This window comes from Entelurus aequoreus, linkage group LG03 (genome assembly GCF_033978785.1).
Source record: "Entelurus aequoreus isolate RoL-2023_Sb linkage group LG03, RoL_Eaeq_v1.1, whole genome shotgun sequence".
NCBI lineage: Eukaryota > Metazoa > Chordata > Actinopteri > Syngnathiformes > Syngnathidae > Entelurus > Entelurus aequoreus.
This window is the reverse complement of record NC_084733.1, coordinates 2,555,086-2,627,174: the sequence shown is the minus strand read 5'-3', so window position 1 is coordinate 2,627,174 and position 72,089 is coordinate 2,555,086. Positions and strand designations below refer to the sequence as shown.

Here is a 72,089-nt window from a genome sequence, read left to right as displayed (position 1 = left end):
TTTACTTGCAAATGTATTTTTTTTTACTTGCATGAACATCTTTTTTTTTTTTTTTTTTAACTTGCGAATCTTTTTTTTTTCCATTGAAAAACTTTTTAATAAACATGCAAATCGTTTTTTTACCTGCAAGAAAATATTTTTTCCAGCGTTTTATATTTACTGAATTTTTATTTTTTAATTCTCAGAAAATCCTTTTTATACTTACATGAAGTTGATTTCATACTTGGAGAAAACTGTTTTTTTTAACTTGCAAATCGTTTTTTTCCCTATTGAAAAAACATTTTTTTTACTTGCATAACAATTTTTTTTTTTTTACTTGTGAATCGTTTTTTTACCTGCAGAAAATATTTTTTCCAGCGTTTTATACTTGGATAAAATAGTTTTAATTTTATTTTAAGAAAATGTGTTTTTATACTTGCATGAAGTTGATTTCATACTTGGAGGAAACTGTTTCTTTTTTTTTTTTTTTACTTGCAAATAGTTTCTTTTCATTGAAAAAAATAGTTTTTTTTACTTGCATAAAATTGTTTTTTAATTGAAGAAAATTATTTTTATACCTGGGTATCTTTTTTTGCAAATCGTTTTACTTTTTTAATTGAAAAACTTTTTTTTTTTAACTTGCATGACATCTTGCAAATCGTTTTTTTACCTGCAAGAACATATTTTTCCCAGCGTTTTATACTTTGAGAATTTATGTATTTATTCTCAGAAAATCGTTTTTATACTTACATGAAGTTGATTTCATATTTGGAGAAAACTGTTTTTTTTTTTTTTTACTTGCAAATCGGTTTTTTTCCCCATTGAAAAACATTTTTTTTACTTGCATAACAATTTTTTTTTTTACTTGCGAATAGTTTTTTTACCTGTAGAAAATATTTTTTCCAGCGTTTTATACTTGGAGAAAATAGTTTTTTTTTAATTTTAGGAACATTTGTTTTTATACTTGCATGAAGTTGATTTCATACTTGGAGGAAACTGTTTCTTTTTACTTGCAAATTATTTTTTTTATTTTTTCAACTTGCATGAACAATTCTTTTTTAATTGCGAAGCGTTTTTTTTCCATTGAAAACATTTTTTTTTTTTTACTTGCGAATCGTTTTTTTTTACCAGCAAGAAAATATTTTTTCCAGCGTTTTATACTTAAAGAATTTTTTATTTTATTTTCAGAAAATCGATTTTATACTTACATGAAGTTGATTTCATACTTTTTTTTTTTTTTACTTGCAAATAATTTTTTTCCCTATTGAAAAAACATTTTTTTACTAGCATAATATATATTTTTTTAACTTGTGAATCGTTTATTTACCTGCAGAAAATATTTTTTCCAGCGTTTTATACTTGGAGAAAATAGTTTTTTTAATTTTTAAAATAAAATTAGTTTTTATACTTGCATGAAGTTGATTTCATACTTGGAGGGAACAGTTTCTTCTTTTTTTTTACTTGCAAACTGTTTTTTTTTATTGAAAAAAATATTTTTCATTGAAAAAAGTTTTTTTTAATTAAAAAAATAGTTTTTTTAATTGCATAAAATTGTTTTTTAATTGAAGAAAATTATTTTTATACCTGGGTATCTTTTTTTCGCAAATCGTTTTTTTAACTGAATAATTATTTTTTTTACTTGCAAATTCGGGCGTGAGTAAAAACATTTTTTGTGTGTTAGTGGAGTTTCCTTCATGTCCTCCGTGTGTTTCAGTGTTGGAGGTGTGTCAGTTTGCACGAGACGCCTCGGTGGCAGAAGCCTGGCTGATCGCGCAGGAACCTCACGTGAGCAGCAGAGACGTGGGACACTCGGTGGGTGACGTGGAGAAACTGCTCAAGAGACACGAGGCCTTCGAGAAATCCACGGCCGCCTGGGAGGAGAGATTCTCCGCGCTGGAGCGCCTCACCACGGTACTCTCACTACCTTTCATGCACAGCCAAGTCAAGTAGAGATGTGACGATGACATTCACCAATTAACATCATTCTCGCATGACAAATAATACAACTTTCTTAAAAGCGGTTACAAAAGCTCCTCATGCGCGGTGACGGCCTAAAAAAATGTTGTTTTAAAAATGCATTATTCTCAATTAAATACGAATCTTTATAAAAAATGCAATTTGGATGTGGGTTGATTTTATTTTATCTGTCAAATAGTATTGTCATTGAAATTATTACGTAATATTACCAGAACGACATCGACATTATCCTACGAGAATGAAGATGAGAAAAAAATTGTAATCTGGCGATAAAAAACGTGGAATCATATCACCTAACTTTGTTGTTTGACTACAACCTATTAGTAGTCCACAATCATGCACATTTACCCTATTTTACGACTATAAGGCGCAATTAAATATTTTCATTTTCTCTAAACTCGACAGTGCGCCTTATGTACGGAATCATTCTGGTTGTGCTTACCGACCTCAGAGCTATTTTATTTAGTACATGGTGTAATGATAAGTGTGACCAGTAGATGGCAGTCACACATAAGAGATACGTGTGGACTGCAATATGATGGCAGTCACACATAAGGGATACGTGTAGACTGCAATATGATGGCAGTCACACAATCAATCAATCAATCAATGTTTATTTATATAGCCCTAAATCACTAGTGTCTCAAAGGGCTGTACAAGCCACAACGACATCCTCGGTGTCGAGTGGGTCTGACATAATATTGTGAAAGTCCAACACATCAGCGAAAGTCCAGTCCATGGTGGGGCCAGCGGGAACCATCCCGAGTGGAGACGGGTCAGCAGCGTAGAGATGTCCCCATCTGATGGACAGGCTAGCGGTCCACCCCGGAGCAGAGTAGAAAAGAAAAGAAAAGAAACGGCAGATCAACTGGTCTAAAAAGGGAGTCTATTTAAAGGCTAGAGTATACAAATGAGTTTTAAGATGAGACTTAAATGCTTCTACTGAGGTAGCATCTCTAACTTTTACCGGGAGGGCATTCCATAGTATTGGAGCCCCAATAGAAAACGCTCTATAGCCCGCAGACTTTTTTTGGGCTCTGGGAATCACTAATAAGCCGGAGTTCTTTGAACGCAGATTTCTTGCCGGGACATATGGTACAATACAATCGGCAAGATAGGCAGGAGCTTGACCGTGTAGTATTTTATACGTAAGTAGTAAAACCTTAAAGTCGCATCTTAGGTGCACAGGAAGCCAGTGCAAGTGAGCCAGTATAGGCGTAATATGATCAAACTTTCTTGTTTTTGTCAAAAGTCTAGCAGCCGCATTTTGTACCATCTGTAATCTTTTAATGCTAGAGGTAGGGAGGCCCGAAAATAAAACGTTACAGTAATCGAGACGAGATGTAACGAACGCATGGATAATGATCTCAGCATCGCTTGTGGACAAAATGGAACGAATTTTAGCGATATTACGGAGATGAAAGAAGGCCGTTTTAGTAACACTCTTAATGTGTGACTCAAACGAGAGAGTTGGGTCGAAGATAATACCCAGATTCTTTACCGAGTCGCCTTGTTTAATTGTTTGGTTGTCAAATGTTAAGGTGGTATTATTAAATAGATGTTGGTGTTGAGCAGGACCGATAATCAGCATTTCCGTTTTCTTAGCGTTGAGTTTCAAAAAGTTAGCGGACATCCATTGTTTAATTTCATTAAGACACGCCTCCAGCTGACTACAATCCGGCGTGTTGGTCAACTTTAGGGTCATGTAGAGTTGAGTGTCATCAGCATAACAGTGAAAGCTAACACCGTATTTGCGTATAATGTCACCTAGCGGCAGCATGTAAATACTAAAGAGTGCAGGGCCAAGAACTGAACCCTGGGGAACTCCGCACGTTACCTTGACATAGTCCGAGGTCACATTGTTATGGGAGACGCACTGCATCCTGTCAGTAAGATAAGAGTTAAACCAAGACAAGGCTAAGTCTGACATCCCAATACGCGTTTTGATACGCTCTAATAAAATATTATGATCAACAGTATCGAAAGCGGCGCTAAGATCAAGAAGCAGCAACATAGATGACGCATCAGAATCCATCGTTAGCAATAGATCATTAGTCATTTTTGCGAGGGCTGTCTCCGTAGAGTGATTTGCCCTGAAACCGGATTGAAAAGGTTCACAGAGATTGTTAGTCACTAAGTGTTCATTTAGCTGCTGTGCGACAATTTTTTCGAGAATTTTCGAGATAAACGGTAGGTGGGACACCGGCCGGTAGTTCACCATGAGGTCAGGATCGAGGTTAGGTCTTTTGAGTAGAGGATGAATAACTGCTTTTTTGAATGCTAGGGGAACAGTGCCGGAGGAAAGTGATAGGTTTATAATATTTAACACTGATGGACCTAATAAAACAAAAAGCTCCTACACAAGAGATACGTGCAGACTGCAATATGATGGCAGTCACACATAAGAGATACGTGCAGACTGCAATATGATGGCAGTCACACATAAGAGATACGTGTAGACTGCAATATGATGGCAGTCACACATAAGAGATACGTGTAGACTGCAATATGATGGCAGTCACACATAAGAGATACGTGCAGACTGCAATATGATGGCAGTCACACATAAAAGATACGTGTAGACTGCAATACGATGGCAGTCACACAAGAGATACGTGTAGACTGCAATATGATGGCATTCACACATAAGAGATACCTGTAGACTGCAATATGATGGCAGTCACACATAAGAGATACGTGCAGACTGCAATATGATGGCAGTCACACATAAGAGATACGTGTAGACTGCAATATGATGGCAGTCACACACAAGAGATACGTGTAGACTGCAATATGATGGCAGTCACACATAAGAGATACGTGTGGACTGCAATTTGATGGCAGTCACACATAAGAGATACGTGTGGACTGCAATATGATGGCAGTCACACATAAGAGATACGTGTGGACTGCAATATGATGGCAGTCACACATAAGAGATACGTGCAGACTGCAATATGATGGCAGTCCCACATAAGAGATATGTGCAGACTGCAATATGATGGCAGTCACACATAAGAGATACGTGTAGACTGCAATATGATGGCAGTCACACATAAGAGATACGTGTAGACTGCAATATTATGGCAGTCACACATAAGAGATACGTGTAGACTGCAATATGATGGCAGTCACACATAAGAGATACGTGTAGACTGCAATATGATGGCAGTCACACATAAGAGATACGTGTAGACTACAATATGATGGCAGTCAAACATAAGAGATACGTGTGGACTGCAATATGATGGCAGTCACACATAAGAGATACGTGTAGACTGCAATATGATGGCAGTCACACATAAGAGGTACGTGTAGACTGCAATATGATGGCAGTCACACATAAGAGGTACGTGTAGACTGCAATATGATGGCAGTCACACATAAGAGATACGTGTGGACTGCAATATGATGGCAGTCACACATAAGAGATACGTGTGGACTGCAATATGATGGCAGTCACACATAAGAGATACGTGTGGACTGCAATATGATGGCAGTCACACATAAGAGATACGTGCAGACTGCAATATGATGGCAGTCCCACATAAGAGATATGTGCAGACTGCAATATGATGGCAGTCACACATAAGAGATACGTGTAGACTGCAATATGATGGCAGTCACACATAAGAGATACGTGTAGACTGCAATATGATGGCAGTCACACATAAGAGATACGTGTAGACTGCAATATGATGGCAGTCACACATAAGAGATACGTGTAGACTACAATATGATGGCAGTCAAACATAAGAGATACGTGTGGACTGCAATATGATGGCAGTCACACATAAGAGATACGTGTAGACTGCAATATGATGGCAGTCACACATAAGAGGTACGTGTAGACTGCAATATGATGGCAGTCACACATAAGAGGTACGTGTAGACTGCAATATGATGGCAGTCACACATAAGATATGTGTAGACTGCAATATGATGGCAGTCACACATAAGAGATACGTGTAGACTGCAATATGATGGCAGTCACACATAAGAGGTACGTGTAGACTGCAATATGATGGCAGTCACACATAAGAGATACGTGTAGACTGCAATATGATGGCAGTCACACATAAGAGATACGTGTAGACTGCAATATGACTCAAGTAAACACCAACATGTTATATGTTCCATTGAAAATATAGAACATTACACACGGCGCTCCAAAATGTATGAAAATGTTTTAGTATGACTTTGGTAAGCTATGAAGCCACACCACTTGATGGATTGTACTGTGCTTCAACATAGGAGTATTATTATGCTGTGTGTGTATAAGGTAAGACATATTATCTGGCGTTTTGTTTGGCAATATTATGCAAAAGCAACTTTTCTTACCTTCTGGTACCTGCTGATCTGTACTTGGGATCTGCATGAGTCCTGAAAATGTGCCTTTGTAGTCCGATAAGCTTCTTCTTTTTCTCTATCTTCTTGTTATGTGACATTCATCCTCCACTGTTGCCATTTCTAATATAAAGTAGTGTAAAGTTCTTACTTATATCTGTCAGTAAACTCACCATGGAAGCACTAAAACATACCGGTGTAGTGACTTTACATTATTCACCCAAGGAACTTTAGTGAGTTAAAACATCATCTATGCAACATTTTGAGCAAAGAAGCAGCATCACATGTTATGTAGACCACAAGGAAGTCTTTTACATTTAGACAAAAATAATAATAATAATGACTCCTTTAATGCGCCTTATATATGAAAAAAGATGGAAAATAGTTTTTACTTGCAGACAATTGTTTATTACACCTGTGAATCATTTTCTAATTGAAGAAAATTGTTTTTGTAAATGAGAGTAGTTTTTTTAATTGGAGAAAAAAATATTTTACTTCCGAATTGTTTTTTTTTGCTCGCAGAAAATAGCTTTTTTTTTTTTTTTTTTTTACTTGCGAATCGTTTTTTAAAATTTTTTTATCCGGTAATACTTGCACTTTTGCAGAAAATTCCGGGAATACTGCAGCAAAAAAAATGATTTTCAAGAAAATTTAAGACATTTTGGGGAAAAAAAAAGTGAAAGTCTTGAAAGAAGTGGTAAAAAGTAATCAGACAAAACAGGAAAAAGTTGTGATCTTGCATAAAAAAGCGGGAAATTGTGAAACTTTTTAAAATTTTATTTCTTTAAATGTTTGTGTTGCAGTTGGAGTTGTTGGAGCTGAGGAAACAACAGCAGGAAATGGAAGAGTTCCTCAAAGAGGAGCGACGCCCGGACCAAGACCGCAGGTACGCACTCTCACCCACGTTTATATTTATACTCTTTAAAGTCTCACCCACGTTTATATTTATACTCTTTAAAGTCTCACCCACGTTTATATTTATACTCTTTAAAGTCTCACCCACGTTTATGTTTATACTCTTTAAAGAATCACCCACGTTTATGTTTATACTCTTTAAAGTCTCACCCACGTTTATATTTATACTCTTTAAAGTCTCACCCACGTTTATATTTATACTCTTTAAAGTCTCACCCACGTTTATGTTTATACTCTTTAAAGTCTCACCCACGTTTATATTTATACTCTTTAAAGTCTCACCCACGTTTATATTTATGCTCTTTAAAGTCTCACCCACGTTTATATTTATGCTCTTTAAAGTCTCACCCACGTTTATGTTTATGCTCTTTAAAGTCTCACCCACGTTTATATTTATGCTCTTTAAAGTCTCACCCACGTTTATATTTATGCTCTTTAAAGTCTCACCCACGTTTATATTTATACTCTTTAAAGTCTCACCCACGTTTATATTTATACTCTTTAAAGTCTCACCCACGTTTATGTTTATGCTCTTTAAAGTCTCACCCACGTTTATGTTTATGCTCTTTAAAGTCTCACCCACGTTTATATTTATACTCTTTAAAGTCTCACCCACGTTTATATTTATACTCTTTAAAGTCTCACCCACGTTTATGTTTATGCTCTTTAAAGTCTCACCCACGTTTATGTTTATGCTCTTTAAAGTCTCACCCACGTTTATATTTATACTCTTTAAAGTCTCACCCACGTTTATGTTTATACTCTTTAAAGTCTCACCCACGTTTATATTTATACTCTTTATATTTATGCTCTTTAAAGTCTCACCCACGTTTATGTTTACTCTTTAAAGTCTCACCCACGTTTATATTTATACTCTTTAAAGTCTCACCCACGTTTATATTTATACTCTTTAAAGTCTCACCCACGTTTATGTTTATACTCTTTAAAGTCTCACCCACGTTTATGTTTATGCTCTTTAAAGTCTCACCCACGTTTATATTTATGCTCTTTAAAGTCTCACCCACGTTTATATTTATACTCTTTAAAGTCTCACCCACGTTTATATTTATACTCTTTAAAGTCTCACCCACGTTTATATTTATACTCTTTAAAGTCTCACCCACGTTTATGTTTATACTCTTTAAAGTCTCACCCACGTTTATGTTTATGCTCTTTAAAGTCTCACCCACGTTTATATTTATACTCTTTAAAGTCTCACCCACGTTTATATTTATACTCTTTAAAGTCTCACCCACGTTTATGTTTATACTCTTTAAAGTCTCACCCACGTTTATATTTATACTCTTTAAACTCTCACCCACGTTTATATTTATACTCTTTAAAGTCTCACCCACGTTTATGTTTATGCTCTTTAAAGTCTCACCCACGTTTATATTTATACTCTTTAAAGTCTCACCCACGTTTATGTTTATACTCTTTAAAGTCTCACCCACGTTTATATTTATGCTCTTTAAAGTTTCACCCACGTTTATGTTTACTCTTTAAAGTCTCACCCACGTTTATGTTTATGCTCTTTAAAGTCTCACCCACGTTTATGTTTATACTCTTTAAAGTCTCAACCACGTTTATATTTATGCTCTTTAAAGTCTCACCCACGTTTATATTTATACTCTTTAAAGTCTCACCCACGTTTATATTTATACTCTTTAAAGTCTCACTCACGTTTATATTTATACTCTTTAAAGTCTCACCCACGTTTATATTTATACTCTTTAAAGTCTCACTCACGTTTATATTTATACTCTTTAAAGTCTCACCCACGTTTATGTTTATACTCTTTAAAGTCTCACCCACGTTTATATTTATACTCTTTAAAGTCTCACCCACGTTTATATTTATACTCTTTAAAGTCTCACCCACGTTTATGTTTATACTCTTTAAAGTCTCACCCACGTTTATATTTATACTCTTTAAAGTCTCACCCACGTTTATATTTATGCTCTTTAAAGTCTCACCCACGTTTATATTTATGCTCTTTAAAGTCTCACCCACGTTTATATTTATACTCTTTAAAGTCTCACCCACGTTTATATTTATACTCTTTAAAGTCTCACCCACGTTTATGTTTATGCTCTTTAAAGTCTCACCCACGTTTATATTTATACTCTTTAAAGTCTCACCCACGTTTATATTTATACTCTTTAAAGTCTCACCCACGTTTATGTTTATACCCTTTAAAGTCTCACCCACGTTTATATTTATACTCTTTAAAGTCTCACCCACGTTTATATTTATGCTCTTTAAAGTCTCACCCACGTTTATATTTATGCTCTTTAAAGTCTCACCCACGTTTATATTTATACTCTTTAAAGTCTCACCCACGTTTATATTTATACTCTTTAAAGTCTCACCCACGTTTATGTTTATGCTCTTTAAAGTCTCACCCACGTTTATGTTTATGCTCTTTAAAGTCTCACCCACGTTTATATTTATACTCTTTAAAGTCTCACCCACGTTTATGTTTATACTCTTTAAAGTCTCACCCACGTTTATATTTATACTCTTTATATTTATGCTCTTTAAAGTCTCACCCACGTTTATGTTTACTCTTTAAAGTCTCACCCACGTTTATATTTATACTCTTTAAAGTCTCACCCACGTTTATATTTATACTCTTTAAAGTCTCACCCACGTTTATGTTTATACTCTTTAAAGTCTCACCCACGTTTATATTTATGCTCTTTAAAGTCTCACCCACGTTTATATTTATACTCTTTAAAGTCTCACCCACGTTTATATTTATACTCTTTAAAGTCTCACCCACGTTTATATTTATACTCTTTAAAGTCTCACCCACGTTTATGTTTATACTCTTTAAAGTCTCACCCACGTTTATGTTTATGCTCTTTAAAGTCTCACCCACGTTTATATTTATACTCTTTAAAGTCTCACCCACGTTTATATTTATACTCTTTAAAGTCTCACCCACGTTTATGTTTATACTCTTTAAAGTCTCACCCACGTTTATATTTATACTCTTTAAACTCTCACCCACGTTTATATTTATACTCTTTAAAGTCTCACCCACGTTTATGTTTATGCTCTTTAAAGTCTCACCCACGTTTATATTTATACTCTTTAAAGTCTCACCCACGTTTATGTTTATACTCTTTAAAGTCTCACCCACGTTTATATTTATGCTCTTTAAAGTTTCACCCACGTTTATGTTTACTCTTTAAAGTCTCACCCACGTTTATGTTTATGCTCTTTAAAGTCTCACCCACGTTTATGTTTATACTCTTTAAAGTCTCAACCACGTTTATATTTATGCTCTTTAAAGTCTCACCCACGTTTATATTTATACTCTTTAAAGTCTCACCCACGTTTATATTTATACTCTTTAAAGTCTCACTCACGTTTATATTTATACTCTTTAAAGTCTCACCCACGTTTATATTTATACTCTTTAAAGTCTCACTCACGTTTATATTTATACTCTTTAAAGTCTCACCCACGTTTATGTTTATACTCTTTAAAGTCTCACCCACGTTTATATTTATACTCTTTAAAGTCTCACCCACGTTTATATTTATACTCTTTAAAGTCTCACCCATGTTTATGTTTATACTCTTTAAAGTCTCACCCACGTTTATATTTATACTCTTTAAAGTCTCACCCACGTTTATATTTATGCTCTTTAAAGTCTCACCCACGTTTATATTTATGCTCTTTAAAGTCTCACCCACGTTTATATTTATACTCTTTAAAGTCTCACCCACGTTTATATTTATACTCTTTAAAGTCTCACCCACGTTTATGTTTATGCTCTTTAAAGTCTCACCCACGTTTATGTTTATGCTCTTTAAAGTCTCACCCACGTTTATATTTATACTCTTTAAAGTCTCACCCACGTTTATGTTTATACTCTTTAAAGTCTCACCCACGTTTATATTTATGCTCTTTAAAGTCTCACCCACGTTTATATTTATACTCTTTAAAGTCTCACCCACGTTTATATTTATACTCTTTAAAGTCTCACCCACGTTTGTATTTATACTCTTTAAAGTCTCACTCACGTTTATATTTATACTCTTTAAAGTCTCACCCACGTTTATATTTATACTCTTTAAAGTCTCACCCACGTTTATATTTATACTCTTTAAAGTCTCACCCACGTTTATATTTATACTCTTTAAAGTCTCACTCACGTTTATATTTATACTCTTTAAAGTCTCACCCACGTTTATGTTTATACTCTTTAAAGTCTCACCCACGTTTATATTTATACTCTTTAAAGTCTCACCCACGTTTATATTTATACTCTTTAAAGTCTCACCCACGTTTATATTTATACTCTTTAAAGTCTCACCCACGTTTATATTTATACTCTTTAAAGTCTCACCCACGTTTATATTTATACTCTTTAAAGTCTCACCCACGTTTATGTTTATACTCTAAAGTCTCACCCACGTTTATGTTTATGCTCTTTAAAGTCTCACCCACGTTTATGTTTATACTCTTTAAAGTCTCACCCACGTTTATGTTTATGCTCTTTAAAGTCTCACCCACGTTTATGTTTATACTCTTTAAAGTCTCACCCACGTTTATATTTATGCTCTTTAAAGTCTCACCCACGTTTATATTTATGCTCTTTAAAGTCTCACCCACGTTTATGTTTATACTCTTTAAAGTCTCACCCACGTTTATATTTATGCTCTTTAAAGTCTCACCCACGTTTATATTTATGCTCTTTAAAGTCTCACCCACGTTTATATTTATACTCTTTAAAGTCTCACCCACGTTTATATTTATACTCTTTAAAGTCTCACCCACGTTTATGTTTATACTCTTTAAAGTCTCACCCACGTTTATATTTATGCTCTTTAAAGTCTCACCCACGTTTATATTTATGCTCTTTAAAGTCTCACCCACGTTTATGTTTATACTCTTTAAAGTCTCACCCACGTTTATATTTATACTCTTTAAAGTCTCACCCATGTTTATGTTTATACTCTTTAAAGTCTCACCCACGTTTATGTTTATGCTCTTTAAAGTCTCACCCACGTTTATGTTTATGCTCTTTAAAGTCTCACCCACGTTTATATTTATACTCTTTAAAGTCTCACCCACGTTTATGTTTATACTCTTTAAAGTCTCACCCACGTTTATGTTTATACTCTTTAAAGTCTCACCCACGTTTATGTTTATGCTCTTTAAAGTCTCACCCACGTTTATGTTTATACTCTTTAAAGTCTCACCCACGTTTATGTTTATGCTCTTTAAAGTCTCACCCACGTTTATATTTATACTCTTTAAAGTCTCACCCACGTTTATATTTATACTCTTTAAAGTCTCACCCACGTTTATGTTTATACTCTTTAAAGTCTCACCCACGTTTATGTTTATGCTCTTTAAAGTCTCACCCACGTTTATATTTATACTCTTTAAAGTCTCACCCACGTTTATATTTATACTCTTTAAAGTCTCACCCACGTTTATATTTATGCTCTTTAAAGTCTCACCCACGTTTATATTTATGCTCTTTAAAGTCGGACCTCAACTCACAGAAAATATCCAAGAAGTTTCACAGACTTGCTAACCGAGTTGAAGCTAACCTAGAAAATAGGACTGGATGATTGTGGCAAAAATATTGAGATTATTTTATATTGATATTGAAATCACAATTAATGACACCATTATTCATTATGTGAAAAAATGAATATTTCTTGTACCACCAAAACTTAACATTAAATATCAATTCAGAGAATATAAATTACTAACAAATATGTAAAATATTAACAATAAATAAAATAATATCAATATTAAACAATAACATTCAGTGTTTCTGTTTTCATTTTTTAGAGATCAGTTTTTTACCTCTAGAAAATATTTTTTCCAGCATTTTATACTTGGAGAAATTTTTTTTTTAATTCTCAGAAAATTGTTTTTATACTTGCATGAACTTGATTTCATACTTGGAGAAAACTGTTTTTTTTCCGTTGAAAAAACTTTTATTTTTTACTTGAGAGGTTTTTTTTTGTATTGAAAACATTTTTTTTTTTACTTGAATAAAAGATTTTTTGCGAATCGTTTTTTTTACCTGCAGAAAATATTTTTTCCAGCTTTTTTCAAGATAATTTTTTTTTTATACTTGCATGAAGTTGATTTCATACTTGGAGAAAACTTTTTTTTCCTTGCCAATTGTTTGTTTTTTTCCATTGAAAATATATATATTTTTTCTTGCATAACATTTTTTTTAACTTGTGAATTGTTTTTTACCTGTAGAAAATATTTTTTCCAGCATTTTATGCTTGTAGAATTTTTTTTTTTTTATTCTCAGAAAATTGTTTTTATACTTGCATGAAGAGGATTTCATACTTGGAGAAAAATGTTTTTTGTTTTTTTTTACTTAATAATCAATTTTTTTCCATTGAAAAACATTTTTTTTTACTTGCATACAATTTTTTTTTTTTTTACTTGCAAATCGTTTTTTTACCTGCAGAAAATATTTTTTCCAGATTTTTTTAGGATAATTTTTTTTTATACTTGCATGAAGTTGATTTCATACTTGGAGAAAACTTTTTTTTTACTTGCCAATTGTTTTTTTTTCCCCATTGAATTTTTTTTTCCCTTTTCTTGCATAACATTTTTTTTAAACTTGTGAATTGTTTTTTAACCTGTAGAAAATATTTTTTCCAGCATTTTATGCTTGTAGAAAATAGTTTTTTTATTCTCAGAAAATTGTTTTTATACTTGCATGAAGTTGATTTCATACTTGGAGAAAACTTTTTTTTACTTGCCAATTTTTATTTTTTTTCTTGCATAACATTTTTTTTTAACTTGCGAATCGTTTTTTACCTGTAATGTGGGAATTTTGGGAAAAGCGGGATTTAAAAAAAAAAATGATTAAGAGCATGAATGAGCTGAATTGGTTGGTGTTGTAATTGTTTAAATCGGTCAAGAAATGTTGAATTAGTAACAGCTTTTAATTGAGAAATTCCTGGAATTTCAGGAAAACATGGAATTTTTTATAGTTCCTTAACCAACTTGGTTTTTCTCCTGAATATGAGGAGCGGTTTTACAATAGAACGGTTGAAAAATGTGAAAGGAGTAGTCGAACTTAAGAAGGGTGGAAATAAGTTACCAAAAAAACGGGAATTCCTGGAAATTTGTTGAATGTGGAAAAATGATAGTTTGAATGTCCAGGATGAGTTGAGGGTGGAATGGTTTGAATGGGTAGAAGAATGTGGGAACTGTGGAAGTTTGAAAAATAGCCAATTCATTTTAAATGGGGAAAATGCAAAAAAAAAAAAAAAGGAATTATGGGAAATCTGGGATTTTTTTTTGTGGAATTGTTGAAGCGGAGCACACAATTCCTGAACAGGCTGAATATTTTGAAGTTGGAACGGTTTGAATCAGATGAAAAATGTGGGAATTGTGGAACTTTGAAAAATGTCCCATTGATTTAAATGGGAATTTTGAGAAAAGTGGGAATTTTTTTGAAAATGGTAAAAAACTTGAATGGTCTGAATGAGTTGAAATGGTTGGTGGAGAGTAGTAACATGTTAAATTGAGAAATGGTATTACAAAATTCCTGGAATTTCGGGAAAACCGGGACTTTTCCCATTTCAAAAAACAACTTTGTTTTTTGTCCTGATTAAGAGGAATGATTTGACGGTGGAAATGCGTGGAAAAATGTGGAAGGCGTAGTTGCCGGAAAAAAAGGGGAATTCCTTCTACTTTTTGGTGAGTTAAAGGCCTACTGAAATGACATTTTTTTATTTAAACGGGAATAGCAGATCCATTCTATGTGTCATACTTGATCATTTCGCGATATTGCCATATTTTTGCTGAAAGGATTTAGTAGAGAAAATCGACGATAAAGTTCACAACTTTTGCTCGCTGATAAAAAAAAGCCTTGCCTGTAGCGGAAGTAGCGTGACGTCACAGGAGCTAGTATTCCTCACAATTCCCCGTTGTTTACAATGGAGCGAGAGAGTGATGATTACCCCATTAATTTGAGCGAGGATGAAAGATTCGTGGATGAGGAACGTTACAGTGAAGGACTTGAGAGGCAGTGATGGATGTATCTTTTTTCGCTCTGACCGTAACTTAGGTACAAGCTGGCTCATTGGATTCCACACTCTCTCCTTTTTCTATTGTGGATCACAGATTTGTATTTTAAACCACCTCAGATACTATATCCTCTTGAAAATGAGAGTCGAGCACGCCAAATGGACATTCACAGTGACTGAACATGTAAATACACGATTAATAATATTCAGCTTTGCGAAGCTAAAAAAATAGAAGCTAACCTAGCTACGTAGCCAACGTGATAGCATCAGTCTCAAATGCAGATAGAAACTAAATTAAAAAAAACCCTGACTGGATGGATAGACAGAAGATCCAAAATACTATTAAACCATGAATGATATTCCGCTTGGCGAAGCTAAAAAAACAGAAGCTAACCTAGCTGCGTAGCCAACGTGATAGCATCAGTCTCAAATGCAGATAGAAACTAAATAAAAAAAAACCCTGACTGGATGGATAGACAGAAGATCAATAATACTATTAAACCATGAACATGTAAATACACGATTAATAATATTCAGCTTTTCGAAGCTAAAAAAATAGAAGCTAACCTAGCTGCGTAGCCAACGTGATAGCAGCAGTCTCAAATGCAGATAGAAACTAAATTAAAAAAAACCCTGACTGGATGGATAGACAGAAGATCAATAATACTATTAAACCATGAACATGTAAATACACGATTAATAATATTCCGCTTGGCGAAGCTAAAAAAAAAGAAGCTAACCTAGCTGCGTAGCTAACTTAGATGCGGCGGCGGGCGTTGTACGCTTTTGACGACACCCCGGCCGCCATCAGAGTCGGCAAGAAACATATATTTCCCCAAAGTTACGTACGTGACATGCACATATCGACACGCACGTACGGGCAATCGATCAAATGTTTGGAAGCCAAAGCTGTACTCACCGTAGTGCGTCTGCTATCCTGCTCAAAACACAACACAACCTCCTGGTGTTGGTGTTGCTGTAGTCCGCCGCTCCACCGATCGCACCTACAACTTTCTTATTTGCAGCCTCCATTGTCCATTAAACAAATTGCTCAATCGCTTTATTAACAAGCGGTAACTGGTTGTAGTTCAAAAAGTAACGCACACACATACACGAGCTGCTGGTAGCCAAAACTCACGCTCACACACACTCAAGTTCTCCGCCAACTTACTCGCGCATGCGCGTTCCCCAAAGCCTTAAAGACACAGTACACTAATGCAAATATCACAGATATTACAGTATTGTACTTAGCCGCTAAGACACCGATCCATCCCACCTACAACTTTCTTCTTTGCAGTCTCCATTGTTCATTAAACAAATTGCAAAAGATTCAGAATACTGTGGAATTTTGTCGAAGAAAACAAGAGGCTTTTCTATCGGGTCCAACCACTTCCGTTGCTTTTGTGACGTCACGCGCATAAATCATATCCAAAGGAGTTTTTCAAGCGGAAGTGTGGCGGGAATTTTAAAATGTCACTTTATAAGTTAACCCGGCCGTATTGGCATGTGTTGCAATGTTAAGATTTCATCATTGATATATAAACTATCAGACTGCGTGGTCGCTAGTAGTGGCTTTCAGTAGGCCTTTAAGTGAGTATTGATGAGGCATATTGTGTCAAATAGTAAGTAGCAACCACGGTGAGATCACAAACTTCTAGTAGACGTGCTTTTGTTTTCACTCAAATACTGACTCATCAATAATTTGCATGCACTTTAGTCCTTTTATTCCCATTGTCATATTTTTATGATCGCGAGAAGCCGGAATGGAGATCAAAATTCTGTTAATTGTCCTGAAGCCCTACTAGAAGATTTTTTTTTTTCAAGCTGCTGTTTTTTTGGGGTTCAGAGGAAAAACAAAGAATAAAATGTATTTTCCACCCAGGAGTGAAGACACAGGTTTTGCAGAATCTTCTCAACTCTTCACCGTCGACGAAGAAACTTTGGTGAGTAAAAAAATCCCTCTGACTTTAGACCAGGGGTCACCAACGCGGTGCCCGCGGGCACCAGGTAGCCCGTAAGGACCAGATGAGTAGCCCGCTGGCCTGTTCTAAAAGTAGCTCAAATAGCAGCACTTACCAGTGAGCTGCCTCTATTTTTTAAATTGTATTTATTTACTAGCAAGCTGGTCTCGCTTTGCCCGACATTTTTAATTCTAAGAGAGACAAAACTCAAATAGAATTTGAAAATCCAAGAAAATATTTTAAAGACTTGGTCTTCACTTGTTTAAATGAATTTATTAATTTTATTACTTTGCTTATTATAACTTTCAGAAAGACAATTTTAGAGAAAAAATACAACCTTAAAAATGATTTTTAAACACATATACCTTTTTACCTTTTAAATTCCTTCCTCTTCTTTCCTTACAATTTAAATCAATGTTCAAGTAAATTATTTTTTTTTTATTGTAAAGAATAAAAAATCAATTTTAATTTAATTTTTCATTTTAGCTTCTGTTTTTTCGGCAAAGAATATTTGTGAAATATTTCTTCAAACTTATTATGATTAAAATTCAAAAAAATTATTCTGGCAAATCCAGAAAATCTGTAGAATCAAATTTAAATCTTATTTCAAAGTCTTTTGAATTTCTTTTAAAATTTTTGCTCTGGAAAATCTAGAAGAAATAATGATTTGTCTTTGTTAGAAATATAGCTTGGTCCAATTTGTTATATATTCTAACAAAGTGTAGATTGGATTTTAACCTATTTAAAACATATCATCAAAATTCTAAAATTAATCTTAATCAGGAAAAATTACTAATGATGTTCCATAAATTATTTTTTTAATTTTTTCAAAAAGATTGGAATTAGCTAGTTTTTCTCTTCTTTTTTTCGGTTGAATTTTGAATTTTAAAGAGTCGAAATTGAAGATAAACTATGTTTCAAAATTTAATTGTCATTTTTTTCGTGTTTTCTCCTCTTTTAAACCGTTCAATTAAGTGTAAATGTCATTAATTATGAATAATAACATAGAGTTAAAGGTAAATTGAGCAAATTGGCTATTTATGGCAATTTATTTAAGTGTGTATCAAACTGGTAGCCCTTCGCATTAATCACTACCCAAGAAGTAGCTCTTGCGTTCAAAAAGGTTGCTGACCCCTGGTATAGACCCTGGTCTGTGTTGTGAGCCCTCAAATACTCCTAATGTCTCCAGTCCACGGTCCCAGAGGCCGGTTATGGCCTACCCGAGGCCGGTTCTGGCATAACGGAGGCCGGTCCTGGCCTAACGGAGGTCGGTCCTGGCCTACCGGAGGCCGGTTCTGGCCTACCGGAGGCGGAGGAGACGGGCGATGCCACGATGGCCGTAGAGTCGGAGATGAGAGAGAGCGGCTCTTTGGAGCTGGAGGCGGCGCCGGCCGAAGCGGAACGTGTGGCCACTTTGCCTTTGGAGACGCAGGCGGTGCTGATGGAGGGAATGTTGGGGCGCAAGCAGGACGTGGAGGACTCTGGCAGGAAGTCCTCTAATAGGTACCTTTTTTTTTCTCAAAATAATTGATTGTGATGTGATTTAAGAGATTTGATTTTAATTTGTTTTGTTTGCCTCACTTCATCTGACACACCCGCTTAGGAGGTGCAGCAGCTTGAAAAAATAAATAGGAATTCAGCTACTCTCCTCTGAACTTTGGGCCTTTTTCACAAAATATTAATTATGTTGCAAACAACACTTTTTACAATCATCATTTTGAGAAAATAGCTCATAATCTTACAAGACTAAAAGTAGAACATTTGACTTTTTTCTCTTTAAGATTAAGAGCAATTTTATACGTGTTTAATTACATAAAAGTCTTACATTTATGATATTGTGCTATTACTTAGCGTTTTTCCCCCCCAAAAAAGCCATAATCTTACAAAAATGAAGTCATCTTCATACCAAAAGTGGCTATATATCATAATCTTTAAAAGATCAATAAGGAATATAAGAAATATCACATTTCGCAAAAGTTTTTTTTTTAAAAATATATTTGTGTCTTTATAGATATATATATATTTTTTTACAAATGTAAGTATATTCTAGTCTTATTAAAGTAAATATATATATATATATTTTTTTTTTGGATACATTTCAGTATATTCTACTCCTTATTAAAGTAAATAATTATCAGGGAAAGTTTAGTTTAGTACTTGTAAAAAAATATATACAAGTGCAGCTGATATCTGATTAGTACTTGTATTTATTATTAAAAAAATTTATCAGAATAGTCATTTTAAATACAAAAGAAAACATTTAGTTTTGTTTAAACTTTGTGCAGCTGATATCAGCTCGTGAAATGCAGCAAAAATAAAGATTAGAGTAATAATAATACAGCTACTCTCCTTCGAATGTTTGGCCATTTTCACAAAATATTAAATACGTTGCAAACAATATATTTTATGAACCTAATTTTGAGCAAATAGCTCGTAATCTTACAAGAATAAAAGTAGAATTTTTAGGAGTCAAAAGGAATGTCTAAAAATATATTTTCAAAACAAAAAAGTTATATAAACTATTATGCAATTGTATATACTGTATGTATATATATATATATGTATATACTTTTTTTACACAAAAATTGCTCAAAAATTATTATATTGTACTATAAATTACTTAAACGCAATCAAAATTGAAATTATTTTCATACCAAGAGTTGCAATATATCAGAAATTTTAAAAGATGAGTAAGGAATGTAATGTCAAGAGAAAAATATGAAATAATTACAATATATATTTTTATAAATAAAAATTATATATATATAATCATTATTATTTTTTTAAATTACATTTTTTATATATTTCTTTTTTATTTATAAAAAAATATATTGTAATTATTTTTGGAATGTATTTTTTTTTTTAAATTACATTTTTTATATATATTTTTTTTATTTATAAAAAAAAAAATGTAATTATTTTAGGAATGTAATGTCAAGAGAAAAATATAAAATATTAAACAATATATATTTTTATTTGTTTATAAATAAAATAAATAAATAAATACAAAAAATATATATATATATTTATAACAAAAAAGTATTACTTATAGACTCATAAAACATTTTATACATATTTTTCTGCACAAAAAATTCTTACATTTACTTTGTTTTTCCTCGGGGAAAAAAAAAGTCAATGGTATAGGAAAGAAGTCCGCAACATAGGGAGGAATGTAATATCAAAAGAAAAATACCAAAATGAGAGGAAGTTTTTTTTTTTTGTTTAAATTATTATTATTACTATAGTTATTTTATTTTTACATTTGATACAATCTAGTCTTTTTTAAGAATTTTTTTTTTGAGCTACTATAATTAAAAAAAAAAGGTGAAATGTCAACATAATAGTAATTTGTTTTACTCAAAAAAATATTTTTCCCAAAAAGAAAATTGATGTAATTTTGCGGAAGTCTTTAAAAAAAAAGATTTACTATGAAAATAATAAATTTGACTAAAAAAGTTGCGATTTTAAGTTAATATTTGTTTCTTTACAAATGAAATTGTATGACAATAAATGTGTTCCTTGACAAGAAATAAAGCCATAATGAAGGTTTGAGTTAAGTAATACGACCAGTTCTCAAATTGAATACAAAGTCTCCCTACTAACCCACCAGTGCCTCCATGGTAATGCCCCCCCCCCCCCCCTCTACCTCAAATAACTACTCACCCCCAAATCCTCCACACCACACCTCCGCTCCAGACAGACTAACCTCCTCCAACCTGCGAGGACAAAGCTACGAACAATGCTCCGCCGCTCCCAGTCTGTGGAACGCTCTCCCTGACCACCTGAGGGCACCACAAACTGTGGATGCTTTTAAAAAAGGCTTAAAAACCCTTCTTTTTAAAAAAATCCTTTTTTTTTTAGATTTATGCATGCTAGTACTGGCTATTAGGCTGTTCTAGTTTTTATTTTTATTTTATCTTATTAATGCACTGTAGCACTTTGAGGTTGTTTGCTCAATGTAAAGTGCTTTTTTTTTTTTTTTTTACAAATAAAATCTATTATTATTAAGTAGAGTTTTGGGATGCTAAAGCTAGTTTGTATTGTTGTCAAGCTGCCACTGACAAAGTGTGTTTCAGGTCGTGGACAAACTTGTACTGCGTGCTGAAGCCCGGTCAGCTCTCGGCCTACAAGGACGCCAAAAGCTTCGGCCACGGCATCACGTTTCACGGCGAGGACCCCCTGCCGCTCGGCAACGCCAGCTGGGACCTGCTGGCAAACTACAAGAAGAAGAAAAATGTGGCCAAGCTACGGTGAGACGCACTTTGAAGTCTGCGCCGTCACCATTCCACCTCAACCTTCTCTCTCTCTCTCTCTCTCTCTCTCTCGTCTGACAGCCTGGGCGACGGCAGTGAATATTTGTTCCAGTGCAAAGACGAGGTAAGTTGGCTAAACTCCACAAAACCCAGAAAAACATGGATTTAACATCTTAGATGGTCGCAGCTGAAACCAAAATTCTAATATTGAATTTATTTTTCCTCTCTGAGCTTCTTTCTCACTTACACGCTGACACTTTCCTTTGGCGCACTGCCACCAGAAAAGCCTTCTCACTCTTGGTGCGAACAGTGAACTAGTAAGCCATGTTTAGCTGGAATGAGTCTCGTATTTCTGGACCAAAATGAAGGTCCCTCTTAACTAGATGATGTGTGAATGCTGACAGAATGTAGTATGAATGTAAGAATAGTTGGAATGGTTTGAATTTCCAGGAAAAACTAAATTTGCTTTGGAACTTGGAAAAGTGTTGGTTGGATGAGTGGAATGTGTTGATGTTGGAAAGGTTTGAAGTAGGGATGTCCGATAATGGCTTTTTGCCGATATCCGATATTGTCCAACTTTTTAATTACCGATACCGATATCAACCGATATATGCAGTCGTGGAATTAACACATTATTATGCCTAATTTGGACAACCAGGTATGGTGAAGATAAGGTACTTTTTAAAAATAATAATAAAATAAGATAACTAAATTAAAAACATTTTCTTGAATAAAAAAGAAAGTAAAACAATATAAAAACAGTTACATAGAAACTAGTAATTAATGAAAATTTGTAAAATTAAGTGTTAAAGGTTAGTACTATTAGTGGAGCAGCAGCACGCACAATCATGTGTGCTTACGGACTGTATCCCTTGCAGACTGTATTGATATATATTGATATATAATGTAGGAACCAGAGTATTGATAACAGAAAGAAATGGGGGGAGGGAGGTTTTTTGGGTTGGTGCACTAATTGTAAGTGTATCTCGTGTTTTTTATGTTGATTTAATTAAAAAAAAAAAAAAAAAAAAAGATACAGATAATTAAAAAAAACGATACCGATAATTTCCGATATTACATTTTAACGCATTTATCGGCCGATAATATCGGCAGGCCGATATTATCGGACATCCCTAGTTTGAAGTGGATGAAAAATGTGCAAATTGTTGAACTTTGAAAAATGTCCCATTCATTTCAATGGGATTTTCGGGAAAAGCGGGATTTTTTTTAGAAAATGCTAAAAGACGTGAATGTTCTGAATGGTTGGTGTTGGAATTTTGGTTAGAATTTCCAGGGAAACTGGACTTTGGTTTGGAACTTGGGAAAGTGATGAGTGGAATGTGTTGATGTTGGAATGGCTTGAATAGGTTGAAAAATGTCCCCTTCATTTCAATGGGAACTTCCTGGAAATGTGGGAATTTTGGGAAAAGCGAGATTTAAAAAAAAAAAAATAATTAGTAGCATGAATGTCCTGAATGAGCTGAATTGGTTGGTGTTGGAATTATTTAAATCGACAGTTTTTAAATTGAGAAATTCCTGGAATTTTTATAGTTCCTTAACCAACTTGGTTTTTTTCCTAAATATGAGGAGTGTGTTGACGGTAGAATGGTTGAAATGGGTTGAAAAATGTGAAAGGAGTAGTCAAACTTAAGGGTGGAAATAGGTTACCAAAAAAAACGGGAATTCCTGGAAATTTGTTGAATGTGGAAAAATGATAGTGAATGTCCAGGATGGGTGGAATGGTTTGAAAGGGTAGAAGAATGTGGGAATTGTGGAAGTTTGAAAAATGGCCAAATCATTTTAAATGGGGAAAATGCAACAAAAAAAAAAGGGGGGGGGGGGGGGGGGGAATTATGGGAAATCTGGGATTTTTTTTTTTAGAATTGTTGAAGTAGAGCACACAATTCCTGAACAGGCTGAATATTTTGAAGTTGGAACAGTTTGAATCAGATGAAAAATGTGGGAATTGTGGAACTTTGATTGATTTAAATGGGAATTTCGGGAAAAGTGGGAATTTTTTAGAAAATGGTAAAACACGTAAATGGTCTGAATGAGTTGAAATGGTTGGTGTTGAAATTTTTACAAATTGGTGGAGAAATGTTGAAGTAGTAACATGTTGAATTGAGAAATGGTATTACAGAATTCCTGGAATTTCGGGAAAAACCGGGAGTTTTCACAGTTCAAAAACCAACTTTGTTTTTTTGTCCTGATTAAGAGGAATGTTTTGACGGTGGAACGGTTGAAATGCGTTGAAAAATGTGAAAGGAGTAGTCGAACTTAAGGGTGGAAATAGGTTACCAAAAATGGGAATTCCTGGGAATGTGTTAAATGTGGAAAAATGATAGTTTGAATGTCCAGGATGAGTTGAAGGTGGAATGGTTTGAATGGGTAGAAGAATGTGGGAATTGTGGAAGTTTGAAAAATGGCCAATTCATTTAAAAATGGGGAAAATGCAAAAATAAAAAAAGGAATTATGGGAAATCTGGGATTTTTTTTTAGAAATTGTTGAAGTAGAGCACACAATTCCTGAACAGGCTGAATATTTTGAAGTAGGAACTGTTTGAATCAGATGAAAAATGTGGGAATTGTGGGAATTTGGTGAAAAGTGGGAATTTTTTAGAAAATGGTAAAACACGTAAATGGTCTGAATGAGTTGAAATGGTTGGTGTTGAAATTTTACAAATTGGTGGAGAAATGTTGCAGTAGTAACATGTTGAATTGAGAAATGGTATTACAGAATTCCTGGAATTTCGGGAAAAACCGGGAGTTTTCCCAGTTCAAAAACCAACTTAGTTTTTTTGTCCTGATTAAGAGGAATGTTTTGATGGTGGAACGGTTGAAATGCGTTGAAAAATGTGAAAGGAGTAGTCGAACTTAAGAGTGGAAATAGGTTATGTTGCGTTTGACCAGCGTTCCTCCAATGGGGAATTCAAATTGCTAGTCTCTCCCAGATTCTTTTTATGGCAATAAGCTGATATTTATATTCAATCACCAGGCAGTAGTTGGTATTTTGTGGTTTATTCTCCAAGCTTAGAGGACAAACGTGAGACCAAGCGTTCCCTCGCCCAGTCTAGATCGGTCTCCCCTCAAACCCCCGGAAGTGCCGTGATCTTCTCCTCCCTCCTCCCCATCTGCAGTCCCCCAGCCTAGCACACGCGCTGAGCCCTTATCTCAGGAATGTTATGGCAGTCTCAACAGAGAGAACACTCAAGGACACTCGAATGCAAGCACTTTGTACCAGACGAGACATTAACTGATGAAAATATGACTATAGGAGTTTAGAAAGAAGTAACACTTAAATATGGATATGATTCTGATCTGCTTCCAACAGTTACCAAAAAACGGGAATTCCTGGAAATGTGTTAAATGTGGAAAAATGATAGTTTCAATGTCCAGGATGAGTTGAATGTGTTGAAGGTTGAATGGGTAGAAGAATGTGGGAATTGTGGAAGTTTGAAAAATGGCCAATTCATTTTAAATGGAGAAAATGCAAAAAATAAATAAATAGGGAACTATGGGAAATCTGGGAATTTTTGTTTTAGAATTATTGAAGTGGAGCACACAATTCCTGAACAGGCTGAATATTTTGAAGTTGGAACGGTTAGAATCAGATGGAAAAATGTGGGAATTGTTGAACTTTGAAAAATGTCCCATTCATTTCAGTGGGAATTTTTTTGAAAATGGTAAACATTTGAATGGTCTGAATGAGTTGAAATGGTTGGTGGAGAAATGTTGAAGTAGTAACATGTTGAATTGAGAAATGGTACTACAGAATTCCTGGAATTTCGAGAAAACCGGGAATTTTCCCAGTTGAAAAAACAACTTTCTGTTTTTTGTCCTGATTAAGAGGAATGATTTGACGGTTGAAATGCTTTGAAAAATGTGGAAAGAGTAGTTGCCAGAAAAAAGGGTCGAAAAAAAATGGAAATTCCTGGAATTTTTTACAACTTGGAAAAATGTCAGTTTGAATGTGTTGAAGCGTGGAATGGTTTGAATAGGTTGAAAAATGTGGAAATGGTGAATGTTTGAAAAATGTCCCAGAACTTGGAATTCTGGTAATTTGTCAAGGGAAATTTTTGCCTGCGATTCCCAAATAGGCTGAACACTTTGAATGGGATGAAACATGTGGAAGGTAGAGTGCGCCAAAATTGGAGAAGAAGAAGTAGAAGAATAACTAGATGAATAGCATATGTGATGAACTTGTGGGAGTGCTGTACTGTACTTAGTATGTTGAATACTGTACTCTACTGTATGTTGAATACTGTACTCTACTGTACTCTACTGTACTCTACTGTACTGAAGACAAATGGTTGTGTTTCAGGAGGAGCTGCAGCGTTGGAGCCGAGCGATGGCGAGGGCCCTGCAGCCCGTGGCGGAGGAGGCGGCAGCAAGGTTGTCCTCAGAGACCCCCAAAGCCCTCAGTCTGCCCCCGCTCACCTCCTCCCCCGCCAAGAAAGACAAAAAGTTCAGTCGCTTTGCCAAGAAGAAATAAAAGATATCTTCAGGGGCTCGCTGACACGCCTATTTGTGTACAATCTATTGGAGCACGCTCTATGCAGCCATTTCTAATCTACAAAACATCTTCTTATATTTGCCTTTTTTCTTGAACTATTTAAAGCTTCTTTCACACTCAACCAAAGATTGTTGGCGTTACTTTTTTTTGTTTTTCCTTTTAACTTTGCAATATGTGACCAACTTTCCACACACACGCTCGTCAACTGTAATCATAGCAACACACTTTTATATTATATTATATTTGTGTTAGGGCCACACTGACAAGGACTAAACAAATATTGTTACAACAGGAGCACAGAAGTGCGGCTCAATTTAGCATTTCTTCAGGGCCATAATATGCAATGTAATGACACACTTATTGTAGAATTAGTTTTTTGGAGAGGGGGCAAAAAAAGTAAAACATTTCAAGAAAAAATTATTAGTAATTATTAGTAGTTTTAGTTCAACCCACCAAAATCATTCAAACATTGAGAAAAAAAGTCAAAATTTATTTTCGTTTGAAAATATTTAATAAATTGTAATTTTTAAATGCAAAACTTTAACTTTAAAATGTTTCAATCTAAGAAAAAAACGTTTTATAAATATTAAAAAACATTAAAAATTAAACAAGTCGTGAATTTTTACGTTGACTTTTTCTTTTTAAATCTGCAAAAAATCTAGTAAATTTAGCAGAGCAAAGTAGCATTTTTTTATTGAATTTTTTTTTGCGAGGGGAAAGAAAAAGTAGAATATTTCAAGAAAAAATAATTAGTAATTTAAGTTTTAGTCCCCTCCAAAATCGTTCAAACATTTAAAAAAAGTATGATTTTTTTTTTGTTGTAAAATGTTTGAAAATACCTAAAAATGTAAATTTTGAAATGTAAAACTTTTTAAAATATTAAATTGGTGTATTAACAATTTAACAAGTCGTCAATTTTTATGTTTACCTTTTCTTTTTAAATCTGAAAAAATCAAGTCAATTTAGCAGAGAAAAGTAGCATTTCTTCAAGGCAATAAATTGAGTCCGAATTTTTTTTTGCGAGGGGAAAGAAAAAGTAAAATATTTCAAGAAAAAATAATTCGTAATTTAAGTTTTAGTCCCCTCCAAAATCGTTCAAACATTTAAAAAAAGTATGATTTTTTTTTTGTTGTAAAATGTTTGAAAATCCCTAAAAATGTAAATTTTGAAATGTAAAACTTTTTAAAATATTAAAATGGTGTATTAACAATTTAACAAGTCGTCAATTTTTATGTTTACCTTTTCTTTTTAAATCTGAAAAAATCAAGTAAATTTAGCAGAGAAAAGTAGCATTTCTTCAAGGCAATAAATTGAGTCCGAATTTTTTTTTGCGAGGGGAAAGAAAAAGTAAAATATTTCAAGAAAAAATCATTTGTAATTTAAGTTTTAGTCCCCTCCAAAATCGTTCAAACATTTAAAAAAAGTATGATTTTTTTTTGTTGTAAAATGTTTGAAAATACCTAACAATTTAGATTTTTAAATGTAAAACTTTTTAAAATATTAAAATGGTGTATTAACAATTTAACAAGTCGTCAATTTTTATGTTTACCTTTTCTTTTTAAATCTAAAAAATCAAGTAAATTTAGCAGAGAAAAGTAGCATTTCTTCAGGGCGATAATATGCAATAAAATGACACATTTTTATTGTAGAATTATTGTTTTGGAGAGGGGGAAAAAAATTGTCAAATATTTCAAGAAAAAATTATTAGTAATTTAAGTTTTAGTCCACCACCCAAAAAAATCATTCAAACATTGAAAAAAAGTCCAAATTAATTTTTGTTGTAAAATGTTTGAAAATATTTAATTAAAAATTGTCATTTTTAAATGTAAAAATTAAACTTTAAAATGTTTTAATCTAAAAAAGAAAATGTTAAAAAATATTAAAATGTATTCAAAATCAAACAAGTTGTGAATTTTTACGTTTACTTTTTCTCTTTAAATATGAAAAAAATCAAGTAAATTTAGCAGAGCCTAGTAGCATTTCTTCAGGGTCAGAATTTTTATAGATTTTTTTTTTGCGAGGGGAAAGAAAAAGTAAAATATTTCAAGAAAAAATAATTTGTAATTTAAGTTTTAGTTCTCCCCAAAATCGTTCAAACATTTTAAAAAAAAGTCCGAATTTTTTTTGTTGTAAAATGTTTTGAAAATACCTAAAAATGAAAATTTTGAAATGTAAAACTTTTTAAAATATTAAAATGGTGTATTAAAATGTAACAAGTCGTGAATTTTTGTTGAACTTTTCTTTTTAAATCTGAAAAAAATCAAGTAAATTTAGCAGAGAAAAGTAGCATTTCTTCAGGGCGATAATATGCAATGTAATGACACATTTTTATTGTAGAATTATTTTTTTTTGAGAGGGGTAAAAAGAAAAAGAAAGTCAAATATTTCACGAAAAAATTATTAGTAATTAAGTTTTAGTTCCCCCGCCCAAAATCATTCAAACATTGAGAAAAAAAGTCTAAATTTATTTTTGTTGTAAAATGTTTGAAAATATTTCACTAAAAATTGTCATTTTTAAATGTAAAACTTTTAACTTTAAAATGTTTTAATCTAAGAAAAAAACTTAAAAATGTAACAAGTCGTGAATTTTTACGTTTACTTTTTCTTCTTAAATCTGAAAAAAAAAAAACAAGTAAATTTAGCAGAGAAAAGTACAATTTCTTCAGGGCAATAAAATGCAATATAATGACAAAATGAGTCCGAATTTTTATAGAATTTTTTTTTGTGAGGGGAAAGAAAAAGAAAAATTTCAAGAATAAATAATTTGTAATTTAAGTTTTAGTCCCCTCCAAAATCGTTCAAACCGATGGCGGTTTTTTTTTGTTGTAAAATATTTGAAAATACTTAATGTAAAATTTTACATTTAAAATGTTTTAATCTATAAGAAAAAATCTTTTTAAAATTTCAAAATGGTGTATTAAAAATGCAACAAGTTGTGAATTTTTATGTTTACTTTTTCTTTTTAAATCTGAAACAAATCAAGTAGATGTAGCAGCGAAAAGTAGCATTTATTCAGGGCAATAATATGTAATGACAAAGTAAGTCGGAATTTTTATCATATAAATTTTTTTTGCGAGGGGGAAAAAAGTAAAATATCTCAAGAAAAAATCATTTGTAATTTAAGTTTTAGTCCCCCCAAAAATCGTCAAACATTAAGAAAAAGTCAAAATTTAGTAAAAAGTTTGACAATTTTTAACTAAAAATTGTACTTTTTAAATGTAAGACTTTAAATTTAAAATGATTTAATCTATGAGAAAAAAACGTTTAAAAAATTAAAATGATGAAAACAAGTCGTGAATTTTTACGCTTACTTTTTCTTTTAAAATCTAAAAAAAAATCAAGTAAATTTAGCAGAGAAAGGTAAAATTTCTTCATATGCAATAATATGCAATGTAATGACATCGAGAAAAAATAATTTGTAATTAAGTTTTAGCGCCCTCCCCAATCGTTCAAACATTGAAAAAAAAAGTCAGAATTTATTTTAGTTGTAAATGGTTTGAAAATATTTAACTAAAAATTGTTATTTTTAAATGTAAAACTTTAAATTTAAAAATGTTTTAATCTACAAGAAAAAAAAACGTTTAAAAAAATGTAAATTATGTATTAAAAATTAAACAAGCCATGAATTTTTATGTTTACTTTTTACATCTGAAAAAAACAAGACGGAATTTCCACTTAGTCAATAATCAATGTCAAGTAATTTTATTTTCAACAAAGTTGCAATAGTACAAGACAACTATTTCACGAGAAGTTTGAATATTACGATACATTGTTCTTTGTGATGACAAGATATTTGTTCATGAGATTTATAATTCTAAGAACGTTAAGAGAAAAAAGTTCACAGTAAGAGTGATTATTAAATTGTCTTTTTACAGAAATTAGGTCTGAAAATGTCATAATTTGAAAGAAGTCATTTGAATATGCAGTAATAACATATTTAGGCCACATTGAAAAGAAAACACATATTATAAAAGTTATGTTACTTAAGATTTGCGGACCGGGAGCCAATTTCAATTTTGCACGGAAAATAGGGGGAAAATTTGCAATTTCAGGACAAAACAATTCGAACAATTGAGAGAAAAAAAACAATTTTGCGATGAAAGAATAGGTAAAATATTTCTAGAACAAGAAGTTACAATTTGGTAAGTTTTACATCAAAGAAAAAAAAATCTAAGTTATTTTTTTAGTTAAAAACGTTTAACGAAAAATGTTATTATTTTTACGAATGTTTGAATATAATAGAAAAAACTTTAAAAAAAGAAAATTATATATAAAAAAAATTAACCTATTTTTCAAATCAGAATTTTTTTTAAAAATAAGACAAAAATTCCACTCAAGTCACTTTTAGAAGAATCAATCTACATCAAAGTTGCAGTAGTACAAGACAACGTAATATTACGATACACTTTTTTCCCATAATAACAAGATTTTTTTTCATGAGATTTAAAATTCCAAGAATGTTACGAGAAATAAGTTCATGTTAATTAAGAGCGGTTTTAAATTGTCTCACGAGAATTCATTTAGGACTTTTAGAGAAAGAATATCCGAAAATGTAATCCTTTTTAAAGAGTTTCTAAAAAAGTCACAAGATAACGAAGTGATAAGAGATTAATTTGAAAGAAAAAAAAAAGTCGGAATTTGACAAAGCAGGTGAAGGGAAATATTTCTGGTCATTTTATTTATTGTAATGAGAGAAAAGTCAAGGAAGTTTGTTCATGAGATTTAAAATTCTAAGAATGTTACGAGAAAAAAGTTCACAGTGAGAGTGATTATTAAGTTGTCTTTTTACAGAAATTAGGTCTGAAAATGTCATAATTTGAAAGAAGTCATTTGAATATGCAGTAATAGCACGGTGGTACTTACTTGAGTTTTAGGCCACATTGAAAAGAAAACACATATTATAAAAGTTATGTTACTTAAGATTTGCAGACCGGGAGCCAATTTAAATTTTGCACGGAAAATGGGGGGAAAATTTGCAATGTCAGGACAAAACAATTCGCAAAATTGAGAGAAAAAAAACAATTTTGCGAGGAAAGAATAGGTAAAATATTTCTAGAACAAGAAGTTACAATTTGGTAAGTTTTACATCAAAGAAAAAAAAAATCAAACAGTTATTTTTTTAGTTAAAAATGTTAACGAAAAATGTTATTATTTTTACGAATGTTTGAATATAATAGAAAAAACTTTAAAAAATATTAAATTATATATAAAAAAAATTAACCTATTTTTCAAATCAGAAAAAAACTTTAAAATAAGACAGTAATTCCACTCAAGTCACTTTTAGAAGAATCAATCTAATCAAAGTTGCAGTAGTACAAGACAACGTAATATAACGATACACTTTTTTTCCATAATCACAAGATTTTTTTTCATGAGATTTAAAATTCCAAGAATGTTACGAGAAATAATAATTAAGAGCGGTTTTAAATTGTCTCACATTTAGGACTTTTAGAGAAAGAATATCCGAAAATGTAATCCTTTTTAAAGAGTTTCTAAAAAAGTCACAAGATAACGAAGTGATAAGAGATTAATTTGGAAAAAAAGAAAGTCAGAATTTGACAAAGCAGGTGAAGGGAAATATTTCTGGTCATTTTATTTATTGTAATGAGAGAAAAGTCCAGGAAGTTTGTTCATGAGATTTAAAATTCTAAGAATGTTACGAGAAAAAAGTTCACAGTAAGAGTGTTTATTAAGTTGTCTTTTTACAGACATTAGGTCTGAAAATGTCATAATTTGAAATAAGTATTATAGTAGTGCTTATTGACCAAGCACCTTTTTTCGGAGAAAATGGTCAATATTACGTTATTTTTCCCAGAATAATATAGTGTTAATGTTGAGGGTTGCTTGGTGGCTCAGTGTTGAATTCAGATGAGGAGGAGGACCATGAGCCTGAGAGACACCCTTGAGGGATTACGTCACAAGTAAAACCTTGATGGAACTAGAAGGTCCTGATTAGGAAGTCTAGTCTTCCCTACTGAGACTTGTAGAAGTGAAACAAAGTCAGACTTGTGTCACTTTGTCCTTTTCAGCGTGGCCCTCGCAGTCCAAATGAACAAATGCAGTATTTTAGCATGAAATGATTTTATGACTGATTCAACTTACGGTGCTATTGTTTGATGTTGTGTCCTCTCACAATTAAGAAACAAAAACAAATCTGAAAAGGAAATGTGATGCTTTGAGGGACACATTTTGTTTTTATTGTTTGCTAACCACAAATGGAGCTTTCATTTGCGCCACATTTCTACTTGGTACCAATATTTTGTACTCTTTGCCGTGTGAACACAGGACAACATATCTTATGTTTGTTGATGATTAAACAATAAGCAACCATCGCTCTGATAGCTTTATTGACCACAACCCTTTAGACAAAAGGAAACAAAATACAAAAGGAAAATGTTGTTTTGTTTAAACTTTGTGCAGCTTGTGAACTTATTTACACGAATGCTAGCACGCTAGCTGCCGACTATATTTACATGACATTGCAGCACAACGTGGGGGGGCTTCAACTTCAATGAAATATATTTAGAAGTCAACAAATAAAAAGAGAATGTTTATTCACAGCTGAATTAAATAGTAAATTATACACAATAATAATAATAATTACACACTGACCAACGGGAGCAGGACACATTTCACGGCCTTAATTAGGATTTGACGTTCGACATGCGGACGTGGAGTTGTTCATTTTTGGTATCGAGGGGCGAAAGGCAGTGTGACCTTTGACCTTTGCGCTTAGACGCTGCGTGTCCAAATGTAAGGACGTCCTAATTCATAAACACACGTAGGCACTTTGTCATTGTATGAAGGAGAAGGCGGGTGAATACCTTTGACTTGTCCAGTAACTTGTTCTCTATTCTTCCAGTAGCGTGCGCATGTGTGTGTGTGTGTGTGTGTGTGTGTGTGTGTGTGTGTGTGTGTGTGTGTGTGTGTGTGTGTGTGTGTGCACCAGCTGTTCTTTAGTTGAGGAGCTTGGTGGCTCTCGTGTTGGCTTCATCGATGCGCAGCTTGTTCATGTCCGCCTGGAAACAAGTAAACAAACCGTACAGTCATTACTCCATTTTTTGTTTACAGTTCCATCAGTGAATTGTGAAATACTTCAATAATTAAAGCTGCAAGCAGCGTTGGTCGGGCCCGCATATTTGGCAGGTGCTAGTCGCAATTTCCGCCAGTCCCGATGTGTGTAAAAAGTTTGGTGAGTTTTGAAGTATTTTAAGGGGGTAAAATTACAGCTCAAAGAGGCAAAAATGAGTGTTTTTATGAAACTTTTGTTTTGAAGGGGTGATTGCCAACTTCCTGTTGATTTTTGCTGAAGGATGTCAAATTATGAAATCTAGCTCCAAGTAAGACCTACATAGAGGTTTTTGTTTCATGTCTCTAAGACGTTCCTACCGGAAGTTACAAGCAGTTTTGTCTGTGTTTTCCTCTGAGGAGCAGTTTTGTCTCGGTTTTATTCAAAAATTGCGCTAGAGCGCAATTTAGAGTTTTGGTTGTTTTTTTTTTTATTAGAGCGCAATTTCCACCAGTCCTGATGTGTGTGAAAAGTTTGGTGAGTTTTGAAGTATTTTAAAGGGGTCAAATTACAGCTCAAAGAGGCAAAAATGAGTGTTTTTAGTAAATTTTTGTCTTGAAGGGGAAATTGCCAACTTCCTGTTGGTTTTTTCCCCGAGGATGTCAAATTATGAAATGTAGGTCTAAGTCAGACCTACATAGAGGTTTTTGTTTCATGTCTCTACGACCTTCCTAGTGGGAGTTACAGGCAGTTTGTTTTTTCCTAGGGGGCGCTAGAGCGCAATTTTGAGTTTTGGGGTTTGGTTTTTTATTAGATGGCAATTTTTGCAGGTCCTGATGTGTGTGTCAAATTTGGTGAGTTTTGAAGCATGTTAAGTGGGTCATATTAGAGTTTTTTGTGGCGGCGGAATAATAATAATAATAATAATAATAATAAACCTTACAATAACAATAGGTCCTTTCGTCCCAATGCAAAAGGACCCTCGTTGGGATTCCTTTTACATGGGCCTTGCGGGCCCTAATTACATTCGTCCTGAACAATGCAACGGAAGGAATCACCCACAAAAATCGACTATTTTTCCTGCTTAAATTTGAAATACTACAAGTCATTTTTGAGGCAAATTTTTTTTTTTTTTTTTTTTTTTAGGAAGAAAAAGTACTACTAGAAACAATGTTGCAATTAAAAAAAAGGTCATAATCTTAAATTGAACAAAAAGATACAATAAATCCTATTTTGTGGAGCAAAAAACGTATACAGTAAACTAGGGGTGTAACGGTACACAAAAATGTGGGTTCGATACGTACCTCGGTTTAGAGGTCACGGTTCGGTTCATTTTCGGTACAGTGATGCCTGGTTCACACCAACGGCGCTTGCCGCGCTTTAAAGCGGCGAGCAAAGCGCCGTCATTTTTGTCAATTTTTCCACGAATATCCCGATCTCCGAAGTAATGTTATGCTTTGATACACTCTGATACGAATTAGTTGCCGCTTTGTTACCGTTCCTCACGATTTGATCCCGCTTTGATACGCTTTAAATCACGCTTTGATACGTTTTATTACGCTTTATTAAACTTTATTATGCTTTGACGCGATCATGACGCTTTAAATCAGGCTCTGACACGATTATCAAGCTCTGTTGTGCATTGTTACAACAAAAATGAGAAAAAAATGTGAAAAACTCAGTATATTGTTTTCCACACATTTTTTATATTCATTTATTTTTTCAATTTCTCTTTTTTTTCCGTTATATTATGTTTATTATTTATTATGTTTTATATCTTCATTTCTTTGTCATCCTAATAAATATCTATCTTTCATTTCTTATGCTAGTTGACAACAATAAAAGGCATTTCTTTTATTTTTTATATTAATTTATTTTTTCAATTTCTCTTTTTTTCTTCGTTATATTATGTTTTATATCTTAATTTCTTTTATTTCTTTGTCATCTTAATAAATATCTATCTTTCATTTGTTATGCTAGTTGACAAGAATAAAAGGCATTTCTTTTTTTATATTCATTTATTTTTTCAATTTCTCTTTTTTTCCCGTTATATTATGTTTATTATTTATTATGTTTTATATCTTCATTTCTTTGTCATCTTAATAAATATCTATCTTTCATTTCTTATGCTAGTTGACAACAATAAAAGGCATTTCTTTTATTTTTTATATTCATTTATTTTTTCAATTTGTCTTTTTTTCTTCGTTATATTATGTTTTATATCTTAATTTCTTTTATTTCTTTGTCATCTTAATAAATATCTATCTTTCATTTCTTATGCTAGTTGACAACAATAAAAGGCATTTCTTTTATTTTTTATATTAATTTATTTTTTCAATTTCTCTTTTTTTCTTCGTTATATTATGTTTTATATCTTAATTTCTTTTATTTCTTTGTCATCTTAATAAATATCTATCTTTCATTTGTTATGCTAGTTGACAAGAATAAAAGGCATTTCTTTTTTTATATTCATTTATTTTTTCAATTTCTCTTTTTTTCCCGTTATATTATGTTTATTATTTATTATGTTTTATATCTTCATTTCTTTGTCATCTTAATAAATATCTATCTTTCATTTCTTATGCTAGTTGACAACAATAAAAGGCATTTCTTTTATTTTTTATATTCATTTATTTTTTCAATTTGTCTTTTTTTCTTCGTTATATTATGTTTTATATCTTAATTTCTTTTTCATCTTAATAAATATCTATCTTTCATTTCTTATGCTAGTTGACAAGAATAAAAGGCATTTCTTTTATTTTTTATATTCATTTATTTTTTCAATTTCTCTTTTTTTCCCGTTATATTATGTTTATTATTTATTATGTTTTATATCTTCATTTCTTTGTCATCTTAATAAATATCTATCTTTCATTTCTTATGCTAGTTGACAACAATAAAAGGCATTTCTTTTATTTTTTATATTCCTTTATTTTTTCAATTTCTCTTTTTTTTCATTATATTATGTTTTATATCTTCATTTCTTTTATTTCTTTGTCATCTTAATAAATATCTATCTTTCATTTCTTATGCTAGTTGACAATAATAAAAGGCATTTCTTTTATAAAACGTAACATATTCTCTTTATTATTAACATTTTCATACAGAAAAATGATAGACAGTAATGTCAAAGTGCAACATCAAACAGCAGAAGTACAGAAACAATGATCATCGTATAAAAAAGGCAATGATGCAAAAGAGAATGGATTTGTAATCCCGTGTTGGTTTTACATAAAGTTTCAATGTCACTAGTCAATATCACAGTCACTTCCTATTGCGCTTTGAACCAAGATCTGTTAAGCTTTCCTACGCTTTGAGTCAAGCTTTGCTGAGCTTTGTCACATTTTGATACTCTCTCGGCCCTTTATTCCATTCTTGACAGAGCGCAGAATTTTTTTAAACCGTTTAAAAAATTTTTGCGAACTTGCCGCATGTCCCGCTTCACTACAAGCTTTCCCACGATCCATTAGGACCCTCACGCTTTAATCATTAAAGCGCCGTTGGTGTGAACCTAGCATAAGAAAACAACAAAATATACATTTTTGGGTTATTTATTTACCAAATTTGCAAAATCTTCCACCAAAAAAAATGTTTCTTAGTGTAATATTTGATGTGAAGTAATGGGAACCTTGGATAGGTCAATAATTCATAAGAACATTGATTTTGATCGGTATCGTTTTTTTTATTATCTGTATCAGTTTGTTTTTTTTATTATTTTATTTTTTTTATTAAATCAACATAAAAAACACAAGATACACTTACAATTAGTGCACCAACCCAAAAAACCTCCCTCCCCCCATTTCTTTCTGTTATCAATATTCTGGTTCCTACATTATATATCAATATATATCAATACAGTCTGCAAGGGATACAGTCCGTAAGCACACATGATTGTGCGTGCTGCTGCTCCACTAATAGTACTAACCTTTAACAGTTAATTTTACTCATTTTCATTAATTACTAGTTGTTTTTATATTTTTTTACTTTCTTTTTTATTCAAGAAAATGTTTTTAATTTAGTTATCTTATTTTATTATTTTTTTTAAAAAGTACCTTATCTTCACCATACATGGTTGTCCAAATTAGGCATAATAATGTGTTAATTCCACGACTGTATACATCGGTTAATATCGGTATCGGTTGATATCGGTATCAGTAATTAAAGAGTTGGACAATATCAGAACATCGGATATCGGCAAAAAGCCATTATCGGACATCCCTAATAAATACAAATGTATTCCTATTAGTCATCCCTCGCCACACTCTAGATCACATTATCAACTTTTTTGGGGGTGGGGGGGGGCACATCTGCAGTCATTAATTTCTCTTAAGTTACATAATTTACACACAGTGTTGATACTATGCCAATAGTCCTCTTTTGTTACGTCCTTTTTGGGTGAAATGATCAATAAATGTTACACTTTTGGTGGCGTTTTTTGTGTTTAAGAAAGTTGAAAAAATGAATGATTGATATATTTCAGGGGTCGGCAACCTTTACCACTCAAAGAGCCATTTTGGCAAGTTTCACAAATTAAAGAAAATAATGGGAGCCACAAAAAAAATTAAAATGAAAAACACCGCATACAAAGCTTAAACGCTTTGTGCTATGTTAACCAGGGGTCTCCGACACACGCACCGGCACGCACTTTTATGTGGAAATTTGATGTTAGTGCGGCCCGCGAGTTTAGAATAAATGGCGCTTGATAGCGTCATACTTGCCAACCCTCTCATTTTTCCCGGGAGACTCCCGAATATCAGGGTGTGATGACACTGCTTTTGGCGCCCTCTACAGCCTGCCCAAACAGCGTACCTGCTCGAACTCATGTAGAATGCAGTTTCAGCTGGCTCACGTAAGTGACAGCAAGGCGTACTAGCTCAGCAGCCACACATCTTACACTGATGGTACCAATACCCAGAATCCCATGCAGCCCTAACTCTTCCGCTCAACCAACGCACGGAGAGGGGGGGGGGTTGATGTGTGGGGGGATTTGGTGGTAGCGGGGGTGTATAATGTAGACCGGAAGAGTTAGGGCTGCATGGGATTCTGGGTATTGGTTGTGTTGTGTTTGTTGTGTTACGGTGGGATGTTCTCCAGAAATGTGTTTTTCATTCTTTTTTGGTGTGGGTTCACAGTGTGGCGCATATTTGTAACGTAACAATGTTAAAGTTGTTTGATACGGCTACCGTCAGTGTAAGCTGTGTGGCTGATGACTAAGTATGCTTTGCTGTCTCCTATGTGTGCAAGAAAAAACAAAACATACAACATGTGGCCGGGATGGCACGCTGTTTGTAAACGCTATAGAGGACAATTACTGCAGTGCAATTAGGGCACTCCCTTTATTTAGTAATTAGTGTGTAAATAGGATTATATTTTCCCTGGGAGTTATCTATGAGAGACACTGAGATCCATAAATCTCCTGGGAAAATCGGGGGGGGGTCGGCAAGTATGTAGCTGAGCCGCAACAGAGTGGTCAAAGAGCCGCATGCGGCTCCGGAGCCGCGGGTTGCCGACCCCTGATATATTTGAATGGGGTGACGATATTATTTATTTCAATATTACGAACAAAGTGAAAAAAGTCTTAATGAATAGTCTAAAAAGAAGTGTAAAGTGGTTACCTTGTCAGTGATGCGATCAATCTGAGTGTTTTGCTTGTCGATCTCAGTGCCCATGTCCATCGCCATGGTCTTCAGGTTGCCGATGATGCCGCCGACAGCGTCCAGGTTTTCCTCCATCTCGTCCTCGCGGGCGTCGTTGGTTATCCTGCGGCGGACGTGTTGTTGTTGTTGAGTGTGCGCTCCAGACACGTGCCTTGAAAAGGCGTCGACCTCACCTCTTGATGTACGGGCCGGAGGCCGGTGGGGCGTTGACCTGACCCGCCTGACCGTTACGCACGGCCGACGGCTGCCTCGACACCACCTTGGACCCGTCCGCGTGGCTGTCGGCGTCGCCTCCTCCGGTGGCCCACGTGCGCTTGTATCGCGAGTCGTTCTCGATGGAGGTCACCCTGGATGAAGTGCGGAGCGTCAGAAGAACAATAAGACGAGCTGAACGCGCTCGCGCACGTTTTCCTACCTCGTCTTTAGGTAATCATCAAAGAATGTCGTGCTTCAACGTGAGCGCATTGAGGGAACATCACTTGCTGTCATTACAACATACACAACCTTTTCAACCCACAACTACACAAGAAACATATTGCTTTAAAAAAAAAAAGAAGCATCAAACCCAATTACAAAAATTAATTAAGATACATTTTCCCACTTCAACAGGTTTTTAACTAGTCATCCAGTCTAAAAGAAGAACTCTATTGATTTTTCTTGTGTGGTGTTCTGGTCTGTGGGACAGGTTTTCATTTTTTATTAAAAGAAAAATGATGCAATTAATTAATATTTCAAACTGAGACTCACTGACTTTGGCTCATTTTCTGTGAAGAACATATATCAGAATACATATTTAATGACCACACACCATACACCCCCCCTACACATTTCTATTACATATAAGATGTCCGGGTACACTGGACCCGGGGCTAATAGAAATTGATGTTCTGTGTACCGCACCCACCCAAACCCCCACACATCTATCTAATTTCACCTATTTGGGTTAAAAGTATTTTTTGCAAACCAGTAATTGTAGTCTGAAAATGATGTGTTGTTGTTGAGTGTCGGTGCTGTCTAGAGCTCTTCCATATCAGTAGGTGGCAGCAGATAGCTAATTGCTTTGTAGATGTCAGAAACAGCGGGAGGCAGTGTGCAGGTAAAAAAGGTATCTAATGCTGAAATCAAAAATAAACAAAAGGTGAGTGCCCCTAAGAAAATGCATTGAAGCTTAGGGAAGGCTATGCAGAACCAAACTAAAACTGAACTGGCTGCAAAGTAAACAAAAACAGAATGCTGGACGATAGCAAAAACTTACTGTGGAGCAAAGACGCCCACAATGTACATCCGAACATGACATGACAATCAACAATGTTCGCACAAAGGAGGATGAAAACAACTGAAATCTTCTTGATTGCTAAAACAAAGTAGATGTGGGAAATATCGCTCAAAGGAAAACATACTATGGAATGCCCTCCCGGTAAAAGTTAGAGATGCTACCTCAGTAGAAGCATTTAAGTCCCATCTTAAAACTCATTTGTATACTCTAGCCTTTAAATAGTCCCCCCTTTTTTAGACCAGTTGATCTGCCGTTTTCTTTTCTCCTTTGCCCCCTCGCCGGGTTATTCCGGTTCCGGTGACCATGGATGAGGTGCTGGCTGGACCGCTCGCCTGTGCATCGGTTGGGGACGTCTCTGCGCAGCTGACCTGTCTCTGCTCGGGATGGTCTCCTGCTGGCCCCACTATGGACTGGACTCTCACTGTTATGTGGATCCACTAGGAACTGTACTTAGAGGGGGGGTTACCCACATATGCGGTCCTCTCCAAGGTTTCTCATAGTCATTCACATCGACGTCCCTTGTGTGGGCTCTGTGCCGAGGATGTCGTTGTGGCTTGTGCAGCCCTTTGAGACTTTTGTGATTTAGGGCTATATAAATAAACACTGATTGATTGATTGATTGATGAAACTGCTACAGGAAAATACCAAAAAAAAGAGAAAAAGCCACCAATATAGGAGCGCAAGACAAGAAGTAAAACACTACACACAGGAAAACAGCAATAAACTCCAAATAAGTCAGGGCGTGATGTGACAGGTCATGACAGTACACCTACTTTGAGACAAGAGCTGTAGTGATGCATGCTTGGTTATGATTTAAAGTCATATCCAAATGACTTTTGACTGTCAACTGAGTTTCGTTTTTTAATGATTTCTTCTGGTGGTGTGCCTCCGCATTTTTTCAATGCAAAAAATGTGCCTTGGCTCAAAAAAGGTTGAAAAACACTGCCTTAGGGCATAAAAAGTATCAATAATTATTAATATGGACCGATATAAAACACTTATATTGTAATACAGTTTTTAGCTGTATTGCCCAGTCCTAACAAGAACCCTAATGATTTTGAAGCACACCCTGACCTCAGCAATGGGAAATGAAACTACAGCTACACAAACCTTATTGTGGCGTGGAAACAGGAGTTCTGAATAGAGATGTCCTATAATATCGGTCTGCCGATATTATCGGCCGATAAATGCGTTAAAATGTAATATCGGAAATTATCGGTATCGTTTTTTTTATTATCAGTATCGTTTTTTTTTTTTTTTGTTTTGTTTTTTTTAATTTTTTTATTAAATCCACATAAAAAACACAAGATACACTTACAATTAGTGCACCAACCCAAAAAACCTCCCTCCCCCATTTACACTCATTCACACAAAAGGGTTGTTTCTTTCTGTTATTAATATTATATATCAATATATATCAATACAGTCTGCAAGGGATACAGTCCGTAAGCACACATGATTGTGCGTGCTGCTGCTCCACTAATAATATTAACCCAGGGGTCGGCAACCCGCGGCTCTAGAGCCGCATGCGGCTCTTTAGCGCCGCCCTAGTGGCTCTCTGGAGCTTTTTCAGAAATGTATGAAAAATGGAAAAAGATGAGGGAAAAAATATATATTTTTTGTTTTAATATGGTTTCTGTAGGAGGACAAACATGACACAAATCTCCCTAATTCTTATAAAGCACATTGTTTATATTAAACATGCTTCACTGATTCAAGTATTTGGCGAGCGCCGTTTTGTCCTACTAATTTTGGCGGTCTTTGAACTCACCGTAGTTTGTTTACATGGAGAACTTTCTCCGACTTTCTAGGACGTGTTTTACGCCACTTCTTTTTCTGTCTAATTTTGTCCACCAAACTTTTAACGTTGTGCATGAATGCACAAAGGTGAGTTTTGTTGATGTTATTGACTTGTGTGGAGTGCTAATCAGACATATTTGGTCACTGCATGACTGCAAGCTAATCGATGCTAACATGCTATTTAGGCGAGCTATATCTACATATTGCATCATTATGCCTCATTTGTAGGTATATTTGAGGTAATTTAGTTTCCTTTAAGGCATCTTAATTCAATTTATATCTCATGACACACTATCTGTATGTAATATGGCTTTTAATTTTTTGCGGCTCCAGACAGATTTGTTTTTGTATTTTTGGTCCAATATGGCTCTTTCAACATTTTGGGTTGCCGACCCCTGTACTAACCTTTAACAGTTAATTTTACAAATTTTCATTAATTACTAGTTTCTATGTAACTGTTTTTATATTGTTTGACTTTCTTTTTTATTCAAGAAAATGTTTTTAATGTATTTATCTTATTTTATTTGATTCATTTTTTTTAAAAGTACCTTATCTTCACCATACCTGGTTGTCCAAATTAGGCATAATAATGTGTTAATTCCACGACTGTATATATCGGTTGATATCGGTATCGGTTGATATCGGTAATTAAAGAGTTGGACAATATCGGCATATCGGATATCGGCAAAAAGCCATTATCGGACATCCCTAGTTCTGAACATTCTCCAGTTTAAAATGACCGTTAAATTCTCCATTGAGTAGCGAGCTTAAAGGCAAACAGAAGAACGTCAACAAAAAGAATGACCAGCGTACTTGCTACACGGGCAGATGCAGAGTCCGCAGCACTTGGAGAGGTCAGACAGGTTTTTCTCGGCCAACCTCATGTCCTGGTTGATCTGCTCCATGCCGTCCTCCACGCGGCTCAGCTGCTCTGAAACACGCCACGCCACATGGCGTCACAACACAAAGCGTCTTTTCATGCGCGGCAAAACGAGAAGAAGCTGCACCTCCTTGCTGGTCCAACATCACCATGGTTTTGACGCCCGTCTCCTTGCTCTAAAAATGGCAGCAACACGATACAAGTGTCAGTCATCTACAGGCTGGGGTGGGGGTGGGGGGGATGGAAACGTATTTGTGGGGTTCACCTCCTCCGCCATCTGCAGCATCCTGCGCGTGCTTTCCAGCGACTGTGGACCAAGAAATGGAAGAAACAACATTTGGATGAATGCATAGGAAGTAGGGATGTGACTCTTTGGGCACCGAACGATTCCATCTGATTCCTGAGGTGACGACTCAATTTAGAATGATTCTCGATTCAAACACATTCTCACAATGTATTATTTGGTGGAACTTTCTCAAAACAGGTTACAGGTTTGGAAAAACTCCTTCTGAATACATTTTTTTGTGCAAGTGTGATTTTTTCAATGAGGAACATAAACAACCATGCAGGAAATGACCCTATCTATATTGATAAAAGATGCACAGTCATGCCCCGCCCACTTATTAGGCAATAAAAGGGACAAAAACAGAGTGGACGCATCGGAGGACCCGACCTGGAATGTCGTCTGTCCAGGCGAGTTACGCCCTCCTGTTTCTATTTCATGCAAGCAATCGCTAACAAGCACAATAAGTCAACAAATTTATAACATAATTATTTCTATTATCACACATTCACTTAGCAGGTGCAGCACCTTGAAAAAATAAAAGATACAGCTACTTTCCTCTGAACGTTTGGCCTTTTTCACAAAATGTTGATTATGTTGCAAACAACACTTTTTACTATCATAATTTAGAGAAAATATCTCGTAATATTACAAGAATAAAAGTGGAACTTTCAAACGTTTTTCCCTTAAGAGTTGAAAGGAATATTAACTAAGAATATATTTAATGTTTTGTTTTTTTAAAAATACAAAAATACTGACATTTATTATATTGCACTATAAATTACTTTGCGTTTTTCTGAAAAGAAAAAAAAAAAGTCATAATTTTACAAAAATTATTTAAAAGATAGATAAGGGACGTAAATGCCTAAGAAAAAATACCAAATGTCAAAGTTTTTTTCTATAATTTCTCAGTTTTCGGTATTTTCTAGTCTTTTTAAAGGAAATAATTATTCGGAAAAGTTGGTGTTTTTTTTTAAAGTACAATAACAAAAAAAAGTTGGAATCAGAATAGTCATTTTAAATACAAAGAAAAAAAAAGTTTTGTTTCAACTTTGTGCAGCTGATATCAGTTGTAAAATATAAATATACAAAATAATATAAGTATAGCTACTTCCCTCTGAACTTTGGCCCTTTTTCACAAAATATTAATTATTTTGCTAACGACGCTTTCCCCGATCACAATTTTGAGAAAATAACTCGCAATCTTACAAGACTACAAGTCGAAAAAAATATGAACAAAAAATATATAAATTCAACAACTTCTAAACTATTACCGGTATACAATTTTGTAGAAATTTTTACACAAAAAAATCTTACATTTATTACATTGTTAAATAAATTGTTATATATAAATATTTATATCATAATCTTACAAGAGTGAATTCATTTTCATACTAAAAGTCGCACTATAATCAGAATTTTTTAAAGATAAATAAGAAATGTAATATCAAGAGAAACATATACAATTTCGAGAAAAAGTAGTTTTCCCCGACAGAATTCAGTATATTCTATTCTTATTAAAAGGTAATAATTATCAGGATTTTTAAAAAGGTATTATAAGGAAAACGTAATTTAATCAAAAAGTCTTTTTTTTTTTTTACGAATATTGACTGTCATTCTGAAAAAGTCTTTGAAAAAGATTACCATGGGAAGACATTTTTCTTCAAAAATGAAATTATGACAACAAATGTGATGCCTAACAAGTAAAAAAAATCATAATCAAGAAAGGAGTATTTATATTTGAGTACAAAAGTATTTATTATGAAGGGAAAAAGTAAAATCAATTACGATTTTTTTAAGTCAGATTTTCTATTATGTCCCTAATATTGTGGCAAGAGTGTGCGCACAATTAATAGAAAAGTGAACATTTATTAGTATGACTTTTAGCAGATTAGGATTTTGGATGACAATCAAACACGCACACTAATCGTTGCACAATAATTGTGCACACACAGGAAGGCAAAAACAACCACCCTGTTTTACTTCCTTAAATACTCAGTTTGAGTTTTAGTAGCATTTTGGATTGAGTTGTTTCAATGTGAACATTTCTCCATGTAATATTCTCACTGGAAATGACAAGTGTTATGAAGACTGTGAGAAAATAAACAAACAAATACAATGTAGCTTGCCTAAGTCTTAATTTGACAGAACAACCAATGTCCAAATGTATTCAAAAAACATAATTGTCCTAATAAAATCAGATACAGAACAGAATATAAATAATATTAATAAAATATCAAAATAACGGTAAAATGTGTAGAAAAAACAATGTAACATCTTAGTCTTTTTTTTGTCAAATTCCTGTGTCATTTCTGGCCAGAAGAAAGCTATTTGGCAGCTAAAAAATACTGTATGAAATGATTGTGCTTTTACCCAAAGTGAGGCCCTCCTTGGGCAGGTGTGGCAGAAGGAAGCAAGGAAGAGAGAAATAAACATTTGCAGATTACATCACACACACAAAGAGGAAAAGAGAAGTGACAGCCCTGATGATAATGGAGCTAAGAGACTTAAAAGTAGAAAATATTTAAAAGATATCACAACTATCGGACCACACAAATGTATTTACCTTGTGTTGTTTCGCAGGCAGGATTGAACCAATGTTTAACAATCCAATGTTAGCGTGCTTTTAAAGGGGTAACAACTCGGGGTGTCCCAGTACAACCTTTTTCACTTTTGATACAGATATTGAAGCCTTGGGATATTGGCGATCTAATATGATATGAGCAGGAATCCTACATACTTTATTTTTTAGTGTGGACGTTAGAAAATAAAGCATACTTGCCATACTGCAAAAACTGAAATCTAAGTAAGATGAAATATCTCAAATAAGGGTGATATTTGCTTATTTTCTGTCTGATAAGATAATTCTTTTCACTAAGCAGATTTTATGTTAGAGTGTTTTACTTGTTTTACGGGTTTTGGTCCTAAATTATCTTAGTAAGATATTACAGCTTGTTGCTGAGATTTGATGACCTATATTGAGTAAAACATGCTTGAAACTAGAATATCAAGTGTTGCAAAGCTGTGTCATCAACACTCACAAGTATAAAACTACTTTGTTAAAGTAATAATTTCTTATTTCAAGCATGAAAAAAAAAATCATGACTTAGACACAATTGTGTCTCATAATTAAAACAGATAACAGCCAAAACGGACTCTGCGGTTTTATTTTCAATGAAACAATAAAAAACACGTACTCATATAGTAGTACAGTTGGCACAGTACAGTAAACTGACAGTTCATACTTAAACATTTAACATTTCTAACAATTTTGAACAGAAATAGTTCATGCACATTCAGATAAATTCTTCAAAATTACAATAAAACATTTTTTGGCCGGGGACCGGGCTGTATATATGCACACTAATTGACTGAAAGAGCACGCATGCGATGATGTCATGTTATCCATGGAAAAATGCATTTTTAAACCATATGATTTGCCTGAGCGGCTAGTAGACCCCGAGAGTAACAAGCGGTTGCCTTATTGCCTTTCCATTAAGAACAATAAATTAGTTTTTAGTATAAGTTTGCTGGTTTCAAGAAATGTAATGCCGAGCGCATATCATTATGTCAAGATAATGGCACTAGCATTTACTTCATTTAAGAATATTTTTCAACATAATGATCAAAAAGGTCTCTTTTTTTTCTACCAAGAAAAGTGCACTTGTTATTAGTGAGAATATACTTATTTTAAGTATTTTTGGGTTCATTGAAGTTAGCTAATTTTACTTGTTTTGGAAAGTCTTGACAAGCCAAATTTTCTTGTTCTATTGGCAGATAATTTTGCTGAGTTCAAATAAAATACCCCTATTTTTTGTATTTTTTTTCCTTCTTTTTGAACACTGACTTTTTGTAGTGTAGAGTTTCTTTATTTGTTCACAATTAGCTAGGGATGGGCGATACCACACTTTTAGGATTCGATACGATACCCATACTTTTTTTTGCATTTTCATCGATACCGATACCAATAATTTCTTATTGGCAATTTTTTGTCAGTCAAAAATATTATTACTATTGTTATTATTTAAGACAAATCACAAGACAAATACAGACCATTTATACCACATTTATTATGGTCAATATATAATAAAAGTAAAATTAAAATAAATAACATAAATATGAAACATAAATTAAATATTATATATAATAATAACTATATATTATATATAATAATAATTAAATATTAGGGCTTTCCAATTAACAGTCAAATCCAAATTGCAAGAAGCTGCAGTTATTTTTTAAAGTTTGTGATATAATTAGCAATTAATGAAATATGAAATAGGCTAATGTTTTCGAAATGTAAGAAATCATGTTACAGATTAAAACCAAAACCACATTCAATCATATATTCAAGATTTTCTTGGAAAAAAATAAAACTGTAATGCAAAGATGAAGAATCTCCAAATTGTATCTCTTCCTTATCTTGTTTTAAATAATCAAGCAATTTTCAACTAACAGTAAATTCCCCTGTGTGGAAATTATTTGAATTTAGGATAATCATTTAAACAAAAATATTCAGTAAACATTACTAAAAAAAACAAAAAAACAATGCCTGTTTTAAGTCAACAATTGGACACCACTGGATATGCCTGGCTGCATCGCCGTCGGCTGGCTGTGTGTGTGTTGCACGTTGACCACGCTCATTCACTGTCTCTTGTCACGTGACTGGGCCAGCTCTATACTCTGCCAGGTACAGGGCTGTCCCGGCACATAGGAAGTTAAGTAAGTCATCAAAAACATCTGAAAGTGATGCTTGCACCCCCCCACACGCCGTTTTTTGGTTTATATCGATACTTTTTTCAGAAAACTGATGCCAAATGAGTAGCGTGTGAGTATCGATATATCGATACCACAGGATGGATACGCACATCCCTACAATTAGCACACATGATAAGTTTAGTTTTTGGGGCAGTACTTGCAAACTTTTATGACTACCAACGGCATTGGCAAACTTATGTTTAGGTAGAGTATTTGAATTAGACGGACTAGTGGTAAAGGCATTCGTCCAAGTGTCCTTCACTTGTAAGAACAAACCTCTTAAGAAGAAGCAGCTTTTAAAGACAAGGAGTTCAATGAATGAATGTCAGTGTTGACACAAGAGACACAACCCAGCCTGGCAGGATGTTGTTAATATTAATGAGGAACATGAATATATTAGTAAGTGTAGAATTATTTAAAAAGCTATTATATGAAAAAAAAAATAACTAAGACTATGTGAAGTCTATGAGTGGACTTAGCGTACCTCATCGGTCACTTGGTTGGCCCTGGCGGCGATCTGCTCCACTGTCATGTTGTCCATGTTCATGTCCTGTTTGGACGCTCCTCCCGTGGCACCGAGCTCGATATTCTGCGGCCTGAGAGACAACAGCACATTTTTTTGTCATGTGGAATTGGGTAGGTCAGGGGTGTACAAACGACGTATTTGGTGCGGCCCGTGAGACGTCACAATTTTTAACAAGAAGATTGGCTCGCGGTGTATTTTATCCTAAATTGATTCCTCTCCAAACTTGTTTGAATTGTGACGTTTTAGCAGACCTCATGTGGACGTCGACGGAATCACAGGTTTGTTTTCAAGTGCCCCCGGCACAGCATCATTATATATGACTCAATCCAAACAACTTTCCGCACTCATGGTGTAAATTAACTATAACCAACAAAGAAAGTCAACTCACATAACACACATCCGAACTTTGTGGACATTATAAACACATATATATCATTTAAAATTACTCCATTAAAGTGCATGATGGGTAATATATAGGGATGTCCGATAATATCGGCCTGCCGATATTATCGGCCGATAAATGCGTTAAAATGTAATATCGGAAATTATCGGTATCGTTTTTTTTATTATCGGTATCGTTTTTTTTGTGTTTTTTTTTTATTAAATCAACATAAAAAACACAAGATACACTTACAATTAATGCACCAACCCAAAAAACCTCCCTCCTCATTCACACAAAAGGGCTGTTTCTTTCTGTTATTAATATTCTGGTTCCTACATTATATATCAATATATATCAATACAGTCTGCAAGGGATACAGTCCGTAAGCACACATGATTGTGCGTGCTGCTGCTCCACTAATAGTACTAACCTTTAACAGTTAATGTTACTCATTTTCATTAATTACTAGTTTCTATGTAACTGTTTTTATATTGTTTTACTTTCTTTTTTATTCAAGAAAATGTTTTAAATTTATTTATCTTATTTTATTTTATAATTTTTTTAAAAAAGTACCTTATCTTCACCATACCTGGTTGTCCAAATTAGACATAATAATGTGTTTATTCCACGACTGTATATATCGGTTAAAATCGGTATCGGTAATTAAAGAGTTGGACAATATCGGAATATCGGATATCGGCAAAAAGCCATTATCGGACATCCCTAGTAATATATGCAAGACACTTTCTCCACACTTCCCCATGTTTGGCGCATTTTAGCTACTTGATATTTCTGAATTATTACAAAACTTTAAAGGAAGTGGTCATGGAAGTAGCCAAGGTAGGAGACGAACTTTCACATACTCTTAATATTCAATGTTTTATCCTTTATACTTCATATTGCATTGCCATCACAGTCTGACGTGATGGCAATATACTGTATATACATATATACACATTTTCTCTCTCGTTTTCGCCCAATACGGCCCTCGAGTCAAAAAGTTAGGACATCCCAGAGGTAGGTTATTCTCCGCCAACAAACAGAACAAACATGTTTTGTTGCAGGATTGTGATATGAGAGGGATATGTAGAAAAGCAAGAGGAGGATGTAAACAGAAGAAAAGAGATTTTTCCCTAGAGGATTTGTCAAGATAACAATACATGACAAGCAGAAGCAGGTGTGGACTGCAGTCACGAGACTGAAGATGTCAGGTGAAACTACATGAAGTTTTTTATGACACATCAGCAAAAGCTGCCTTCCAGTCATAAGACTGAGTTAACTTTACTCTTGTAAATAACAAGGTTAAAGGCCTACTGAAAGCCACTACTAGCGACCACGCAGTCTGATAGTTTATATATCAATGATGAAATCTTAACATTGCAACACATGCCAATACGGCCGGGTTAACTTATAAAGTGACATTTTAAAATTCCCGGGAAATATCCGGCTGAAACATCGCGGTATGATGACGTATGCGCGTGACGAAGTCCGAGTAACGGAAGTTATGGTACCCCATAGAATCCTATACAAAAAGCTCTGTTTTCATTTCATAATTCCACAGTATTCTGGACATCTTTTGCAATTTTTTTAATGAACAATGAAGGCTGCAAAGAAGACAGTTGTAGGTGGGATCAGTGTATTAGCAGCGGACTACAGCAACACAACCAGGAGGACTTTGTTGGAGCGCTAGCCGCGCTAGCCGCCGACTTCACCTTGACTTCCTACGTCTCCGGGCCGCCAAACGCATCGGGTGAAGTCCTTCGTCCTTCTGCCGATCGCTGGAACGCAGGTGAGCACGGGTGTTGATGAGCAAATGAGGGCTGGCTGGCGTAGGTGGAGAGCTAATGTTTTTAGCATAGCTCTGTGCAGTCTGGTTGCTAAGTTAGCTTCAATGGCGTCGTTAGCACAGCATTGTTAACCTTCGCCAGCCTGGAAAGCATTAACCGTGTATTTACATGTCCACGGTTTAATAGTATTGTAGATTTTCTATCTATACTTCCCGTCAGGGGTTTATTTATTTTGTTTCTATATGCAGTTAAAGCAAGATGCTATTACGTTAGCTCGTAGCTAAAGCATTTCGCCGATGTATTGTCGTGGAGATAAAAGGCACTGAATGTCCATTTCGCGTTCTCGACTCTCATTTTCAAGAGGATATAGTATCCCAGGTGGTTTAAAATACAAATCTGTGATCTACAATAGAAAAAGGAGAGTGTGGAATCCAATGAGCCAGCTTGTACCTAAGTTACGGTCAGAGTGAAAAAAGATACGTCCATCACTGCCTCTCAAGTCCTTCACTGTAACGTTCCTCATCTACGAATCTTTCATCCTCGCTCAAATTAATGGGGTAATCATCACTTTCTCGGTCCGAATCTCTCTCGCTCCATTGTAAACAACGGGGAATTGTGAGGAATACTAGCTCCTGTGACGTCACGCTACTTCCGCTACAGGCAAGGCTTTTTTTTATCAGCGAGCAAAAGTTGCGAACTTTATCGTCGATTTTCTCTACTAAATCCTTTCAGCAAAAATATGGCAATATCGCGAAATGATCAAGTATGACACATAGAATGGATCTGCTATTCCCGTTTAAATAAAAAAAAATCATTTCAGTAGGCCTTTAAAGGTCCAGCTTATGAAGAAGTAACGTTTTAATGATGTCCGAACAAAACCAAAGATGAAAAAAAAAATCTACTTGTTTGCACCACTTTCGAAGAAAAGAGTCATGCAAACGGACATTTTTGAATGGTTCGGGTTTTCATGACATCATAAAGAAAAAACAGAGCTGTATCCGGAACTTCTTCCCTCGGAGCACGGGTGCTTCTTAATGAAAAAAATGTAGGAACAATATGAAATGTGTTTTTTTATTATTACCACACAAACAACGTACACAGCAACATACATGTGCACTCATACATGTAAACGCAGTGCTCAGGCTTTCCCCCCAGATTGCCAATATGCCTGTGGCGGTGTGTGTGTGTGTGGGGGGGGGGGATATTTAACTAGGGATTTAACGGTATTGTAGATACTGCGGTTTCAAAATCTTATCAATAATGCCGTGAAGCGTGACGGCATCAAACGAAAACTTGGCGAGTGTAGCTTTTTTCTGGCAATTTTGCGGGTCTGAAAATAAACTGCATCTCTCAGAATCCTCTGCCAGACCGCAATGTGGGGGCAGGGAGCCCCATAAGGTGGAGCGAAAGAGGAAGCAGGAAATGAAGTGTGTTCCTCTTCGTAGTAGATAGTAGGAATTGCTTTTTTCAAAATCCTAGTAACTGTTTGAGTTATGTTGCTAACAAACAGACCCTGGCGAAAACAGAACATCTGTGTCGCAGGTAATAACACGTGCCACGTTTGTCCCGAGTGTTCCAAGGCAAGCCAAAACAGACTCAGTTAAGGCGCTAATTTTTTCCTAAGCTTTGAACCCGGGGTGCCCACACTTTTTCATCAGGCGAGCAACTTATCAAGTGACCAAGTCGAGGTCTTTCAAATTATAGTCCAGGGGCCGTACTTATCAAGCTTCTTAGAGTGCCATTTTACACTTAAGTCCTGAGAATTTGCGAAATTTAGTCCTACTCTCAAACTTAAGAATAAAAGCTTTTTATCAACGTTCTTAAGTCTAAGAATCACTCCTACTCTCCACGATATTTAAGAGACCTTCAGAGGTGTCTTAAGTGGTTAGGAGTTGCCAGCAGGGGATGGCACTGAGGCGAGTGAGACGTGCGCGAACGTTCAGGGAACGGAACAATGTTTTTTGTTTTTTTTGATGACGAGCAGCTGATCAAACGGTATCGTTTAGACAGAGCGGATATTATTTTTGTCACAGATTTAATACTTTTCGTTTCCTTGTTGATTTCTGCATGTGTCTGCAGTGGGCTAGTATATATAGAGCCACCCACACCAGTTTCAAATTAGTTGCCTAATTAATGAATTGGAAAGAAAATGTTATGACAGTAGCGTATGTGTGTGGTCGTGAGGTGAGTGACGTCAGTGAGTGTGTGGGCGATAGAAGAGAGGGAGCGGTAGCGTGAGTGCCGGCGGGGACTAGTTTGTTTTGTATTATTTTGTAGTTTATTGTCAAAATATACACTCCCATTGTCCACTTAAATATTTCCAAGATATTTCTTTATTCTTAGACAACGGATTCCCTTCCGTGATTGGTCATTTCTATGGACACAGAAATGACGTCACCTAAAATTCCATTTACGGCACATAGTAATGTCGTAATTCAGCTCTGAGTGTGACACTTAAGATTCAGTCCTACACTTCGCTGAAAGTGTGAGTAAGACGATTGATAACTAACTTTTAAGTGCAGCTTTCAGCGAAGAATTTATTTACTCTTAAGTCAACTCTTAGCAGACTTCTTAGGAGTAATTCTAAGAAGCTTGATAAGTACGGCCCCAGAACAACAGCAACCTTCATCTGGACCAGTATCGGCCGGTCTAGGCTAGGCTGTTGACTTGTAAGGAGCTGCAGATGCCTGCTGTGTGGACACTGGGACTTCACACCGAGGTGTGCAAATACAACAGAACCAACTATTTGAGAAACCAGACTAATTTAGTTCATGGAAGCGTAGTCACTTTCTTCAAGCTGCTGTGGGCCTTTCTCTCCTTAAAAGCCATCACTGTCCTTTCAATATTTGCACATTTTATACCTCGCTGTCCGCGAGTATATCTCGGATATATTAAAATACGTCCACATCGCACACGTGGCCTCTCCGCTCCAGGTATATTTCTTGCGTATGGCTTACATCAGGGGTGTCCAAACTTTTTCCACTGAGGGCCGTACACGGAAAAATTTAAGCATGCGGGGGCCATTTTGATATTTTTCTATTTCAAACCTTAACAAAATATATGGATTTTTTTTTTAACCTTTAGGGCTCCCGGGGACTATAAAGGGTCTCAGTCATTAAACTGTTAAAAATAAGTCAAATTATTATTTTTTATTTAACGCTTACAGTAAATCTCTATATCAACTTGAGGTTGATTTATATAAAGTAAAAAAAAAAAAAAAGGTTTTCTGTCAAAGACAACTTTGTTTTTTATAGTAAAACTGAAATATGCAGTATTTAGTAATTAGAGCCTTAAAAGATCAATAATGCAGGACACCATTGATTTTAATTCTTTAATATTTTTGAGTAATCACAGTGAAAAGTTAAATAAAATCCTACTAAATATATTTGGGATCCAAAAGGTCCCCCACTCATAAAGTGATACATTTTTATCAGTTTTTTTTTTACTTTTAACACTTAAATTACGAGATCAACTTCAGATATATCTGTCGATTTTATGTTTGAACTATTATTTTGTCTGTTTCATGCTCTTTTTGTCTAATAAAACTTTGATGTTTTTATATGGCAACCACACAATATATGCAATATTTTTTCCACATAAAACATTTTAAAGTGATATTTTTTAACTAATAATTCATTATAACATAGATTTTTAGTCTTTTTTAAAATTTTTTTAGCAATGGCAAAAAAAAAGAAAAAGAAACAAAGACAAAAGAAAAAAAACAGCCTGCATGGCAGCTTTGTGTCAACATTGCAACTTTTTCTTGTTAGATTTCACCTCATTCCACTTTTTTTTAAATGTTTTTTTTTAATTTTTTGCAATATTATCAATTTTGCAATTTTTGCAGAATGTGTGGCGGGCCGGTAAACAATTAGCTGCGGGCCGCAAATGGCCCCCGGGCCGCACTTTGGACACCCCTGGCTTACATCCTCACAACATCCAGTTTCAGCAGCACTTTTACAGTGATCAAAGTCTTTTTTTGGTAATGGTGTGCAAATAATAGGCTATTTACAGGATTTCCCCTTAACTGCCAAGTTACCTGTGACGGTGGGGGATGTGGTCACCATGACGCCATCGAGTAAATTTGCATAATTTGCTATGATATGATTTTCTTTTAAATGGCAAAAAAAAATTATACATATTTAAAACAAATCTGTTATTATTAATTAGTATTAAAACATTTTTTGATCGTTTTCCTGCTTTTTGTCCAATATACTTTGTTGTGTTTACAGTCTTTTAATGACTTTTTTTTATTAAAAACAACAAGCAACAAATCTTCTTTTGATGTTATTATAAAATGTACTCGTGTTTAGAGACTCTCTACTAAAAAGGCGAGCTGCAGCGGGCATGACGTCACACTTGCTCGAGTTGGACTTTCTCTTCTTAAAAGCCGGCACTGTCCTCTTAATATTTTCACATTTTGTGGTTGGCTGTCCGTGGATATATCTGCAATATATATACAAATTATGTCCACATCACAGACATGCTGACAACACTCCAGACAGTCCCGATGGCGTGCGTTTTGTTGACATTATGTTTCGTAGCGCGGCTTTCGGTACATCACTTGTCAATAGTGCGCAAATAATAGGCTATATGTATCAATTCATACTGTAACGACCAGCTAATGTTAATGTTGTGGTTTGGATTTGATGTCAGTTTTTCCAATGTTTGCAAACACACCATCCATGCCTGAAAGGTCATTGGCGGAGAATGAGGAAGTGTGTGTCCGGGGAAGCACGGAAAGTGTTTGCACGGGAGGTAAAACCTGTTTGTTATCATAAGATTGGTAATAAAAGTTAAAAATAGCGTCGTATGTTGTGTAATTTCTTCAGGGGACTACAATATATTATATTACTTAAATTTGTTCACAAGTAAAAAACAACAACTTATTTTCAAGGTCTGGCGGTAATGCAAATGCCGCAAATGCAAATATCCATTCATACTGTAACGACCTGCTGGTGTTAATGTTTATGTCCGTGTGTTATTGATGTTAATTTTTCCGATGATTGTGTGAACACACCCTGCATGGAAGGGGACTGGCGGAGAATGAGAAAATGTGTGTCTGGGAGTGAAGCACGGTGATGGACGTGTGTAAATGGGACGGAATTCGTGTTGAAATTGAAAAAGATTGGCGATAAAAATTAAAAAAAGACCGTGGGACTTTGTGTGACTTCTGCTGGAGGGTACAATACAATATATTACTTTAATTGGTTTTTACGTCAAAAAAAACCAACTAATTTTTAAATGTGTGGCGGCTTCTATTTTGCCGTGGCACCACAATCAATTACATGTAGGCGAAACCCTGGTGCTATTATAAGGCGTACTACAGCCCTAAAACATCCCTGTTCAACAGCTTTTTGTAGTCCAACTATACACGTACTAAGCTACACATACAGTCACATAACATGACTGACTGACATCACATGCAATTCCATTACAGATCTTAATGCTACACATGCTAGTACCAGTGATGTTGATAGGTTTTCAATGTCGTGAGTCCCCCCAAAAAGGGGCAGTTTGCAACATTTACACAGATGCCTAGAGAGCACTAACTTTACAAAGTATTTAAGAGTTATAACTTGTCCACTTACAGCTATCAGTATGTAATGACGTAACTACACCTGTACGTAACATGTGCATATGTTGTTAGCTAATGAACATTCAAACTGGCTTAGCTCGTCCTCTCCTCCCTCCTCTGAGTGTACGCGCTAAGCCAGCTAAGACATAACGTTAAAAGACAGTGAGCTAATGGTTGTTAGTGTCACTACCTGATCGGTACTAGAAGACCTGATTGACCCACGCATGCGCGAAAGACTACGTCACTTCTTTTCTAGCAACTTATTACGACGCAGCAACTGCGACGTCACATGCAGTGATATTTGAACGTTTTATTACTGTATCGTTGACCACTTTACCCGGTTCTGTTTTTGCAATGAATGATGCAAGGGGGCACCACTGTCTGCAATCGCGTAATTTATTTTTTAAATGTTGATTTTTTTTAAAGGAGGAACTTGGCTTAAATCTATATCTACAGCCAAAAACAAAGTAGACATTTAAATTTTCAGTATTGTGAATTGATGTATATAAAGTAGTTAAAAAGATCAATTAATTTGCCATTTAAGGCTGCTGAACACATCATTTGGTTTCTGTACGGATTCAAAATAAATACTGTATTCTTAAATAACGTTTGTTTTGTTTTGTATGTAATATTTTATATGACATTGTTATTGAAATAAAGATTACAAAAAAGAAAATCATGGTAATCGTGACGGCGTGCACGTAAAAAAGGTTGACAGGAAGTGACAGTCTTTGCGCAGAACCATACTTAGAACTAATGTTTAGAGAACTTAGCATTAATGCCACATTTTAGAACAGTCTGTATTGATTAATTTAACATATTCGATTCAGAATTGTGATACATCGGAGAATCTACCATATTTCTTACCTCTACTATAATGTGTGCCTGTTAACTTCCAACTTACTTTTACTAGGATATTATGTTGCCAACTCTGTATTCTTTATCCTGTCTTGAGTTTTTATTTATTTTTATGGTTTTAAGGTCAGAGTTTTACAACCCAAAGAGTGACTGCACACCAACTGCACTAAAATGATTGGTCTTGTGACTGTTGGAAGTAGAGGTGGGGGAAATAATAAATTTTTTCAGGCATCGCAATTCGGACATGGACAACTATAAAATCGATTAGTAAACGTCAATAATCAAATGTACTTATTGTAAATAAAGTAATGCCGAGTTATTCAATTTGTCCGATCGCAGTGAGCCACCCCACCAAGACATCCAAACAGCTCCTTTATTTAGGGCACTTATGGTACAGTTTGCACTAGAGATGTCCGATAATATCGGTCTGCAATATTGTTGATATTATTGGCCGATAAATGCGTTAAAATGTAATATCGGAAATTATCGGTATCGTTTTTTTTATTATCAGTATCGTTTTTGTTTTTTTTATTAAATCCACATAAAAAACACAAGATACACTTACAATTAGTGCACCAACCCAAAAAACCTCCCTCCCCCATTTACACTCATTCACACAAAAGGGTTGTTTCTTTCTGTTATTAATATTCTGCTTCCTACATTATATATCAATATATATCAATACAGTCTGCAAGGGATACAGTCCGTAAGCACACATGATTGTGCGTGCTGCTGGTCCACTAATAACACTAACCTTTAACAGTTAATTTTACAAATTTTCATTAATTACTAGTTTCTATGTAACTGTTTTTATATTGTTTTACTTTCTTTTTTATTCAAGAAAATGTTTTTAATTTATTTATCTTATTTTATTTGATTCATTTTTTTTAAAAAGTACCTTATCTTCACCATACCTGGTTGTCCAAATTAGGCATAATAATGTGTTAATTCCACGACTGTATATATCGGTTGATATCGGTATCGGTATCGGTAATTAAAGAGTTGGACAATAGTGTATGTCCTTCACTATGTGGTAGGTTCCTGCGGACGTTATCTCCTTCAGTTGTTGACTATTTTTTTCATACAGTGTTGATGTGGAAATGGTTGCTTGGGCATTTTGTGGGTGTGGCACTGAACGGAGATGTTGACATGCAGAGTTTCAAGCACTCCTCTTTCTCTAGCGGGTGACTTTTCAAATGATCTTATCTTATTTTATTTGATTCATTTTTTTAAAAAAGTACCTTATCTTCACCATACCTGGTTGTCCAAATTAGGCATAATAATGTGTTAATTCCACGACTGTATATATCGGTTGATATCGGTATCGGTATCGGTAATTAAAGAGTTGGACAATATCGGCATATCGGATATCGGCAAAAAGCCATTATCGGACATCCCTAGTTTGCACCCATTTCCATGAATTTAGTAAATGTAGTGGTTCTTCTTACAAATGCATTGTTTTAAAATTTGCAAGTGATAAACGCTTATTTAGTGAAACGAAAAGAAATGTAAAACTGCATCAATATACAAAAATTAAAGATGCATCACTAATCAATTTCTAATCGAATCGTAGGTCCTGAATCGTAATCGAATCGTGAGATGTCCAAAGATTCCCACGTCTAGTTGGAAGATTGTTTGTGTTACCGTAGTTTCCGGACTATAAGCCGCACCAGCTAAATTTAGGGGAAAATACAGATTGCTCCATATATAAGCCGCACCCGACTATAAGCCGCAGGGTTTTGATGTGTAATTACCGTAGTATATAGGGGTTCCTGCTACCACGGATTGTTGGGACAGAGATGACTGTTTGGGAACGCAATGCGTCCCATCTATTAACTATAAATCTTTCAATCATTCAATCAAACTTTCACATCTTTGACATGGCGAACAGCATTCATGCAGAGTACAAATAACACAACGGTGCAAAGTAATACAAAGTGCTCGCCTATACGTTATCAAAATAACCAGCCTACCGGTATATGAAAAGTCAGTCTTTAATCATTGTGTCATCGTCTTCCTCCTGTGTACTAAAACCACCGAAATCCTCTTCGTTGGTGTCGGAGAAGAACAGGCCGTATATAAGCTGCACCCTTGTATAAGCCGCAGGGACCAGAACGAGGGGAAAAAGTAGCGGCTTATAGTCCGGAAATTACGGTACTTCAAAAGTACAAACTAGTCAGCAAGTCCAAACATGCTCTCCTGTGAGGACGTTATAGGAGTCACAGGTTCTGTAGGCTTGCTTTGTGTGTGTGCAGAAAACATCGCACAGGGCGATGTGATGCGTCTAGTGCAGTAGCCTTGGAGTAGTAGTACCTGTAGTTAGTGCATGCTGCATGCCGCTTTTGCTTGCTATGCTGCATGCTGCTTCTGCCTGATACTCATTGCTTTCAGCTAGTGCCGCCGGCTAGCCCTCTGTCTCAGAGGGCGAAAAGAGGAGCCGAGTGCATAAGCCTCCTCAGCCGGTACATAGCCTCTCCATTGTCAAGACTCGTACATGCCTCCTCGTGGCCACACACGGTAACTGGAACCTCGCGGTTCCAGGCTAAGTTGTACGGGATCTCGGAGCAGCAGGGGGCCCCAGAGACGGGGCATGCAGGCCCACCGGTGTGTGGACATGCCCTGGTGCCCAGTCAACCCCTGTCCCAGTTATGGGTAAATAACCCCAGCTATGGGCGAATAGTGAAAACCGCCTCAACGGTGGACCAGGCGGAAGATGGCGGCAGCGGAATGCACCACAACGGCTGGGAAGGCGGATGAAGGCTGCAGCAAAGACGGGTCCCCAGTCGTCTTGGTCTCCATGCCACTGGACCCTGGCCCGCTCAATGCCAAGGACTGTGTGGTGGCTGACCGTGCACCAGTCTCCCCACATTAAAAGATTCCACGCACAGGCGTCCTCCATATAGGGAATCCACCCTAACGACCCTACGGAGGACAGTCATACTCGTTTCGAGTGACCGCCGACGACGAGGCTTGCTTTTAAAGCATAAGCTAAGTGATGGGCAATACATATAAAAAAAACTGCAGCAGAGTCAAGTACTAACTGAAAAAGTAACAACAACAATGTGGAGTTTCCCAGTGCAAGCGCTGAGGGGATTCTGCTTACTGTAAACTGAAAAAGTAACAACAACAATGTGAAGTTTCCCAGTGCAAGTGCTGAGGGGATTCTGCTTACTGTAAAGTTCCCTCTGCTTCCCTTGCTTCCTGCCAAGTCAAATCTGCAGCGACAGCACTTTTGAGCGGAAAAAGCCAAGAGGAAAAGGAGGAATGGTCTACTTGTTATGATTTATGATTAGTTATAGAGAGGGTCCTTTGTTTTGTTTCATCAGACAAACTCGACGTGGTTAGGGGAATGCTAGGGATCGATGTTGGTGTTAAGAAAACTATAACAATAAACAGATGCAACTATGATTAATACAACAACTAATATCTGATTCATTGATATTTTAAAATGTTTCTAATACGTTTGTGACATTAGCAATATTTTTAGGCCATGTCACGATACACGATATATATCTCAATATTTTGCCTTAGCCTTGAATGAACACTTGATGCATATCAGTATGATGATTCTATGTGTCTACATTAAAACATTCTTCTTCATACTGCATTAATATATGCTACTTTTAAACTTTCATGCAGAGGGAAACCACAACTAAAACTGTATTTATGAAACAGTTACTAAGCAGTGGCACAAACATTCATGTCATTTCCAAAATAGAAAGTGCAAGATTGTCAGAGACATTTTAAAACAAGCTTTGAGTGCACTTTTGTGCATGATGTCACTAAGATGACATATCAAAACAACGCTAATTAAAGTGCACTTTTTGTACAGAACGCCACTACAATAGTTTAAAACAAATAAAGTGCACTTTTGTGCATGATGTCACACAAGATATTTCAATAAGTGTCAAATAAAAATGAGCTGCATAATAGGAAATTAAATAGTGTATGTCCTTCACTATGTGGTAGGTTCCTGCGGACGTTATCTCCTTCAGTTGTTGACTATTTTTTTCATACAGTGTTGATGTGGAAATGGTTGCTTGGGCATTTTGTGGGTGTGGCACTGAACGGAGATGTTGACATGCAGAGTTTCAAGCACTCCTCATTCTCCAGCGGGTGACTTTTCAAATGATGCTACAAATATGCAGTGGTGCTAACGCTTTTGCCGCATACTTGACATATTACGGTTGTCTGTTCAACATCTTCCCGCTTGAAGCCAAACCACCGCCAGACGACGTTTTTCTTGGGAATTATTTCTTCCTTCATTTGTTACCAGATTGGCACCTTCTCTCTCTCGTATTACCACTCGCACCACTCCGCTAGCATCACAGCTAACGTTTTCCATTGCCGCTACCTCTCTGCTCCGCGAGGGCGTACGACGTTGCACGCGCGACTCGTATGTGACGTATGTAAGAAAGTGCGCTTGTTTTATGTCTCTGTGAGAAGTAGAGACAAGAGAGAGTGAAAAAAGCCTGTAGTGTAATGCCCGCAGCTAAAAGCAACTGCGTGAGAACGTATACTCCAATATCACCATATAGTCATTTTCTATATCGCACAGAGACAAACCCGCCATATATCGAGTATATTCCATATATCGCCCAGCCCTAATATATATATATATATATATATATATATATATATATATATATATATATATATATATATATATATATATATATATATATATATATATATATATATATATGTATGTATGTATGTATGTATATATATATATATATATATATATATATATATATATATATATATATATATATATATATATATATATATATATATATATATATATATATATATATATATATATATATATATATATATATATAAGGGCTGCAACAACTAATCGATTAAAATCGATTATAAAAATAGTTGGCGATTAATTTAGTCATCGATTCGTTGGATCTATGCGCATGCGCAGAGGCTACTTTTTTAAAAATATTTTTATAAACCTTTATTTATAAACTGCAACATTTACAAACAGCTGAGAAACAATAATCAAAATAAGTATGGTGCCAGTATGCTATTTTTTTTCCAATAAAATATTGGAAAGGATAGAAATGTAGTTTGTCTCTTTTATCCGATTATTAATCGAAGTAATAATCGACAGATTAATCGATTATCAAATTAGTTTTTAGTTGCAGCCCTAATATATATATATATATATATATATATATATATATATATATATATATATATATATATATATATATATATATATATATATATATATATATATATGTAGGCTGAAAAATAAATAAATATATATATATAAATATAGGCTCCAGCAACCCCCCGCAACCCAAAAAAAGGGACAAGCGATAGAAAAATGGATGGATGGATGTATATATATATATATATATATAAAAAAAAGAATAATACAAAATATATTTTTAATCGATTTTGACAAGTTATTAATCGATTTACAATACGAATTAATATGAATCGTGATTCGGATGTGAATCTATTTTTTGTGCACCCCTATTGTACTGTTATTCTATTCCCGTGCAGATCATGTGAAAGAAGCCAAGTGATATACAAAATGTGGTGTTGTTTGCTACGGAGTTCTGGTTTGTCTACCCAAACCTGTTCCTCCAGATCTTAGTGTTGGAGCACACAATGACGTATTGGCGGGCTGTGGTGCATTTTCACTGACTAATGTCAGATCCTCTAGTCTATTTCCCAATTTGCACTTTTTGCATGTTATTGGAAAACAAATAATTTTAAAGCTCAACTGGGCACAAAAACAAATACATAGCGCAATAAAACTTTGATTGATTGATTGATTGAAACTTTTATTAGTAGATTGCACAGTGCAGTACATATTCCGTACAATTGACCACTAAATGGTAACACCTCAATAAGATTTTCAACTTGTTTAAGTCGGTGTACACTTAAATTGGTTCATGATACAGATATATACTATCATCATAATACAGTCATCACATAAGATAATCATCAGAGTATGTACATTGAATTATTTACATTATTTACAATCAGGGGTGTGGGATGTGGAGGGGGTTGGGGTTGGGGTTAGGTTTTGTTGATATCAACACTTCCGTCATCAACAATTGCATCATCAGAGAAATGGACATTGGAACTAGAGATGTCTGATAATATCGGTATCGGCCGATAAATGCTTTAAAATGTGATATCAAAAATTATCGGTATCGTTTTTTTAAAATTATCGGTATTGTTTTTTTTTATTAAATCAACATAAAAAACACGAGATACACTTACAATTAGTACACCAACCCAAAAAACCTCCCTACCCCATTTACACTCATTCACACAAAAGGGTTGTTTCTTTCAGTTATTAATATTCTGGTTCCTACATTATATATAAATATATATCAACACAGTCTGCAATTGTGCGTGCTGCTGGTCCACTAATAGGACTAACATTTAACAGTTAATTTGACTCATTTTCATTAATTACTAGTTTCTATGTAACTGTTTTTATATTGTTTTACTTTATTTTTTATTCAAGTAAATGTTTTTAATTTATTTATCTTATTAATTTTTTAAAAACGGACCTTATCTTCACCATACCTGGTCGTCCAAATTAGGCATAATAATGTGTTAATTCCACGACTATATATACCGGTTGATATCGGTATCGGTAATTAAGAGTTCGACAATATCGGGATATAGGATATCGGCAAAAAGCCATTGTCGGACATCCCTAATTGGAACAGTGTAGGACTGACTTGGTAGGATATGTACAGCAAGTAGGGGACATAGAGAGAGAGAGATCAGAAAGCATAAGAATAAGTATCTACATTTGATTATTTACAATCCGGGGAGGTGGGATGTGGAAGGGAGGGTGTTAGTTTAGGGTTGAAGTTGCCTGAAAATGCCTTTTAAAGTTGGACTTTTGAAAACAAACAAAAAAAACCCCATCCTATTTTACTGTACACTATAATTGCCAATTTAATGACATAAAATCAGCTATAAATCAATCACTTCCGGTATGTTCCAGGTGTTAATCTCGCGAGAAACAACAAAGTGTACATTTGAGGGTCACTCGACAAACAGGTGACGTTCGCGTTAATGACAAGACATCAAATAAAAAAGGATACACACAAAAGTCAGGACACTTTATATTTTAAATAACGTCAAGCATGTCTTGAGAGTATAATAAATGACTTACATTGTGGGAAAAGTTGTCAATAACCGCCAGAGTCCGGGCAAGTCGACAAGCTAACTAGTCAAGTTAGCTAAGCTACTTCCGCTTTCCCTGACAACCGCCTAACGCCAGCACCCAACACAACAATACCGACGGACGCGGCGAGGGAAATCAAGTCACGGAGGGGGAGGTCGATACTCACCGGTAAACCTTCCCGCGTCGAGGGTTTTACCTCCTCCTTGAGTCAGGTATGCGAACTTGGCGCTGGACAACTTCTGGATTCCTTCACTTCGCTTTCGCTCCAGTCGAGTGGACCAGGATGGTGCTTTCAGGGACTGTCGGAAATGATGGTTTGACACCCGAGAAACAAGTGTAAAAAAAAGTTATTTAAGACTTAAAAATGAGAATAAAAATAGTTAAATGAAATTATACGCCTGTATAGGACATATTGTCAGTTTTAATATATCAAAAATTCGATTTGTTAACCTAAAACTGTATACAGAGCTGGATCAACTGTGCTTTTGAACGCCACACATGATGAGAGGCGTGTGCAATCGTGACACTCCGGAAGTAGAGCGACGTTGCTCCTTTTCTCCACTTGAGTGCAGCATTTGTGTATTTTTGACAACTTTGCCTAGTAATTCACTTATTAATGCTGTAAATCACACATCGCTGACCATTTATTGCGATTGCTGGCCAGCATTCAGTCCAAGGTGCCGACCAAACGTCAGCATGTAAGTTCTCCTACTACCAATGCACTTTTGCTGTGTCATCTCCAGCTAATTATTCAAATAAACCAAAAAATAAATAAAACTATGAAAAAAATCAAAACTTGTAATCGACGGATGGATCTGAAGTTGATATAAAAATTATGCTTTGAAAGTAAAAAAAAAAAAAAAAAAAGATAAAAGAATGACGATCCATTTTGGATCCCTGAGAATTTCAATGGGATTTTTTTTTAAACTTTCATTGCTCAAAAATAATAATGACTCAAAATCCATGTTGACATGAATACTTGACCTATTTAAGGCTCAAATTACTTCACATCAAATTTTCCACTTTGAAGTATTTTTTGAGGAACATATTGCGTACTATGTGTGTTTGTCATAAAAAAAACTTTAAAAAAACTTTTTATTTTAATTTAATTTTTTATTATAAAAAAGGGGCATAAAATAAACCACAAAAAAAAAAAATATTAACAAATCAAAACTTGTAATCGACGGATGGATTAGAAGTTGATCTAAAAATTATGCGTTGAAAGTATTTGTGTTTGTCATTAAAAAAACAAAAATACATTTTTATTTTTTATTTAAAAAAAGGGGCATAAAATATTCATATATATATATATTTATATATAATATATAAAAAACTTTTAATTTTAATTGTATTTTTTTATTAAAAAAAGGGGCAAAAAATGAACCACAAAAAAACAAATTAAAAAAACAAACAAACTTGTAATCGACGGATGGATTTGAAGTTGATCTAAAAATTATGCTTGAAAGTACTTTGTGTGTTTGTCTTAAAAAAAATAAAAATACATTTTTATTTGTATTTTATTTTTTTATTTAAAAAAAGGGGCATCAAATATTTATATATGTATTTATATATAATATATAAAAAACTTTTTATTTTAATTTTATTTTTTTTATAAAAAAAAAAAAAAAAAAGGGGCATAAAATAAACCACAAAAAAAAACTATGAAAAAATCAAAACTTGTAATCGACGGATGGATCTGAAGTTGATATAAAAATTATGCTTTGAAAGTAAAAAAAAAAAAAAAAAAAAAGATAAAAGAATGACGATCCATTTTGGATCCCTGAGAATTTCAATGGGATTTTTTTTTTAAACTTTCATTGCTCAAAAATAATAATGACTCAAAATCCATGCTGACATGAATACTTGACCTATTTAAGGCTCAAATTACTTCACATCAAATTTTCCACTTTGAAGTATTTTTTGAGGAACATATTGCGTACTATGTGTGTTTGTCATAAAAAAATTTTTAAAAAAACTTTTTATTTTAATTTATTTTTTTATTATAAAAAAGGGGCATAAAATAAACCACAAAAAAAAAAAAATTAACAAATCAAAACTTGTAATCGACGGATGGATTAGAAGTTGATCTAAAAATTATGCGTTGAAAGTATTTGTGTTTGTCATTAAAAAAACAAAAATACATTTTTATTTTTTATTTAAAAAAAGGGGCATAAAATATTCATATATATATATATTTATATATAATATATAAAAAACTTTTAATTTTAATTGTATTTTTTTATTAAAAAAAGGGGCAAAAAATGAACCACAAAAAAAAAAAATAAATAAAATAAAAACTTGTAATCGACGGATGGATTTGAAGTTGATCTAAAAATTATGCTTGAAAGTACTTTGTGTGTTTGTCTTAAAAAAAATAAAAATACATTTTTATTTGTATTTTATTTTTTTATTTAAAAAAAGGGGCATCAAATATTTATATATGTATTTATATATAATATATAAAAAACTTTTTATTTTAATTTTATTTTTTTTATAAAAAAAAAAAAAAAAAGGGGCATAAAATAAACCACAAAAAAAAACTATGAAAAAATCAAAACTTGTAATCGACGGATGGATCTGAAGTTGATATAAAAATTATGCTTTGAAAGTAAAAAAAAAAAAAAAAAGAAAAAAAGAATGACGATCCATTTTGGATCCCTGAGAATTTCAATGGGATTTTTTTTTTAATTTTCATTGCTCAAAAATAATAATGACTCAAAATCCATGTTGACATGAATACTTGACCTATTTAAGGCCCAAATTACTTCACATCAAATTTTCCACTTTGAAATATTTTTTGAGGAACATATTGCGTACTATGTGTGTTTGTCATAAAAAAAATTTTTTTTTTATTTTAATTTAATTTTTTATTATAAAAAAGGGGCATAAAATAAACCTAAAAAAAATATATATTAAAAAATCAAAACTTGTAATCGACGGATGGATTTTAAGTTGATCTAAAAATTATGCGTTGAAAGTATTTGTGTTTGTCATTAAAAAAATAAAAATACATTTTTATTTTTGTTTTACTTTTCTTTTAAAAAAAAAGGGGCATAAAATATTTATATATATATTTATATAGTATATAAAAAACTTTTAATTTTAATTTTATTTTTTTATATAAAAAAAAGGGTCATAAAATAAACCAAAAAAATCAAAACTTGTAATCGATGGATGCATTTTAAGTTAAAAATGATGCGTTGAAAGTTTAAAAAAAAGAAAAAAATTTATGTTTTAAAATGTTAATGAGTGGGGCCATTTTGGATCCCTGAGAATTTCAATGGGATTTTTTTTAAACTTTCATTGCTCAAAAATAATAATGACTCAAAATCCATGTTGACATGAATAATTGACCTATTTAAGGCTCAAATTACTTCACATCAAATATTCCACTTTGAAATATTTTTTGTGACATATTGCGTACTTTATGTTTGTCAAAAAAAAAATAAAAAATAACTTTTTATTTTTATTGTATTTTTTATATATATATAAAAAAAGGGGCATAAAATAAACCACAAAAAAAACCAAGAAAAATACAACAACTTGTAATCGACGGATGGATCTGAAATTGATCTAAAAATTATGCGTTGAAAGTAAAAAAAAATAAAATAAAATTTGGTTTTAACTCTTTTATGAGTGGGGCCATTTTGGAACCCTGAGAATTTCAATGGGATTTTTTTTTTAAACTGTCATTGCTCAAGAAATAATAATGACTCAAAATCAACGTTGATATGAATAATTGACCTATTTAAGGCTCAAATTACTTCACATCAAATTATCCACTTTGAAATATTTTTTTGTGGAAAACATTGCATAGTCTGTCTTGGATTTTCTCTAACAAAAAGGGTACAAAACATAAAAATAACCAACAACGTTCTACTTTACAGATACATCTGAAGTTGATGGAGAGCAGAGGTGTCAAACTCGTTTTTATTGACGGCCACATCGCAATTATGGCTGCCCTCAGAGGGAATGATGCGGCGGGCCCAAATAAATGATGTGGAAGACCACATTGAATGATGTGGAAGACCACATTAAATGATGTGGTGGGCCACATTGAATGATGTGGGAGACCACATTGAATGATGTGGAAGACCACATTAAATGATGTGGTGGGCCACATTATATGATGTGGAGGACCACGTTTAATGATTTGGCAGCCGGCAGGTAACATTAAATAACGTGACGGGCCACATTAAATGACGTTGCGGACCACCTTAATAACCGCTTCACCGGGAGAAGAAAAAAAAGCATCACAATTTGCACTATTCTGTCCACCTGTGTGTTGAAAAAGGTGCTCTGCTCTGCCTTTCCATCTATCTTTTATAGTCTACACAACATGCATTATTCAGCAATAACACATGGCCCATCTGTGTGTGTGTGTGTGTGTGTGTGTTTGTTTGTGTGTGTCACGTAGTTAACTTTTCCTGACTTATCATTTCACGCCACATCCAACAGTGCTTGAAGAGCAAAACATTTCCCTATGCTTTGTAAGGTATAATGAATGAGTGTGTGTGTGTGTGTGTGTGTGTGTGTGTGTGTGTGTGTGTGTGTGTGTGTGTGTGTGTGTGTGTGTGTGTGTGTGTGTGTAACAGCGAGTACAGATGCCACATTCAAGTCAAGATCAGGCTCTTTCATCATGCTCTTGCTCATTAATGGAGACGGGGAGCACTGCCCTAATTCCATAATTCTAGAAAGCATGCCAGAGAGAGACAAAAAAAAAGAGGCCTACGAGAGGAGAAAAGGAAAAAGAAGGAGAAGAAGAAGAAGAAGAAGAAGATGGGATTAGTTTATTGTCTGCAAATAGGCGTTGGAAGTGAGGAAGCAAACAGAGGAGTAAAACCAAAAAAAAAGAAGGAGAAGAGAGGATGCGTTGATATCTTCGTTTCCTGTCTCGCAGCCGAAAAAGTCCTGCCAATTATTGTTTCACGTTGCCAGCCAATTAGAAAAAAAGAGGGCAAAAAAAAATGGGATGATGAATTCCGACGCGCAGGCAGGACGGCGTGTGTTTACCTTGTGTGTGGCGAATGAGGACTTTCTAGCACATCTGTTCATGTGTGGCCTACTTCCAGCTGTAACACTTCCACTTAAAAAAAAAACATCACAACGCTCCGGGGCCTTCCATGAGATACAATAATGTTCCGGGGCCTTCCATGAGATACAATAATGTTCCGGGGCCTTCCATGAGATACAATAATGTTCCGGGGCCTTCCATGAGATACAATAATACAGATGAACAACAACAAAAAAGACAGCCTTTACAAACATAACTCCAAAAGCATCAGGAGTAGGGATGCGTAGCCAATTCTGTGCTTTTATAGGCACCGAACGAATTCCGTAGGTATCCATCCCTTCATCTTCTTCCACTTATCCAAAGTCAGGCCGCGGGGGCAGCAGCCTAAGCAGGGAAGCCCAGACTTCCCTCTCCCCAGCCACTTCGTCCAGCTCTTCCCGGGGGATCACGAGGCGTTCCCAGGCCAGCCGGGAGACATAGTCTTCCCAACGTGTCCTGGGTCTTCCCCGTGGCCTCCTACCGGTCGGACGTGCCCGAAACACCTCCCTAGGGAGGCGTTCGGGTGGCAGCCTGACCAGATGCCCGAACCACCTCATCTGGCTCCTCTCCATGAGGAGGAGCAGCGGCTTTACTTTGAGCTCCTCCCGGATGACAGAGCTTCTTACCCTCTCGCGGTCTAGCTCCAGCCTATCTTGCCGATTGTATTGTACCATATGTCCCGGCAAGACATCTGCCTTCAAAGAACTCCGCCTTATTAGTGATTCCCAGAGCCCCAAAAAAGTCTGCGGGCTATAGAGCGTTTTCTATTGGGGCTCCAGTACTCTGGAATGCCCTCCCGGTAACAGTTAGAGATGCTACCTCAGTAGAAGCATTTAAGTCCCATCTTAAAACTCATTTGTATACTCTAGCCTTTAAATAGACCCCCTTTTAGACCAGTTGATCTGCCATTTCTTTTCTTTTCTCCTCTGCCCCCCTCTCCCTTGTGGAGGGGGGCGGGGGGACGACGACACAGGTCAGGGTGGCCATGGATGAAGTGCTGGCTGTCCCGTCTCCACTCGAGATGGTCTCCTGCTGGCCCCACTATGGACTAGACTCTCACTATCATGTTAGATCCACTATGGACTGGACTCTCACACTATTATGTTAGATCCACTATGGACTGGACTCTCACTATTATGTTAGATCCACTATGGACTGGACTCTCACTAATATGTTAGATCCACTATGGACTGGACTCTCACACTATTATGTTAAATCCACTATGGACGGGACTCTCACACTATTATGTTAGATCCACTATGGACTGGACTCTCACTATTATGTTAGATCCACTATGGACTGGACTCTCACTATTATGTTAGATCCACTATGGACTGGACTCTCACTATAATGTTAGATCCACTATGGACTGGACTCTCACACTATTATGTTAGATCCACTATGGACTGGACTCTCACTATTATGTTAGATCCACTATGGACTGGACTCTCACACTATTATGTTAGAATCACTATGGACTGGATTCTCACACTATTATGTTAGATCCACTATGGACTGGACTCTCACTATTATGTTAGATCCACTATGGACTGGACTCTCACACTATTATGTTAGATCCACTATGGACTGGACTCTCACACTATTATGTTAGATCCACTATGGACTGGACTCTCACTATTATGTTAGATCCACTATGGACTGGACTCTCACTATTATGTTAGATCCACTATGGACTGGACTCTCACTATTATGTTAGATCCACTATGGACTGGACTCTCACACTATTATGTTAGATCCACTATGGACTGGACTCTCACTATTATGTTAGATCCACTATGGACTGGACTTTCACAATATTATGTCAGACCCACTCGACGTCCATTGCATCCGGTCTCCCCTAGAGGGGGGGAGTTACCCACATATGCGGTCCTCTCCAAGGTTTCTCATAGTCATTCACATCGACGTCCCATTGGGGTTGTGAGTTTTTCCTTGCCCGTATGTGGGCTCTGTACCGCGGATGTCGTTGTGGCTTGTGCAGCCCTTTGAGGCACTTGTGATTTAGGGCTATATAAATAAACATTGATTGATTGATTGATTGATTGACCCTATCTCTAAGGGAGAGACCCGCCCCCCGGCGGAGGAAACTCATTTGGGCCGCTTGTATCCGTGATTTTGTCCTTTCGGTCATAACCCAAAACTCATGACCATAGGTGAGGATGGGAACGTAGTAAATTGAGAGCTTTGCCTTCCGGCTCAGCTCCTTCATTGATACAGCGTCCACATTACTGAAGACGCCACACCGATCCGCCTGTCGATCTCACGATCCACTCTTCCCACACTCGTGGACAAGTACCCCGAGGTACTTGAAACCCTCCACTTGGGGCAGGGTCTCCTCCCCAACACAGAGATGGCACACCACCCTTTTCCGGGCGAGAACCATGGACTCGGACTTGGAGGTGCTGACTCTCATCCCAGTCGCTTCACACTCGGCTGCGAACCGATTCAGTGAGAGCTGAAGATCCTGGCCGGATGAAGCCATCAGGACCACATCATCTGCAAAAAGCAGAGACCTAATCCTGCAGCCACCAAACCGGATCCCGGCAACACCTAGAAATTCTGTCCATAAAAGTCATGAACGAAATCGGTGACAAAGGGCAGCCTTGGCGGAGTCCAACCCTCACTGGAAACGTGTCCGACTTACTGCCGGCAATGCGGACCAAGCTCTGACACTGATCGTACAGGGAGCGGACCGCCACAATCAGACAGTCCGATACCCCATACTCTCTGAGCACTCCCCACAGGACTTCCCGGGGTACACGGTCGAATGCCTTCTCCAAGTCCACTAAGCACATGTTGACTGGTTGGGCAAACTCCCATGCACCCTCAAGGTCCCTACCGAGAGTATAGAGCTGGTCCACAGTTCCACGACCAGGACGAAAACCACACTGTTCCTCCCGAATCCGAGGTTCGACTATCCGACGTAGCCTCCTCTCCGGTACACCTGAATAGACCTTACCGGGAAGGCTGAGGACTGTGATCCACGATAGGTGGAAAACACCCTCCAGTTCCCCTTCTAAAAGAGAGGAACCACCACCCCGGTCTGCCAATCCAGAGGTACTGC

The 72,089-nt window shown here is 35.0% G+C and overlaps 2 protein-coding genes across 6 annotated transcripts in view; one reads left to right on the top strand and one right to left on the bottom strand.

Annotated features, from left to right (window-relative positions):
• Nucleotides 1–26,483, top strand: part of sptb (spectrin, beta, erythrocytic) — a 118,319-nt gene extending 91,836 nt beyond the window's left edge. For 3 of the 4 annotated variants that reach the window (XM_062040954.1, XM_062040953.1, XM_062040955.1), the window contains exons 31-37: nucleotides 1,694–1,890; nucleotides 7,107–7,189; nucleotides 17,137–17,197; nucleotides 18,405–18,718; nucleotides 21,292–21,465; nucleotides 21,550–21,592; nucleotides 25,790–26,478. In XM_062040954.1, the coding sequence (XP_061896938.1) occupies nucleotides 1,694–1,890; nucleotides 7,107–7,189; nucleotides 17,137–17,197; nucleotides 18,405–18,718; nucleotides 21,292–21,465; nucleotides 21,550–21,592; nucleotides 25,790–25,960 (1,043 nt within the window). In that variant the 3' untranslated portion in view covers nucleotides 25,961–26,478. Of the gene's footprint in view, nucleotides 1–1,693; nucleotides 1,891–7,106; nucleotides 7,190–17,136; nucleotides 17,198–18,404; nucleotides 18,719–21,291; nucleotides 21,466–21,549; nucleotides 21,593–25,789 lie in introns of all 4 variants that reach the window. The other variant, XM_062040952.1, reaches the window with a different exon arrangement.
• Nucleotides 26,484–32,310: 5,827 nt separating this feature from the next.
• Nucleotides 32,311–64,172, bottom strand: LOC133646016 (synaptosomal-associated protein 23-like). Of its 2 annotated transcripts, none has more exons than XM_062040960.1 (8): nucleotides 64,121–64,172; nucleotides 48,128–48,239; nucleotides 42,868–42,909; nucleotides 42,730–42,778; nucleotides 42,536–42,653; nucleotides 38,820–38,993; nucleotides 38,605–38,749; nucleotides 32,311–32,999 (listed from the first exon to the last, which is right to left on the bottom strand). In XM_062040960.1, the coding sequence occupies exons 2-8, from the start codon at nucleotides 48,188–48,190 to the stop codon at nucleotides 32,937–32,939; spliced, it is 654 nt and encodes a 217-aa protein (XP_061896944.1). In that variant the 5' UTR covers nucleotides 48,191–48,239; nucleotides 64,121–64,172; the 3' UTR covers nucleotides 32,311–32,936. The 2 variants fall into 2 exon arrangements, with proteins under 2 accessions (XP_061896944.1, XP_061896943.1); XM_062040959.1 differs by lacking the exon at nucleotides 64,121–64,172 and adding an exon at nucleotides 63,943–64,098.
• Nucleotides 64,173–72,089: the final 7,917 nt, after the last annotated feature.

Excerpts from the sequence above, each read along its gene's own strand:
- LOC133646016 (XM_062040959.1), bottom strand. Across the intron at positions 42,910-48,127 it reads CCAACCAAGTGACCGATGAG|TCGCTGGAAAGCACGCGCAG; the intron begins GTACGCTAAGTC and ends CTTGGTCCACAG. Across the intron at positions 38,750-38,819 it reads TCCGGCCCGTACATCAAGAG|GATAACCAACGACGCCCGCG; the intron begins GTGAGGTCGACG and ends CGTCCGCCGCAG.